Source organism: Staurois parvus, unplaced genomic scaffold (assembly GCF_062004578.1).
Source record: "Staurois parvus isolate SC_StPar_1 unplaced genomic scaffold, SC_StPar_1.0 ptg002567l, whole genome shotgun sequence".
In the NCBI taxonomy this organism is placed as follows: domain Eukaryota; kingdom Metazoa; phylum Chordata; class Amphibia; order Anura; family Ranidae; genus Staurois; species Staurois parvus.
The window spans coordinates 23061-95149 of NW_028320363.1; the positions used below are offsets into that span (position 1 = coordinate 23061).

Genomic DNA, 72089 nt, shown 5'->3' on the forward strand with positions numbered 1-72089 from the left:
GGACAGAAATGTCAATATCCACCAAGGAGCAGGGGACAGAAATGTCCATATTCACCAAAAACAAGAGAGTCCAGGTGAACATGACTGCACCAACCAAGGTGCAGGAAAACCTGGAGCCCCTGATCACCAGGAGCAGGCAAACACAGGTGCATCCATGCACCAAGGATCAGTCGATCCAAGTGGGCGCCTCCTTCAAGGATCAGCATATCCAGGTCACGCCTTCATTACCTGTGGCAGAAGTTGTGATGAATAAATCTTTGGCATCTCCAGTGTCCAGAAGCAGAGGCCATGAGGCGGCATCTCCATTAGTCCCAGTCAGACGTGCCTTGGTGCACCAGCCATGCGAACTATCATTGGAAAAATTTACTTTCCATAAAATACTTGGACGGGGGGCCTTTGGAAAAGTGATGTTGGCCTCACATCCCGCCATTCGACAGAAGCTGGCAGTGAAGATAATTAAAAAGCGAAAGCTCCTTGCTCGTAATCCCAAGCTGGCCGATAAAGAGCGTAAAATAATGATGAACTACAAGAACAATCCGTATATTATTCATCTGTTTGGTGCATTCCAGACAAAGGTAAGTCTTTCCATCTTCTAATTTCTTCGTCTCTTTCCTCTACTGCCCTCCACTACTGACCAGACCCCCTAAAACAGTTATTCAAATTACAACTTTTTTTGGGAATCAAAAGGTAGACAAGGTTAAGAATCCCCCCCTTCCCCCAATGACGATCTTCAAGTCCGTCAGTTATTCAGTCAATGGGTGCTGAATTGGAGGAGGTGGAAGGGAGCTTCACTTGTGTCCCACACCAGGTTCTCTGAGGGATCTGGCTGTAGTCGAGGAAGCTGTATAGGTAAGAGCAGAACTCTAGAGTGCCTCCTACAAAGATGGAGGTTGTTAGGTAAACTTTACAGAGTAGAGGTTTTCTTTAAAGAAGCCATTTGCCGAGAGGCTGCTATTGCTGACCTACTTTTGAAGTTGCTAGTTGCCTGGCTGCCTCTGCCTGGCTACTTTGAGTCACTGAGCCAGAACGAGCCTACAGCTAGTCAGGTCTTTGGATCTACATGGGACTTCCAGTCTGGTGACCAAAGTATTGAAGTGACTGGATCACCCTAACAGCCAGACAAAACTAGTATTGTCCAGTCATGGCGGCTCCGTCTTTTCTCTGTTTGGTTTTCCCATTCTCTTGAAGGAACATCCCACATTGTGTTGTCTGCCCATGTGTGTGCCTTCATATCGTGCGCCTTCATATATTCCTCCACAAAGTGAAATCCTACTTGTCTCTAATGGAACCTTTATCTCTTCTTTTCACACAGGCTCATCTCTTCTTTGTCATGGAAAGCCTGCGAGGCGGAGATCTTTGTAAACTGATACGGAAATCAGCTCCACTTGATAAGGACATAGTAAGGTAAGTCAGAGAGGACCGTGATGGAGTCGGGGGTGGCCGATCACTGACACCAGGCAGTGACATAGCCAGGCCCCTCCCACTGAGCCTTGTCCATCCCCCCATGTACTATGGGGGACGTCTCTTCATTTTTAGCTTTTATTGGTGTATAATGATTAAGATCGCTAACTCTTTCTTTTCTTTCTCCTTCAGACTTGTCACTGCTGAGATTCTTTGTGGCCTGCAGTACCTGCATGATTGTCTGGTGATCCATCGGTAAGTAATCGCTTCTTCTGATATTTTAGGATGAATCAGGAAGATCTTCCACCAGAGTTCCCAGTTGTTTTGTCTCCCGTAAAGTCTCATTCCCTCTGCTGCAGCAGTCTCTATGCTCATGCCGTATTCTACTTGATGTAGGATTCATACAAAATCCGGCAAGAGGAGGGAGAGCTCCTAATAAAGAATATAGCAGGTGGGCGGAGCTGGGAACCCAGGAATGGAGATCTTACTGTAGGCAGGTATAAAAGTAGCCGACATCCACCCTTAAATGTTTATTCTTCTTTATAGATGTCGGTGTGACAATTTAATGTGGTTCTAAAGACTTCTCCGTCTTTAAAATAATAAATACTTCATTCTTACCTGCTTTGTGTAATGGTTTTGCATAGAGCAGCCCCGATCCCCTCTTCTAGGGTGCTTCTGGCCCCTCCCCCTTGTAGAGTGCCCCCGGAGAAAGCTGCTTGCTCTGGGGGTACTCGTGCATGCTTGTGTTATTTCTTCTACTACTCCACAAATACTGAGTCCACCGGTCTGCGACCCAGGCGAGTGCAAGTCAGAACGCATCAGAACTCGCTGTAGTGCGAATGTCTGTGTGACTGCCCACCACGGTGCTACGCTGCGGGCATGCCGGGAATTAAATTGCCACACCTTATAGATTTTGTATCTTTTCTCTTGTTAATATAATGCAGAGCTAACTGTTCAATCCTTTTCTTTGCAGAGATCTCAAACCTGACAATATTCTACTGGACAGCACTGGGCGAGTCAGAATTGCTGATTTTGGCTTGTCGGAGATGGGAGTCTCCAAGGCCAACAAGTGCAGAGGACTTACGGGTACACCATTATACATGGCTCCAGAGGTAAGATTTGTGATTTTCTCATTTCCTGATTGGTAGCAAGAAAATGAAGGGGAATGTAAAATGTTAGAGCCGTCCCCAGAACAGGAATAGAGGGAAAGCCTTCCAATGGCGACACCTGTTGGGGGACAAGACTTTGAGGGTTCATGTACACGGGGCGTTTGGAGAACTCTTCTGAACGATGGAAACTGCAGGAAAACGGAGGTTACAAAATGTCAGTTTAGCCGCGTTTATGCACGTTTGTGTTTGGAAGCGTTTTTAAATGATAACCTCAGCAGACCCTCCCAAATGCCCAGAATGCACTGAAAAATAGTAAATTCACTAAAAAAGGCGACTAAAATACCGCAGGAGTTCTTTTATCAAGTCAAGTATTTTAGTAGTGAAAAGCATGCGTCACGTTTCAGCTGTCAGCGCGGTTCCCACTGACAGACGTTTCTTAAAATGATGTTTTAATTGCCGGCAATTCTTTCTTTTACATTCGGCTGTCAGTGGGAACCGCGCTGACAGCTGAAACATGACGCATGCTTTTCACTACTAACATTCTCCATGACTTGATAAATTCATACCGTATTTTAGTCGCCTTTTCTAGTGGATTCAAATGGGTTCTTTTTTAAAAATGCTAAGCGGTATCTACTACATCAGGGGTGGGCAAACCTTTTGACTTGAGGGCCGCAATGGGTTCATTTATTGGACCCGGGGGCCGGACCAAGAGTAGATGAATGATGTGTATGTGTCATCCATAGTAAGTATAGTAATATTCCCCCATAGTAAGCATAGTAATTCATCCCCCATATAGTAATTCATCCCCCATATAGTAATTCATCCCCCATATAGTAATTCATCCCCCATATAGTAATTCATCCCCCATATAGTAATTCATCCCCCATAGTAATTCATCCCCCATAGTAATTCATCCCCCATTATAGTAATTCATCCCCCATTATAGTAATTCATCCACCATAGTAATTCATCCCCCATAGTAATTCATCCCCCATATAGTAATTCATCCCCCATAGTAATTCATCCCCCATATAGTAATTCATCCCCCATATAGTAATTCATCCCCCCTATAGTAATTCATCCCCCATATAGTAATTCATTCCCCATATTGTGTCAATTCACTTACCTTTGCTCCGCGCATTCCTCTCGCCGTGTTCCTGCGCCGTTCCGGTCTTCAGGGCGGACTGTGAGAGGAGAGGAGTTCGTCACGCTGCCCCGCCTACATCCTGACAGCCAATGTTTGCCACGCTCCGCGGGCCGGATTAAAAGGTCCGCCGGGCCGTAGTTTGCCCATTGCTGTGCTACATACTCGGATGCGGCAGGATACCGCTTAGTGAATTGTGCCCTGGATATGGACCAGTCAAAAAACGCTTCTAAACGCTAACGTGCATAAACGCGGTTAGCTGCGTTTACAATCGTTTGGCGTTTGAATCGCTGATAAAATCTAATCCTGAACGCAAGTTTGGTGCGTTCAAAAAAAATGACTGTAAACTCAACTGCCTGTAAAGGACGATGTGTACGTGAGAACATTAGGGAGAGTTCAGGGGCTGCGGAAAAAAACGCAGAAAAGCTCCTGAATGTCAGTTTATCAGCTGCAGTGTACATGGAGCCTCAGAGTAGAACGCCCCTCACTGTGGGAGATTTCCTTTGACTTCCTCTTGCATCTCTGCTACAGTAAGTGAAGGGAAATTTCCCCAATGGTACAGAGACTGTCAGGGGTATTAACCCTCCTGTACTCTATCCTGCTGGAGGCGATTGTAGCCGTATTGGGACATGTGCCACAAGAACAATTCAGTACTGTCCATGATGCTTTCCAGATGGGCCCCCTTCTTCACGGTCCAAGCAGTACTTTATGGGCCTGAAGAAGGGGAACCCCAAAAGCTTATCCTGAAAATCTGGACGTTAGTGCAAATATAAAGAATAGTATCAGGGACAGTACTGAATAGTTCTTGTATCCAAATCTTAAACAAAAAGAAAGGCTTTGACTATACAGAAACTTTAAGCCCCTCCTTCAATCTTCTCAAGCTCCGCCTTAGTTTTATGCCACTTTTAGGACTCCTGGGAGACTTCATACATCATATATCAGCATGGAGTCATCTCTGTCCTCGGCTTGGCCTAAAGATGTACTCATCCTTTTTATCTCTTGTTTTTATAGGTCCATTTAGGTGTTGCGTACTACAACATAGCCGACTACTTCTCCCTGGGACTCATAGTATATGAGATGGCCACCGGCGAACATCCGTATGCAGAATTCATGAAGGACCAGACAAACTACGCAGAAATCTTCCGCACCAGAATCCCTCGTTATTTAATGAACAGAAAGAACAGCCTCCAGGACCTCATATATAGGGTACGTATACGCAGGACTTTACCTGGCCGGGCTTTATACACCTTGTGGAAGGTGGAAGGAAACATGATTGCACATTCATACGGGTCCTAGCAGTACTTTGTGGACTGCTTAGTGCAGGGGTGCTCAACCCCCGGCCCGCAGAGCCCGATGATGTGACCTGCCACATTAAGCCACGCCCCCCACCCTATAGCAGAAGTACTGCTACAGGGCGGCAGGGATGCGCAAAGTCACAATATATATATATATACACGCACACATACATACATACATACATACATGATTTTCATTTCTGGGTAGGGGGTGTGCACACGCACCTCCCTACCCGTGCCACTATTGGCTGCCGAGCATGTCAATCACCGGGTCCCGGCCAGCGATTCTCAGCAGAGCTGACAGGGGAGAGATCTGTGTGTAAACACTACAGGTCTCTCTCCTGTCAGCTAGGACATGTATATATACATGATTTGCATTTCCGGGTAGGGGGTGCACATGCGTGCTGCCCTACCCGTGCCACTATTGGCTGCCGAGCATGTCAATCACCGGGTCCCGGCCAGCGATTCTCAGCCGGGACTCAGTGATCGTCGGCAGAGCTGACAGGGGAGAGATCTGTGTGTAAACACTACAGGTCTCTCTCCTGTCAGCTAGGACATGTATATATACATGATTTGCATTTCCGGGTAGGGGGTGCACATGCGTGCTGCCCTACCCGTGCCACTGTTGGCTGCTGAGCATGTCAATCACCGGGTCCTGGCCGGCGATTCTCAACACAGGTCTCTCTCCTGTCAGCATGGACATGCTGCTTTGTATTTCTCTGCACAGCATGTCTCCTTAGTAAAACACACAGCACACAGTTAACCTTTTGATCGCCCCAGATGTTAAACCAGGGAAGCGCAGGCCTGGGGTCAGCAATCAGGGCCGGCAGATCGGAGGAAGTAAGAAAAGATTCATGGCAGTTTCATATTTAAAGGATAAGTTCACCTTTAAAACATGTTACATGTTCCAACGATTTTCAGGGTGGAACATGTAACATGTTCCAGCATCTGCAACCTCTCACCCCGATGACCCGTGACAGCAGTTCTTCCCTCCGCACCCGCCATCACAATCTGAAAACAGCGCGGCCATGCGGGGCTCCACCCACACAGCCGCGTCATTCATTCAGTTCCCTGTGAATGAATAGACTACAAGTACCGCCTGCCTTTGCAGCTGACGGCTTGCAGTTCTCTCCTAGTGGCTCTCAGAGTCCATTGATCTTCCGGCTCTCAGGTAGTTGCCTCTTTGTACGCGGTACGGGCAGACAGCTATGCTGGGAGCCTGCAGGAGCCTGAGATTGCGCCTGCCATCTGCTGATCATGGGTGCAATGCTCTGCAGGCTCCTTAGAAAAAAAAAATAAAAATAATAATAATAAATGCACATTTTATCGCCTGCAAATAGATGCACATTTATTATTTTTTTTCAGAAGGTGAACTTATCCTTTATTAGAAAGATCTTTTTTTATATATTCTTCATAACAATAAATCGCAGATCATTTTGTGGTGTATTTTTAGCGAAACAAAATGGAGTTTTCCTTTAAAAGCTCCTGAGCTGATATGACGCAATAAGGTAGCATGCTACGACCCGATCCAATCAGGACATAGTACGGGTCTCACAGGAAGCTGAAATATGTCACTGTCAGAATCAAATATTAAAATGGAGGGGGGAGGGGGGGTTGTATTGTTCACATTTGGCTCTTTTGTGGTTTCTCATCATATTTCTTTCTCTATTACAGTTCTTACAGAGACAACCGGAAGATCGGTCATACATGGTGTGTGACATCAGACAGCACAAGTACTTCAGGACCATCGACTGGGACGAGGTGGAGAAAGGAAATGTTCCTTCGCTGTTTGAACGAAAACCGGTAAGTATACCAATAATCCGCGCACATTGGGGGGGGAGGGGGGATTTTCAGCCCCGGGGTCTTCATTACCTCAAATACATAGAAGATGTATTTTATGTACAGAATTCTCAGCTTTGTGATTTGCTGATCCTGCCAGTAACACACTTCCTGTCCTAGGGTGGCAACACTCACTCGCTGTAGCTATGGGGAAGAAGTGTTGTCACCCTAGCCTGCTCTCCTGATTAGAACTACAAACACCTGCACCTCTCTTCATCTCCACTGCATAGAGGGGCGTTGCTTTGTAGTTCATAGAGAGTAGCTGAGAAAGCTGAGAACATGTTTGAGATCTCAGCTCAGTGCACAGGAGCCTTCTTGGGGTAATTGGCTGCACATGGGGGGGGGGGGGGGGATGGGTTCACCAAGCTTTTCTGTATCAGAAACATTAATGAATGTCTTTTTCTCTTCTCAGGCTCCTGACGAGCGGACTTTTGGAAGAATGGAAATAGAAGAATTTTTGAGCGGCATCAACCCCGCGAGGCCAATAGAGGCGAAGGAGCAGGAGAACTTCAGGGACTTTTACTACATCAGTGAAAGTCTGAGGCCGCAGCCAGAGCCAGAGAGGCCTCAGCCAGAGCCAGAGAGGCCTCAGCCAGGGCCAGAGAGGCCTCATGGCCGCCACCATCAGAGGGCCACTAAAAGATAAGTCCACCTTTCCGCAAGAAGTAAGAAATGCGCAGAACTTTGCAGGCAAAGAAATGTGCATTTATTATTTCTAACCCAGTAGCCTGCAGAGCGTTGCGGTGCAATGCCGGGCTTCTGCAGCATATCCTCCAGCTTTCTTCCCTGAACCTCCATACAGGCAAAGCTGGAGGACATGTCAGTGGACTACCAGGCCGCTCATCATCGCCCTCCCAGTACCTTGAAAACGACAAGCCGTCTGCTGCGGTAGAAGATTGGACTTTCTCGATCTGTGATGCGGGCGGGCTCTGCAGGCGGAGCCCGTTTTTGCGCACTCACTTTTTCACAGCCCATTCATTTCAATGGCCTGCCAAGCGCATGGGAGTGCGCACAAAGTACGGCAGGTCTCCACATCCGGACAATATGGTGAAAACATCGTTTTATTTATCATTTACAGATGAAAATCCATAAAGTATCAGAAGATTGTGCCGACGCCCATTCACCTCCCTGTTACCACGATCTCCATCCACGTCTCTCCGTGGTGAGATCGGCTTCTGCAGGAGGAGAATGGAGGTCTCTCTATACCAACCACACAGAAAATACAAAGACAATGACATACAAGACACAATCAGTATATAGATATGACTTCAATACATATACACCTGGTAGTGATGTCACAGGTCACACCGACCATCACGTGTGCTCCGGCTGCCGACAGATAGCAGCGTGTGACGTCACATGTGACATGGGTGCATGTACTGCGTGTGTACAGACCGGCCACAACCTGGAAGGCTGTCCAGAGTGAGAGATGATCTCAAGCTCCACCCCCAGGGAACAACCCACCCAGACCACTCCCAAAGAGTCACTTCCACCAAGGCTAGGACAAGGGGTGGGCAGGAGGGGCGGCTGCCCTGGGCACAGAGAGGAATTGGGGGGGTTATGCTACAAGGAGTGCTTTGGAGGCGGGGGGATTTGAACTAGAAGAGTGCATTTCTGTTGGGGGGTGGATTTAAGGGGTAGAGGATTTGTGCTAGGAGGGGGGAATTGAGGGGTAGAGGATTTCTGCTAGGAGGGGGGATTTGAGGGGTAGAGGATTTGTGCTAGGAGGGGGGATTTGAGGGGTAGAGGATTTGTGCTAGGAGGGGGGACTTGAGGGGTAGAGGATTTGTGCTAGGAGGGGGGATTTGAGGGGTAGAGGATTTGTGCTAGGAGGGGGGATTTGAGGGGTAGAGGATTTGTGCTAGGAGGGGGGACTTGAGGGGTAGAGGATTTGTTCTAGGAGGGGAGCTTTGAGGGGTAGAGGATTTGTGCTAGGAGGGGGGATTTGAGGGGCAGAGGATTTGTGCTAGGAGGGGGGATTTGAGGGGTAGAGGATTTGTGCTAAGAGGGGGGATTTGAGGGGTAGAGGATTTGTGCTAGGAAGGGGATTTGGGGAGGGAGAGGATTTGGGCTGGGAGGGGGGATTTGTACTGGAGGAGGGGATTTTATTTGGGGAGAATTTTAGCTTGCAAAGGGAATTTATGCTTAGGGGGTAAGTGTGAAGATTAGTGCTCACATATTTGGGGGGGAGGGAGGGGATTTTTGCCGACACAATGCTCATACATTTTTTTTGGGGGGGGGGGGCTCTTTGGCACCTTCGCCCTGCTCTAGATGAGCTTGTCCCAGTGAACATGTGGAGAAGGAGTGGGCTATGGGGGGAGGAGTCTACTCGCCATGTATGGGGGAAAACGTCCCACCCCTCTTAAACCACGTGCGGGGGGGTTTCCGCTGCACACAGGAGGTTTAGGAGGGGCGGACACCTTTTTCCTGTTTTCCCTCCGATGTGTCGTTTAGACTCCTCCCCAATAGCCCGCCTCCTTCTCCACATGTTCTGCCAATAGCACACAAATCCACCCTCCTAGTTCAAATCCCCCCCTCACCTCCAAAGCACCCCTTATAGTACAACCCCCCCAAATCCCCTCTGTGCCCAGAGCAGTCGCCCCTCCTGCCCACCCCTTGTCCCAGCCCTGGTGGCAGCGACTCTTTGGGAGCGATCTGGGCGGGTTGTTCCCGGGGGGGTGGAGCTTGAGATCATCGCGCTCTCTGGGCAGTCTTCCAGATTGTGGCCGGTCCATACATGCGCAGCACATGCGCCCACATCACACGTGACATCACACGCCGCTCTTATTCAGCAGCCGGAGCACACGTGATGGGCGGTGTGACCTGTGACATCACTACCAGGTGTATATGTACTGAAGTCACATCTATATACTGATTGTGTCTTGTATGTCATTGTCTTTGTATTTTCTATGTGGTTGGTATAGAGAGACCTCCATTCTCCTCCTGCAGAAGCCGATGTCACCTCGGGGAGACGTGGATGGGGGGCTTGGGAGGGAAGGAGGGGGGGAAGGGAAGTCAATGGGTGTCAGCACAACGTTCTTCTACTTTATGACTTTCCATCTGTAAATGAGGAATAAAATGGATGTTTTCCTGGATTGTCCGGATGTGGAAACGATAAACGTCCGACTTCTTCACATTTCTGGATGGGGCCCCTTTGAGGTCTCCACTCTACATTCCACGCATTGTACAGGGAGACAAACTGGGCCCCCTACAGCAGAGGTCCCCAACCCCCACTGGTCCGGGACCTGTTGGGGGCTGGGTGGTGCGGCGGGGGATGGGTGGCGAGCGAGGCTTGATCTGTATTTGCAGCCGCCTGGACTCTGGCTCTTGGATTGACAGCGGTATTGGATTCTCACTGGAGCCGGTCCCATGATTGGGAGCAGTCCTGACCGAGAATCTCTGGCCGGGACCCGCTGATTGACATGTGCCTTCTATCTCTTCTATTTACTTCCTGGAAGGGCCCTTCTTTAGGTGTCCATGTTCCTGCCAGTAAGGTGGGGACACTTCATATTAGATGAATGCCGGCCCGGGCCTTCTCCTGTTTACTTCCTGGAAGGGCCCTTCTTTAGGTGTCCATGCCACTGCCAGTAAGGTGTGGACACTTCATATTAGATGAATGCCGGCCCGGGCCTTCTCCTGTTTACTTCCTGGAAGGGCCCTTCTTTAGGTGTCCATGCCACTGCCAGTAAGGTGTGGACACTTCATATTAGATGAATGCCGGCCCGGGCCTTCTCCTCTGTTTACTTCCTGGAAGGGCCCTTCTTTAGGTGTCCATGCCACTGCCAGTAAGGTGTGGACACTTCATATTAGATGAATGCCAGCCTCGGCCTTCTCCTGTTTACTTCCTGGAAGGGCCCTTCTTTAGGTGTCCATGCCACTGCCAGTAAGGTGTGGACCCTTCATATTAGATGAATGCCGGCCCGGGCCTTCTCCTGTTTACTTCCTGGAAGGGCCCTTCTTTAGGTGTCCATGCCACTGCCAGTAAGGTGTGGACACTTCATATTAGATGAATGCCGGCCCGGGCCTTCTCCTGTTTACTTCCTGGAAGGGCCCTTCTTTAGGTGTCCATGCCACTGCCAGTAAGGTGTGGACACTTCATATTAGATGAATGCCGGCCCGGGCCTTCTCCTGTTTTCTTCCTGGAAGGGCCCTTCTTTAGGTGTCCATGCCACTGCCAGTAAGGTGTGGACACTTCATATTAGATGAATGCCAGCCTCGGCCTTCTCCTGTTTACTTCCTGGAAGGGCCCTTCTTTAGGTGTCCATGTTCCTGCCAGTAAGGTGCAGACACTTCATAAATACCTTTCTTGATAGGAATGAGGGACACCTATTAGTTACAATATGTAGGTATAGGACACGCCCCCTGCCACACCCCCTACAGTTCCTCTTTCCTGGTGTGTGAAATGTACCAATGCAGAAATGCAGAGACCGGATGGAAGGTTTAGCGCCGGGAAACACTTTCTGAAAGATAAATAATTCATTTTATATTGGTATACGGATCCGACCAAAATGAGGGACAAATGAGGAGGAAGGTGGGACAGAGGGACTTTGTTCCAGATCCGGGACAGTCCCTGGAAATCCGGGACAGGTGGGAGCTCTGCCATTCTCTACAGGCCAATCCCGCTGTTATCAGTTGTCCCGTACTGGCGGGGGAGGGCAGAGAGTGCAGCCACGGCTCCCACATCATTTTTTCCATTCCTGATGGTATCGCCACCTTGTCGTGGTGGAATGGCTTGCAGGCCCAAATGACCCTTGGAGCTGTGCCGGCGGCAGCGTTACCTCCTGGTGGGGGCGCCCTAGCCGGACAGGTCTTGTGGTGATGGGCCAGACTAAGAGCGATACCGGCGTCCCCCAACAGGGGGCGAGCTCCTTGATCTCTGGGGGGTGGTAATAGCAGAGTTTTGCAGGACGACACTCATCCGGGTCGCATGCACTAAGACGGCGCTGTGAGGCTTCTGTGTGACGCTTCCAAAGAGATTCCTTATTACCGGCATAGAAACAGCGCCCCTTACAGGACATAAAGTGGAACTTCACTCAACCAGCGTGGACTCGTGGACAGCGTGTAATCCTGATACTGCCGGCATTACAGACAGAGGAAGGATTAGATCTACTTGTTTTATACATTTCTTCAGTGACTTCCTGGTTTCTGGCCTAGGCAAATGGTATCATACAACTCAGGAGTCTTTAGGAAGGGAGGGATGGTTCTCAGCTCAGCCTGTGCCTGAGCTAAGGGCAGATGGATTCTAGGAAGTAAATGCTACATGAATCATCTATCCTTACTCAAGATGGCCACAGCTAGAAATGCTGGAGACATGGATGGATGGAGACATGGATGGATGGAGACATGGATGGATGGAGACATGGATGGAGACATGGATGGAGGCATATATGGAGGGATGGAGACATGGATGGATGGAGACATGGATGGAGGGATATATGGACGGATGGATGGAGACATGGATGGCTGGTTGGATGGATGGATGGAGACATGGATGGCTGGTTGGATGGATGGAGACATGGATGGCTGGTTGGTTGGATGGATGGATGAGATTGCATTGAATATTACAAATGAATGAAATGGCATGTTTGGTGTGCGGTGCTCAGATGCCGTGCAGTTCCTTATCACAGGACATCGGTCGGGGGGGGGGGGGGTCTCGCTGCTTCCTGTTCGGATTACACGGCCATGACAACTGCAAGAGGTGGAGGGAGGGGGTGGGGCTTCGGAGACGGTGCCGGTCATTGGCTGGTTGATGACATGTGATCAGATCATATATCCGATGGAAGATGTGGCTACATGGAGTTTGCACAGTGGCTGTAAGGAATGGGGGAGTCCTATGAAGGAGGGCGCCTACTGACCAATCCTAACGCCCCGCACACACCATGAGAATATCGGACGAACAATCCGCTTTGTTTTTGCAGGCTCGTCTCACATCCATAATGAAGAAGTTACTTTTCAGACGAACACTGTCCTGATTAATGTAAAAGCGACAACTTCCAGCGCTCAGAATGGGGCCCTCTCCCTATAGCTGCTGACACTTGCCCTCCTACCAGTGTGAGTTAAATCAATAAATAAATAAATAGTGCAGCGCTACATACTAAATAAACATATATATAAATAAATAAAATAATCAAATCAATAAATGTCTGTGCAACAGTGCAGATACAGTGTAATTCGTGTGTTCCACCAGGAAACAACAAGTGACCACGTGACAGATATATAAAATTAATAAATTATTATCCAAATCAATATATATCATATACATGTGCAAAACTGCAAATAAGGTGTAACACGTGTATTGCACCGAAACATAAAAGTGACAAATATTGCTTAATAAAGTGCAATCTATGTGTTCCCTATACGGGAATATTCAAAGTGACCAAGTGACCTAATAACCTATAAAGCACAAATAATCTAAAAACCAACACTGTGTAAACATGTCCATATATATATATATAGTGTATTTCATACACAGTCTTCATGCAGGTGCCATCCAGTGTCCACACTGTGTATATCCAATAATAGCTGCAATGGCCCCTCACCTCCTTACATTGACCCCACAGGGCCAACACGCTTTGGAACACAAAAACCACTCTGGTTTATCACAGGATCCTCCCCAGCGATGTATGCTCTACACCAGGGGTCTGCAACTTTTAAGACATAAAGAGCCACTTGGACCCGTTTCCGAGAGGGAAAAAAAGACTGGGAGCCGCAAAACCATTGCAACATTTAAAACAAATCCGACACTGCATATATTGTTTCTTACCTTAATGCTATATACAGGATCGTGCAGTTAGCTTCATCCCCCATATAATAATTCATCCCCCATATAGTAATTCATCCCCCATATAATAATTCATCCCCCATAGTAATTCATCCCCCCTATAGTAATTCATCCCCCCTATAGTAATTCATTCCCCACATAGTAATTCATCCCCCATATAGTAATTCATCCCCCCTATAGTAATTCATCCCCCATATAATAATTCATCCCCCATAGTAATTCATCCCCCATATAGTAATTCATCCCCCCTATAGTAATTCATCCCCCACATAATAATTCATCCCCCATAGTAATTCATCCCCCATATAGTAATTCATCCCCCATAGTAATTCATCCCCCCTATAGTAATTCATCCCCCCTATAGTAATTCATCCTCCATAGTAATTCATCCCCCATAGTAATTCATCCCCCCTATAGTAATTCATCCCCCATATAGTAATTCATCCCCCATAGTAATTCATCCCCCATATAGTAATTCATCCCCCCTATAATAATTCATCCCCCATAGTAATTCATCCCCCCTATAGTAATTCATCCCCCATATAGTAATTCATCCCCCATATAATAATTCATCCCCCATAGTAATTCATCCCCCATATAGTAATTCATCCCCCATATAGTAATTCATCCCCCCTATTGTAATTCATCCTCCATAGTAATTCATCCCCCATATAGTAATTCATCCCCCCTATAGTAATTCATCCTCCATAGTAATTCATCCCCCCCATAGTAATTCATCCTCCATAGTAATTCATCCCCCACATAGTAATTCATCCTCCATATAGTAATTCATCCTCCATATAGTAATTCATCCCCCCTATAGTAATTCATCCCCCATAGTAATTCATCCCCCCTATAGTAATTCATCCTCCATATAGTAATTCATCCTCCATATAGTAATTCATCCCCCATATAGTAATTCATCCCCCATATAGTAATTCATCCCCCATAGTAATTCATCCCCCATATAGTAATTCATCCCCCCTATAGTAATTCATCCCCCCTATAGTAATTCATCCCCCATATAGTAATTCATCCCCCATATAGTAATTCATCCCCCCTATAGTAATTAATTTCCCATATTGTCTCAATTCACTTACCTTTGCTCCGCGCGTTCCTCTCGCTGTGTTCCCGCTCTGTGTTCCGGTCTTCAGGGCGGACTGTGAGAGGAGTTCGTCACGCTGCCCCGCCTACATCCTGGCTGCCCCGCCTACATCCTGACAGCTAATGTTCCACGCTCCGCGGGCCGGATTAAAAGAGTCCTGACTTTTGAGGCGGCCGCCCGAGAGGAGGGAGGGGAGCGGGCGCCCGGCACACAGAAGAGCCGCATGTGGCTTGCGATCCGTGGCTTGCCGACCACTGAAACCCTATTGCCTGTCACCTGGTGGGCAGTGTGCTCCGGAGCCGCAGCAAAGATGAAAAAGAGCCGCGTGCGGCTCTGGAGCCGCGGGTTGCCGACACCCGCTCTATACCCAGCTGCTTCTCCGGTTCCTCCTTATATAGAACTCACAGGGACACCTTGCCTCAAGGATCAAATACCACTCTGTTGTATCTCAGGATCTTTCCAACCGCTGTATACTCTACATTCCTCTCCGGTTCGTAGCAGGAAATGCCAAGGTGCGGGGTCTGAGTACCAACTGGTATTCACCAGAGCTGCTGATGGTGGGGATGGGTTTTGCTGCGTGTTAGTACCAGGTCGCGGTCCTCAGGTTCACCCCACCAGGAGGTGAGCAAGCTGGGTTCCAGTAGCAGGTAAAGCATGTAGGGATTGCTTGTTCCTTGAGTATACTTCTGCTTGATCCCAACCTGCCACTACCACCCGTGACTTGTTTACTGACTACACTGCTTGATCTCTACATGCTTTACACGAATCCCCCTCCAACATTTCCCCTCCCAGCATGAATCCCCCCATTCCCCCCTCCCAGCATGAATCCCCCCCGTTACCTCTCCCAGCATGAATCCCCCCATTCCCACTCCCAAATCCCCCTATTCCCCTTCCCAGCACATATCCCCTCCCCCACAAAAAAAAAAGTTTTCCCTCCAAGCACAAACCCCCCCCCCCCCTCTACCATATCACCTCTTCTAGTACAAACCCGCCAAATGCCCCCTCCTAGCACAAATCCTCTTCTCCCTTCCCGATCTGTGTGCCATAGGAGCCAGGGACACCTAAAACCAAAGTATGTCTGCATAGGACACACCCCCTGCCACGCCCAACCCCTGCCACGCCCATCTAAGGGAGAAGTAAACAAAAAATGGTTTGTTAAACCCACAAATGCTTTTATTTTACCATTACTATTCCTTTATACCAATGCGATCCAAGTATAGGGATCCAACCAAAATGAGGGACAAATGAGGAGGAAAGAGAGACAGAGGGACTTTATTCCAGATCCAGGACAGTCCCTCGAAACCAGGGACAGCCCCTCGAAACCAGGGACAGCCCCTCAAAATCAGGGACAGTCCCTCGAAATCAAGGACATCCAGGAGTTATTGTCTATAGCCACACCTCCCAACTGTATTCAATACATACCGCGGCCACAACGCTTCACCACAAATTATACCCCCCACCCCCAACTGATCGCTATGGTAACATAACATTCCTAGATTGTCAGCTCCCAGGATCAGGGCCCTCCCCCCCCCCCTCGTGTATTGTATTGTTACTGTCTTGTCTCATGTTCTGTCCCCACTATAATGTACAGCGCTGAGCAAACCTTCTGCCGCCATATAAATCCTGGATAATAATAATAATAATAACAACATTCAAAATGCTCTTTTCACTTATCTGTAACCATGGCAACGTGACACCCCAGGCTTGAGCCTTCTCATCTTCTATTTACTTCCTGGAAGGGCCCTTCTTTAGATGTCCTTGTCACTGCCAGTCAGATGTGGACACTTCATACTAGATTAATGCAAGCCCAGGCCTTCTCTTCTGTTTACTTCCTGGAAGGACCCTTCTTTAGATGTCCTAGTCACTGCCAGTCAGATGTGGACACTTCATACTAGATTAATGCAAGCCCAGGCCTTCTCTTCTGTTTACTTCCTGGAAGGACCCTTCTTTAGATGTCCTAGTCACTGCCAGTCAGATGTGGACACTTCATACTAGATTAATGCAAGCCCAGGCCTTCTCTTCTGTTTACTTCCTGGAAGGACCCTTCTTTAGATGTCCTAGTCACTGCCAGTCAGATGTGGACACTTCATACTAGATTAATGCAAGCCCAGGCCTTCTCTTCTGTTTACTTCCTGGAAGGACCCTTCTTTAGATGTCCTAGTCACTGCCAGTCAGATGTGGACACTTCATACTAGATTAATGCAAGCCCAGGCCTTCTCTTCTGTTTACTTCCTGGAAGGACCCTTCTTTAGATGTCCTAGTCACTGCCAGTCAGATGTGGACACTTCATACTAGATTAATGCAAGCCCAGGCCTTCTCTTCTGTTTACTTCCTGGAAGGACCCTTCTTTAGATGTCCTAGTCACTGCCAGTCAGATGTGGACACTTCATACTAGATTAATGCAAGCCCAGGCCTTCTCTTCTGTTTACTTCCTGGAAGGACCCTTCTTTAGATGTCCTAGTCACTGCCAGTCAGATGTGGACACTTCATACTAGATTAATGCAAGCCCAGGCCTTCTCTTCTGTTTACTTCCTGGAAGGACCCTTCTTTAGATGTCCTAGTCACTGCCAGTCAGATGTGGACACTTCATACTAGATTAATGCAAGCCCAGGCCTTCTCTTCTGTTTACTTCCTGGAAGGACCCTTTTTTAGATGTCCTAGTCACTGCCAGTCAGATGTGGACACTTCATACTAGATTAATGCAAGCCCAGGCCTTCTCACAGAAATATAGAAATGTGACAGCAGAAAAAGACCGAGTGGTCCATCAAGTCTGCTTGTTTTCTCCTCTGTTAACTTCCTGGGAGAGCCTTTCTTTAGGTGTCCATGTCCCTGCCAGTCACTTTTGGACACTTCATACCAGATGAATGCCAGTCTGGGCCTTCTCTTCTGTTTACTTTCTGGAAGGGCCCTTCTTTAGGTGTCCATGTCCCTGCCAGTCAGATGTGGACACTTCATACCAGATGAATGCCAGTCTGGGCCTTCTCTTCTGTTTACTTTCTGGAAGGGCCCTTCTTTAGGTGTCCATGTCCCTGCCAGTCAGATGTGGACACTTCATACCAGATGAATGCCAGTCTGGGCCTTCTCTTCTGTTTACTTTCTGGAAGGGCCCTTCTTTAGGTGTCCATGTCCCTGCCAGTCAGATGTGGACACTTCATACTAGATGAATGCCAGTCTGGGCCTTTTCTTATGTTTACTTTCAGGAAGGGCCCTTCTTTAGGTGTCCATGTCACTGCCAGTCAGATGTGGACACTTCATACATACCTCCCAACTTTTTGCGATTGGAACAAAGGACACCTATTAGCAAAAGTATGTAGGTATAGGACACCCCCCCTGCCACGCCCCCTTTAAAGGACAATTATTATTAAAAATGATTAGTTAACCAGTTGCCGTCCGACCTATGGCCAAATGGCAGTCGGGCTGACACTTCGTCCCTCCGGGAGGACGCCATATGGTGTCCTTCCTGGAACGTACGTTGGGCATGCCTGCAGGGCCGCGCTGTGGCGAGATCTGTCACCGGCTGTGTACCTCAGACATGGCCGATGACAGATCTCTGTGCCGGCCCCGTTGCCAGCACCATGTGACCAATCACAGCAAGTCACATGACAGTTGTATACAATGGATGGCTTCCTTTCATGCCGTCCATTGTATACTAGTGTGTCTAGCTGTGAATGGTCACAGAGATCACATGCACAGGCGGGCCAATCACAGGCCATCTGTGTCATGTAATTAGCCATGGCCAATCACAGCTAGGCACAACAAAAAAAAAACCTGAATGAATCGATTTCTTTGCTATAATCAATCAAATTGTGTGAAAAAAAAATACTGATCATTTCCCCAAAGTTGTACAATATTACTGCAATACTACTTTGTCATAGTGCAATATGAAAAAAAAAATCTTAAAAAAAAGAGAAAAAATGTAATAAAAAATAATTAAAAAAAGGTTTTTTTTTCGTACTGTCACCAGTCAGTGTCCCTGATCAACGCCACACCAGTCATATGATGACAGCGTACTGCACTGGTGACAGGATGGAAACGAAAAATTGTGAAACATATGACAAAAAAATTACAACTTCAAAAAACTCGCCAATACTCTTATGAAATACGTCGGACTGTCTACTCTGCAAAAAGGGGTCATTTGGGGGATATCTGTACCGTCCTGACATTTGGGGGATATCTGTACCGTCCTGACATTTGGGGATATCTGTACCGTCCTGACATTTGGGGGATATCTGTACCGTCCTGACATTTGGGGGATATCTGTACCGTCCTGACATTTGGGGATATCTGTACCGTCCTGACATTTGGGGGATATCTGTCCTGTCCTGACATTTGGGGATATCTGTACCGTCCTGACATTTGGGGGATATCTGTACCGTCCTGACATTTGGGGGATATCTGTCCTGTCCTGACATTTGGGGATATCTGTACCGTCCTGACATTTGGGGATATCTGTACCGTCCTGACATTTGGGGGATATCTGTACCGTCCTGACATTTGGGGGATATCTGTACCGTCCTGACATTTGGGGATATCTGTACCGTCCTGACATTTGGGGGATATCTGTACCGTCCTGACATTTGGGGGATATCTGTACTGTCCTGACATTTGGGGAATATCTGTACTGTCCTGACATTTGGGGGATATTTGTCCTGTCCTGACATTTGGGGAATATCTGTACCGTCCTGACATTTGGGGGATATCTGTACCGTCCTGACATTTGGGGGATATCTGTACCGTTCTGACATTTGGGGGATATCTGTACCGTCCTGACATTTGGGGGATATCTGTACCGTCCTGACATTTGGGGGATATCTGTACCGTCCTGACATTTGGGGGATATCTGTACCGTCCTGACATTTGGGGATATCTGTACCGTCCTGACATTTGGGGAATATCTGTACCGTCCTGACATTTGGGGGATATCTGTACCGTCTTGACATTTGGGGGATATCTGTACCGTTCTGACATTTGGGGGGATATCTGTACCGTTCTGACATTTGGGGGATATCTGTACCGTCCTGACATTTGGGGGATATCTGTACCGTCCTGACATTTGGGGGATATCTGTACCGTCCTGACATTTGGGGGGATATCTGTACCGTCCTGACATTTGGGGGGATATCTGTACTGTCCTGACATTTGGGGGATATCTGTACCATCTTGACATTTGGGGGATATCTGTACCGTCCTGACATTTGGGGGGATATCTGTCCTGTCCTGACATTTGGGGGATATCTGTACCGTTCTGACATTTGGGGATATCTGTACTGTCCTGACATTTGGGGGATATCTGTCCTGTCCTGACATTTGGGGATATCTGTACCGTCCTGACATTTGTGGGGTATCTGTCCTGTCCTGACATTTGGGGGATATCTGTCCTGTCCTGACATTTGGGGGATATCTGTCCCGTCCTGACATTTGGGGGATATCTGTACCGTCCTGACATTTGGGGGGATATCTGTACCGTCCTGACATTTGGGGGATATCTGTACCGTGCTGACATTTGGGGGGTATCTGTCCTGTCCTGACATTTAAGGGATATCTGTCCTGTCCTGACATTTGGGGGGTATCTGTTCTGTGCTGACATTTGGGGGGGTATCTGTCCTGTCCTGACATTTGGGGGATATCTGTCCTGTGCTGACATTTGGGGGGATAGCTGTACTGTTCTGATATTTGGGTGATATCTGTCCTGTCCTGACATTTGGGGGATATCTGTACTGTCCTGACATTTGGGGGATATCTGTCCTGTCCTGACATTTGGGGGGATATCTGTACCGTTCTGACATTTGGGGGGATTTCTGTACCGCCCTGACATTTGGAGGATATCTGTTCTGTCCTGACATTTTTGGGCCTTCAGAAATTAGATCGTCCATCAGTACATCAGGATTGACCAATTTTCAGATATATCCCATAGTTTGTGAACTCTATAACTTTCCTACAGACTAAATAATAAATAATGATTTTGGTTATTTTCACCAAAGACATGTAGCAGAATACATCTCGGCCTAAATTTATGAAAAACAATTATTTATTTGCAAACTTTTATAACAGAAACAAAGAAAATCATGAGTTTTTTTCAAAATTTTTGGTCTTTTTCGCTTTTCTTGTTTTCGCTTTTTTTGTTAATTTAGCAAAAATTAAAAACCCCAGCAGTGATTAAATACCACCAAAAGAAACATAAAATGTATAGTGCAGCGCTATAGAAATCTAAAAACATATATAAGATGCAAATGCCTGAGGCTAAAATTCACAATAAGATTGCTGGTATAGCATAGAATAAAATAGCAGAATGGTGACAACTAATGTCCGTATCCGATGTGAAATAATATATCCCAACAACCATGCACTATATATAACCAAAATGCAACAATAAATGTCCAATAAGTGCTGGAAGTGATGTTGGTACAGGAAAATGATAAGCTGGACAGGTGACTTCTCTACTCCCAGTGACACATGTGATCCGGTGACGTGCGGGGAAAAACGGTAAAATTGCACACTCACCAGAGGCGCAATATAAATGCACATTTACATCAAATAAGCCAGAGGTCCCCTCTGTCCTGGGAAGGATGCAGCCTGGAATGGATACCTCTTCTGTGGATAAGGGTGATGGAAAGACACTTCTAGAGGTCCCCTTTAAAGCTGGCTGCGGTGGGGGTCTGCTTTTAAATTTCTCTCCTCTTGGCCCTGGGATGGTCACCTGGGGATCCTGGGGGATTAAGTGCTCGGTGTGGAGCAAAACATAGTACCCATAGTGTAGTAATTATTCATAAAAATAAATTTATTGTTATAGGTATTAAAAATGCAAATAAACACACTTAGGCGAAATAATTCCCATGGGTGAAGATAGGTGATAATACAATCCTTAGAAATAGGTCTAAGCAGCATAAAGCTGCTGTGTGCACTGACCAGCCGGATACAAAGATGGCCGCCAGACCTCCGTGATCCGGCGGCGTGACGTCACGGCGTGCAGGGCTCCTTCTTTACCCATGGGAATTATTTTGCCTAAGTGTGTTTATTTGCATTTTTAATACCTATAACAAGAAATTCATTTTTATGAATATAAAGGACGTAGGACCAGCAAGTCTGAATTCCGGAAACACGTCACCAGGTGAGACCAATCTTGAGTTCTCCTGGTTGTAGGGTGAGAATCTGGTGTACAACCCGGAATCAATGGCTGCATCCTATCTTGGGTCTACGATTCGGGTTGGTTGTGTATTAGTCCAGGGCAGGGGCGGACTGACCATTTGGAAACTTGGGCACTGCCCGAGGGCCCGGGGTCAGTAGGGGGCCCCATGAGATGCCCCTGGTAGCTTTTTCGTAGGCTTTTTTGAGTTTGGGCAAGGACACAGGGGCCCCATGATCCCCTATTGCCCGGGGGCCCCATGAGTTGTCAGTCCGCCCCTGGTCCAGGGTATCTCTCCGGTTATAGCAGACCATGTAACAATTATGGGGCCACAGAGGTGTCTGGCTACACACTCATTAATGCGCAGAAATGCATTTGGAAAAAAATTGGTGTAGATAACATTTGGAAATTTCTATGACAGGCATCACTAAATGGCGGACCGGGGTCTGGATGCGGACTGAGTCACCACCCCATCCGGACCAGTACGGTCCTGCCATTTAGGAGCCTTTTCTTCCCCCAGCCATCCTCACGTTGCTGACAATGGAAGGCAAGACAGTTCTGAATGGAGGGCGGGAGCTGCCTGAGGTTAACAAGCAACTGATTGGTTGATGAAGGGCAGTCCTAGCAATCAATCACTGTCTGTGTAAGGTAGGACAGGGACAGGGGCAGATGTGAAAAGAAACCAAGGACTGAATGTTGGGGAGCTGAGGACATTAAATGGGGGGGCTGAGAACAGTAATATGGGGGGACTGAGGACAGCGAGGGGGGGCATTGATGACATTATAATTAATGTGGTGGAGCTGAGGACTGAAATGTGGGGGGCTAGAGGCTGTGATGAGGAGGGGGGCTGAGGACAATAATGTGGGGGCTAAGGACCGTGATGTGTGGGGGCTGAGGACATTAAGTGGGGGGGGGCTGAAAACAGTAATATGGGGGGACTGAAGACGGGGGGGGGGGTGAGGACATTATAATTAAAGTGGAGGAGCTGAGGACTGAAATGTGGGGGGCTAGAGGCTGTGATGAGGGGGGGGGGCTGAGGACAATAATGTGGGGGCTAAGGACCGTGATGTGTGGGGGCTGAGGACATTAAGTGGGGGGGGGGCGGAAAACAGTAATATGGGGGGACTGAGGAAGGGGGGGGGGTTGAGGACATTATAATTAAAGTGGAGGAGATGAGGACTGAAATGTAAGGGGGCAAAGGACTGTGATGTGTGGGGGCTGAGGACAATAATGTGGGGGGGGGGCTGAGGACAATAATGTGGGGGGGGCTGAGGACAATAATCTGGGGGGGCTGAGGAGAATAATGTGGGCGGGGGGCTGAGGACAATAATGTGTGGGGGGGGGGCTGAGGACAATAATGTGGGGGGGGGGGCTGAGGACAATAATGTGGGGGGCTAGGAACATTAAAGTGGTGGGGCTGAGAATTGTCATGGGGGGGGGGTTGATGTCAAGGAAGTGGGAGAACACAACTGTGAAAGAGGTGGAGGGGGCGATGTACCGGGGGAGCTGAGGACCCCCAACAAGTGGGAATCTTGCTGTGAAGGAGGAGGGGGCTGTGATGTGCAGTGGGGATTGAGGACACGGATGTGAGAACACGTTCAGATCTGCACATGTGCATTTGGTGCTCCCCTCTCGGGAAGGTCAGCGAAAGGGGGTCAGAGAAAGAAGTCCACAACCCTTTTTTTCAAAATTGTGCGGCAGCAACATGCGGTTTGGTGAACACAGAAACGCACCCCAGGTGCCTACATGAGTTTCGGACCTCTGCTGGATGAGAGGTTTCCTGGTGAATTTGAATTCAATACCCCGCTCTATGACAACGATTAGTATTCTGCATCGCTAGAGGAACTTTCCTCAAGATGGAGATTTGAGAGGCATTTTGAGGGGCCCCTTCATGGGTTTGCTATAGGGACCCATCGCACATAGTTGTGGCCCTGCTGTTGTTATCCAACATGGCCTCTACAGAATCCGCACTCTTCTGAACATGGCTGCACCTAATAAAGTGTCCCGAAGGTTTGTCCTCCTACATAGTGTGCTTTAAAGCAGTGGTCTCCAAACTGTGGCCTGCGGGACGCATGCAGCCCTCTGCTTACTTTTATTTGGACCTTGAGGTAATGTATCTTCCACTATTATGAGACATATTCCTCCCACTGACACCAACAACAAAACACCATTCTTTTTCTCTGACACCAATGATGGGACACTATTCCTCCCACTGATACCAATGATGGGACACTATTCCTCCCACTGACGCCAATGACGGGACACTATTCCCCCCACTGACGCCAATGATGGGACACTATTCCTCCCACTGACACCAATGATGGGGCACTATTCCCCCCACTGACGCCAATGACGGGACACTATTCCTCCCACTGACGCCAATGACGGGGCACTATTCCCCCCACTGACACCAATGACGGGACACTATTCCTCCCACTGACACCAATGACGGGGCACTATTCCTCCCACTGACACCAATGACGGGGCACTATTCCTCCCACTGACACCAATGACGGGGCACTATTCCTCCCACTGACACCAATGACGGGGCACTATTCCTCCCACTGACACCAATGACGGGGCACTATTCCTCCCACTGACACCAATGACGGGGCACTATTCCCCCCACTGATACCAATGATGGGGCACTATTCCTCCCACTGACACCAATGATGGGGCACTATTCCTCCCACTGACACCAATGACGGGGCGCTATTCCTTCCACTGATACCAATGATGGGACACTATTCCTCCCACTGACATCAATGATGGGGCACTATTCCTCCCACTGACACCAATGACGGGGCGCTATTCCTTCCACTGATACCAATGATGGGACACTATTCCTCCCACTGACACCAATGATGGGACACTATTCCTCCCACTGACACCAATGATGGGGCGCTATTCCTCCCACTGATACCAATGATGGGACACTATTCCTCCCACTGACACCAATGATGGGGCACTATTCCTCCCACTGACACCAATGATGGGGCACTATTCCTCCCACTGACACCAATGATGGGGCACTATTCCTCCCACTGACACCAATGATGGGGCACTATTTAGAGGTTTGCTCAGACTGGCTGCTACCCTGAAGCTAAAACATCTACTACAGCATTTTGCAGCACCAATGCCATTCCCTCCGGACTACACCTAGATGGCCGGCAGTGCATCCTACAAGAAAATGGCCTAAAACCTAGGTCCTGGCCACGTCAGAGCGGCCTTAGAGGAGAATAGAGAGACTGCAAACCATGGAATCGCCAACGTAGTCTTCAAACTGAGAGGAACTTCAGTGTCCGTGATTTTGGTTATTTCCCCTACCCCCCCCCCCCCCCATCTGCCATTCTCAACTGGCTTGGCCCTGACAGAGAGCTGCGGCACATCTTTCCAGACATTGAGCTGTACTCACACGTACGCAGGAAAAGAGATCCATCCTTGTGCACTTGCCAGGTCCTGAAGCCCAGCAGAGCCCTTCAGCACAGGTGCCTAGGCAAGAAGGGAGGAAGTGTGGCCCCACACCACCAAAAAATAAAAAAGCAATTTACAAAATCTATCCCATTGTGGTAAATGGAGGGGGCTGGAGTCCCGTACACCATCATTGTCACTCATCAAGCTGCTTTTTGGACTAACAGAACAGAAGAGACGAAGCAACCCTCCAGTGCAAACATATGAATATATACAGTATGTGACGGCGCGGGTCTTGTTACATTTATTATTTTCAGTATTTTTTGAGGTGTCAGTGAAAAGAAGACCAATGTACGCTTGTGAATATTTATTCCGTGGCTGGACAGTCCTCGGTACATATGGCGGAAGAGGTTGTGTTTGGTCCTAGTTGGATGGAATGTGTGTCTGGGCAATGGACGGATCAATGATGGGCCTTGGCCTTGGGACGTTGGATCCTGCAGTTGTCTATCGATTCATGATTATTACTAAACATTTCCTAACAGTGCTGTAGGATGTAACCATCGGTCTGCCCTGAGGGTAGGCTCACTCCAGCCGCTGCATGAGGGTCCAATATACCACATTGTTATATCTACAACCTCCTATCATGCTGTGGATATCATTTACAACACGAGTCCTCTGAGGCCTCACATTCAAGGATTCCTTTGGGAAAAAGATCGAGGAAGGCTGAACCAACACATACAGTGATTGATTGATGGTGCCGCAGCTGCATTTATGATTTTCAGTCATTTTTGCTGAGGCGTGTGCAAAGAGAAGATTGATGCACGCTTGGTTTTCAGATCGATGCACGCTTGGTTTTCAGATCGATGCACGCTTGGTTTTCAGATCGATGCACGCTTGGTTTTCAGATCGATGCACGCTTGGTTTTCAGATCGATGCACGCTTGGTTTTCATTTCGATGCACGCTTGGTTTTCAGATCGATGCAAGCTTGGTTTTCAGATGGATGCACGCTTGGTCTTCAGATCGATGCACGCTTGGTTTTCAGATCGCTGCACGCTTGGTTTTCAGATCGATGCACGCTTGGTTTTCAGATCGATGCACGCTTGGTTTTCAGATCGCTGCACGCTTGGTTTTCAGATCGATGCACGCTTGGTTTTCAGATCGATGCACGCTTGGTTTTCAGATCGATGCACGCTTGGTTTTCAGATCGATGCACGCTTGGTTTTCAGATCGATGCACGCTTGGTTTTCAGATGGATGCACGCTTGCTTTTCAGATCGATGCACGCTTGCTTTTCAGATCGATGCACGCTTGCTTTTCAGATCGATGCACGCTTGCTTTTCAGATCGATGCACGCTTGCTTTTCAGATCGATGCACGCTTGGTCTTCAGATCGATGCACGCTTGGTCTTCAGATCGATGCACGCTTGGTCTTCAGATCGATGCACGCTTGGCTTTCAGATCGATGCACGCTTGGCTTTCAGATCGATGCACGCTTGGTTTTCATTTCGATGCACACTTGGTTTTCAGTATTTTCGCATTTCCCATGGCTGGACAGTCCTTGTGTAATGGTCCTGGTTGGATGGAACTTGTGTATGTCTGGGCAATGTAGACAAATGACGGGCCTTGGCATTGATTTCCTGCAGTTTGGATAACTAGAATGGACTAGGATTTGCCTGGTGGATATAGGACTTGATACAACGAAGACACGTGTATCTCTCTATACTTTGATGTGGTTGTAAAGCTTCTTTTTCTTTTGAAATAATAAAACGCGTCATACTTACCTGCTCTGTGTAATGGTTTTACAGCCCCGATCCTTCTTTGTTGAGGTCCCCCTCCATGGGTCGGCACTGGCTTTTCTGGGATTAGCCAGCAGGGTCTACAGATGACACCACTAGGCCTGAGACTCGGGGATGGATTTACTAAACTCTGCACTTTGCAAGTGCAGTTGCTCCATAGCTTAGTAAATGAGGGGAGGCTCCACCAACTTCCATCATCCAATCATGTGCAAGAAGTGTTTTTCTCCTTGCATGTAATTGGGTATTCTTTGCAAAGTGAAGCTTTACCTCATTACCTAAGTTCTGGGGAAACTGCGTTTGCTGAGTGCAGTCCATTTACCTTTAGTAAGTCAATCCCCATTGCCTCCTGGGTTTACGTGACATGCAATACCAGGAGGGGCACATAGTGCACATCATTCGCCTAGGCCAGTGGTCTCCAAACTGTGGCCCTTTGCTTGCCTTTATCTGGCCCTTGAGGCACTTTTCCTCCCACTGACACCAACAATGGGGCATAATTCCTGCTAATGACATCAGCAATGGGGCTCACTGACACCAACAATGAGGCCCTATTTCTCCCACTGACACCAATGATGAAGCACTCAAACTGACACCAACAATATGGCACTATTCCTCCCACTGATGAGGCACTCAAACTGGCACCAACAATGGGGCATGGTTCCTGCTAATGACATCAGCAATGGGGCCCACTGACACCAACAATGGGGCCCTATTTCTCCCACTGACACCAGAAACAGGGCACTATTCCTCCCACTGACCCCAATGATGAGGTGCTCAAACTGGCACCAACAACGGGGCATAGTTCATGCTAAGGACATCAGCAATGGGGCCCACTACTCCAACAATGGGGCACTATTCCTCCCACTGACACCAATGATGTGGCACTCAAACTGACACCAGCAATAGGGCACTGTTCCTCCCACTGACACCAGAAATGGGGCACTATTCCTCCCCCTGACACCAAAGATGCATTGTTTACTCCCACTGACACCAGGACAATTTCAACTACCAACAGCCACAGACCAGCTTCCCTAAACTCTGAAGGACAGTAAACTGGCCCTTTGGAGTTTGGAGACCCCTGGCCTAGGCGATTGATGTGCACAAAAGGGCAGCCTGAACACTTTTTTTTAGAAAAAAAAAGGTTAAAAAAATAAAACCACGCTACTTAAGGAGAGGAGGGAGGGAAGATTGCCTAGAGCACTGGTGGTTCTCCAGCTGTTGCCAAACTACAAGTCCCATGAGGCATTGCAAGTGACAGTTACAAGCATGACTCCCAAAGGCAGAGGCATGATGGGACTTGTAGTTTGACAACAGCTGGAGGGCCGCCAGTTTGACACCCCTGTCCTAGAGGGTGAAGATCCGCTTTATCTACATTATCCCGCCAGGTAAGGCCCAACTGGTAGGTATGAAGCTGTCCTCCAAAACTACAAATATATACTTTTTGCCTTTTTGAAGACTTTCCCTCTTCCTCCAAGGCACATCTGACTGACGTTTTATAAGAAGCGCTAATTTTAACCTTGCCTTAGGTTTTATAATTCAGTTGCCAATTTGAGCCATAAAATCGAGTGTTCCGGGTTACATGAAAAACAAAATGTTTCTTTTCTGTCCGGCGAAGGTGGATATACACATCCGTACACGCACGGGTCATGCACTTCCTACAAAGAGCTCTTTGTTTCTTCGCAGATCAGAGGGCCTTTCAATCATTTTTTGCAAATTGTAATTTCTTGTCGTCTATCAGCGGCCTCTGATCCCAGACTTGATAAACGATTCAGCGTGCCGATCATCTGATATGTTACTGTACACGTCATTACGGATGAACACTCAGCGGCTTGTTCGGTGTTTTTAAATAGAGTCCATCACACTCACATGTTGGACAGCAGGAAGTTTATTTGTTATTTAAAAATAAATAATCCAATAAACTTGACATAAAAAATAAAAGCACGTAACAAAAAAAAAAAAAATAAAACCAAACATTACGAGAGAAAGATGAAGACACAGAGTAAAACCTGGGACTCTGGCGCTAGAGTCTACGCAACACTTTGTCGAGAGCCGGAGTTCTCCCCCAGCGAACACAAATCCCTATTCCCCATCCATGCAGTTATGAACACGTACACGCCACTTCAGCTCTTCCTGCTTGGAACGCGTTGTCATACTATTTCTAGACTTCAAGCTTTCTGCTTTTCACTCAAAACACATTCAGTTTGCCTTCTGCTACTCTACACCCTTGACCCTCCTCCTAACTAACGTTGTAACCTCTCCCTTGCCTGAAAGGCCATGGACACCCTAAAAGTGACCTCAACTGGCCAGTCCATCAACTCAGCTCCACCATGCCTTGAGCTACCACTAGTGGTCACAAAATGGCAGACCTCAACCTGTAGTGGTAGAGGTCAGCTTCAGGGCCACTGTGACTGTAAGGGCAGGCAGACGTGTGATGGCCTGATTTCTGTGCCCATGGCCATCCCTTAACTACGGAGAATGAACCTAGGAACAGAAACCTTGACATGGTGTCACAACCGTGAGGTTTCACAATCTCAGGGCCGGGGGGCAGGTAAAGAAGAAATAAGTCTGTATACATAGTGTCCTGCAATGGTTTCTGGGCCTCTGTCCACAATAAGTTCTGCCTTTGCTATTACCACACTGTGCAAAGTAAATTCTGTCGGTTTTGGCATCGGGGAGCTAAATAAATAAGGGAGATGAAGGGTAGAGATTCTGATCCTGACTGGGACTATAATTCTAACTCAGAAGCAATGCATGATGCAATATGAGTAGGACTCCTAAACCTGGGGGGGGGGCACAAACAGAGGACTCTAGCCCTGGGATGGCTTTTACTTTCCTTGAGCCTCAGATTCTTCCTCGTCATCTTCGTACATCTCGCCCTCCTCTTCGGCTGTGGCATCTTGGTACTGCTGGTACTCTGATACAAGATCATTCATATTGCTTTCGGCTTCTGTGAACTCCATTTCGTCCATACCCTCTCCGGTGTACCAATGCAAGAAAGCTTTGCGTCGGAACATGGCAGTGAACTGCTCGGAGATGCGTTTGAAAAGCTCTTGTATGGCGGTGCTGTTGCCGATGAATGTGGAGGACATCTTGAGACCACGAGGTGGAATGTCACACACGGCAACTTTCACATTGTTGGGGATCCATTCTACAAAGTAGCTGCTGTTCTTGCTCTGGATGGCCAGCATCTGTTCGTCCACCTCCTTCATTGACATGCGCCCACGGAAGACGGTAGCCACTGTCAGGTACCGTCCGTGGCGCGGGTCACAGGCTGCCATCATATTCTTGGCGTCAAACATTTGCTGAGTGAGTTCAGGGACAGTGAGTGCCCGATACTGTTGGCTGCCACGGGCAGTCAGGGGGGCAAAACCAGGCATGAAGAAATGGAGACGTGGGAAGGGTACCATGTTGACTGCCAGTTTACGCAGATCGGCATTGAGTTGTCCAGGGAACCTTAGGGAAGTGGTGACCCCGCTCATGGTGGCACTGACAAGGTGGTTAAGGTCTCCGTAGGTTGGAGTGGCTAGTTTTAGGGTGCGGAAGCAGATGTCATATAAAGCCTCGTTGTCAATGCAGTAGGTCTCGTCGGTATTTTCTACCAGTTGATGGATAGACAATGTAGCATTGTACGGCTCCACTACTGTATCAGACACCTTCGGGGAAGGCACTACGCTAAAAGTGTTCATGATGCGATCTGGGTACTCCTCCCTGACTTTACTGATGAGTAGAGTGCCCATGCCAGAGCCAGTGCCTCCACCCAGAGAGTGCGTCAGCTGGAATCCTTGGAGGCAATCGCAGTTTTCACATTCCTTCCTCACAACATCTAATACAGAGTCCACCAGTTCAGCTCCTTCCGTGTAGTGACCCTTCGCCCAGTTGTTACCGGCACCACTCTGTCCTGGAGATGGAGAAAATGAAGAGAAGACCACGAGTAAGAAGATATGAATACTGGGCACATTTCAGCAGAATTTATTTTTAATGCTGGAATTTGTGTGAAGCCTCAAATCATTGTTCTGCTTTGGAATACTAAAAATGTAAAAAGAAAATCACATTAATATCGAAATCTGATTAAAAAAAAGAAAACTCATTCCTATTGTTTTTAGTTTTAGATGGAGCCGTTTTCCTGGCAATGGCCATGTGGACTGGAAATGAGGGGAAAATTCTTGGGAATAGGAAACCAAAAAATAAAACAAAACAAAAATGTCCAACCCTTTACCCCCCCTGCTAGGAAATGGTTTTACAGCTCCCTGGGTCCCTGGGTGGGAGATTTCCCCCCACTTTCAGCTTTTTGTGACCAGTAGGGACACAGACAGCAATAAAAAAACTTCACAGGGCTTCTAGATGTTCCAAAAGCGAAAAATGAATGTATTGGCACAGAAAGTGCTCGTCGCATGTCAAGATCTAACAGTGCTAGGATTCTGAATGTAAAATAAACTGATTTGATTGGATCTTTGCCTCCTTGGATTTCTAACTGTTTTCTGTTTCTTAGCTAGCTGCGGACTTTGGGCGTGTTACACATGCCCAAGAAAAACTTCAATGTACACAGGGCATGTGTAGCACATCCAGTGCTCTCCCTGCCCTGCTTCTGGGACCCCCCACCCAGTATACTGTAATTGGCGGCTTTGATTATACAGACTTGGGATTACTGTATACTCAGAGAAGGTGTCAGCAGCCGTCAAGAATGCGACATGAATCAGTGTTTATAATAACACAGCTCAGATGGGAATATAGAAAGATGCAATGTAACATATTGTTACTTTTATATTCTTTCTATTCATTCATCTGCAGATCAAAGGAATGAACTTGTATTCAAGAAAAAATTACCTCCTTGAGACTGTAACCGCTTTCCCCCCGCCCTATAGCAGATATACTGCTACAGGGCGGCAGGATGCGCAAAATCATGTGTATATATATGTGATTCTGCATTTCCAGGTAGGGGGCGCACGCCCTATCCGTGTCACCATTTGCGGCTGTCAATCACTGGGTCCCGGCCAGCGATTACCCTCCGGCGACCGGTGATTACTGAGCATCTCCGATGGGGAGGTGGACTGTTTTGTTTCCTAACAGTTCTCCTCCCTGTCAGCTCAGGCACACTGCACAGCACAGCCATCCAGATCAGTGTGATTACAGTAAGGCACACACCCCCTTCCCCCTAGTAAAACACTCCCAGCACACAGTTAACCCTTTGATCACCCCTCATATTAACCCCTTCCTGCTCAGTGCCATTAGTACAGTGTCAGGGCTTTTTTTTTTTAGCACTAATCACTTTATTGGTGTCACTGGGGATGTCAGTGACACCAGATAGTTCACCCCCCAGTGTCAGAATGCTCGCTGCAGTCCGCTGATCGCCACCATTATTAGTAAAAAAAAAATAAAAACCCAGTATCTATACCACCATTTGTAAACGCTATAACTTTCACATCAGCCAATTAATTTACACGTATTGGGATTTTTTTTTTTTTAGCGAAGACACGGAGCAGAATACATTTTGGCCGAAATTTATGACGAAATGTGATTTTACTGGACGTTTAATAGCAAAAAGTCCAAAATATTGTTTTTTTTCAAAATTGTTGGTCTAAAAAATGCAGAGGTGATCAAATACCACCGAAAGAAAGCTCAATTTGTGGGAAAAAAAGGACATAAATTCCATGTGGGTGCAGCGTTGCATGACTGCGCAATTGTCAGTTAAAGTAACGCAGCGCCGTAACGCAAAAAAGGCCTGGTCAGGAGGGGGGGGGGGGTATAATCCTCTGGAGGGTGAGGGGTTAATTCAGCTGACAAAACATCACTCATATATTTGTATAAAAAATGTGTAATGTTTTGTCTGCTACACTAAAGTCCCAAGGGGGTCATTTTCTCTTGAATTTAATATTGGGGACAAGCAGCCAGATACTCCATCCTTTCTCAAAATAATGAACTTGTACAGCGCTGAGCTAACTGTTGGCGCTATATAATTCCTGTATAATAATAATAATAATTACTATATAAATCCTGTATAATAATAATAATAATTACTATATAAATCCTGTATAATAATAATTACTATATAAATCCTGTATAATAATAATAATAATTACTATATAAATCCTGTATAATAATAATTACTATATAAATCCTGTATAATAATAATAATAATTACTATATAAATCCTGTATAATAATAATTACTATATAAATCCTGTATAGTAATAATAATAATTACTATATAAATCCTGTATAATAATAATTACTATATAAATCCTGTATAATAATAATAATAATTACTATATAAATCCTGTATAATAATAATTACTATATAAATCCTGTATAATAATAATAATAATTACTATATAAATCCTGTATAATAATAATTACTATATAAATCCTGTATAGTAATAATAATAATTACTATATAAATCCTGTATAATAATAATTACTATATAAATCCTGTATAATAATAATAATAATTACTATATAAATCCTGTATAATAATAATTACTATATAAATCCTGTATAATAATAATAATAATTACTATATAAATCCTGTATAATAATAATTACTATATAAATCCTGTATAATAATAATAATAATTACTATATAAATCCTGTATAATAAAAATTACTATATAAATCCTGTATAATAATAATAATAATTACTATATAAATCCTGTATAATAATAATTACTATATAAATCCTGTATAATAATAATAATAATTACTATATAAATCCTGTATAATAACAATAATATATAAATCCTGTATAATAATAATTACTATATAAATCCTGTATAATAATAATAATAATTACTATATAAATCCTGTATAATAACAATAATAATTACTATATAAATCCTGTATAATAATAATAATAATATATAAATCCTGTATAATAATAATAATAATTACTATATAAATCCTGTATAATAATAACTATATAAATCCTGTATAATAACAATAATAATTACTATATAAATCCTGTATAATAACAATAATAATTACTATATAAATCCTGTATAATAATAATAATATATAAATCCTGTATAATAATAATAATTACTATATAAATCCTGTATAATAATAATAATATATAAATTCTGTATAATAATAATAATAATTACTTCTGAATATGATGTCCGTTAAAGCAACCTGACAAGTAAAAAATGTTGTTTTTAAATAAAATGTTCCTCTGTTTAGCCCCTTATTAACCCTTCGTTTACTCTAAGCCCTAATTATTCTCCTTTTTTCCTTTCAAATATTTTTTTTCCTATCGCCTTCTTTTTTTCATTAACAATTAGTAATCCAACCTTTTTTTTATTTTTGTTGTGTTTGTAATATATTTACACCATTAATATAAATGTAGAGGTGTCCCTCGGTGTACGAACGCCACGATTAACGTAATTTTTGATTTATGAATGAAAATCCATTGAAAATAATGCCTCGGTTTACCAATTTTTTTTCACAATACAAAGCAAGTTTCCCAGGATGCATTGAGCCTGGGAGGTTTCTAGCACCGGCCCCACGCATGCTGGAGTCTGTGGGCGGCACGTGGCGTCCAGTGTGGAGGTGTTGGAGCGGTTTTTTTAATTGAGTTTTGGAGCCATTCTGGAAATTTTTTTAAAAGTCCCTGGACAGTATTTATGCCTTTAAAGTGCATTTTATAAAGAGTTTTGAACAGATAAAATGCTTTTTTTTTTTTCTTTTTTCTGACCTCTGGAACAATTAATTGGTTTTCAATGCATTTACAATTTTTTTTTTTTTAATCATGTCCCTTTGTGCCTTTAAAGTGCCCTTTATAAAATTTTTTGGAACAGATAAAACTTTTTTTAGCTTTTTTTTCTGACCTCCGGAATGGATTAATTGGTTTTCAATGCATTTACGAATTAATTTGTAATCATGTTCCTGGACAGTATTTATGCCATTAAAGTGCACTTTATAAAGAGTTGAACAGATCAGACTTTTTTTGTTACTTTTTTCTGACCTTCGGAACGGATTAATTCGTTTTCAATTCATTAACGAATGTTTTGCGTCCCGGAGAACGCATTAAATTCGTAAACTGAGGTACCGCTGAACACATTTTCCATTAAGCGCACAATTAAAACCCTTCATTTCACATGTAAATATCTATACAGCACTTGGCCCCACAATCCTATTTTTAGGGTCATTTTGTTATCTTTAATAATGACAAGGATATCGCTAAGGAAACGGGTCCATAACAGAAATGTAGACTTTTCTCTGCCCCATAGGGGGGTGAACAGGTGTGAGGGGGAAAAAAAAAATCAGATAATCTGCAAATGTTCCATTTAATTTTCTACATTTTGTTAAATACCAAAAGGAATGGGACAATTTCCTGTGCACTCATTTCTGAACGTGAGTCCCATGAAGACCATTCATGGTCCTTACATCTCAGAGGTCACCTTTGAGGTCATCACAGAGGACAAGGGGGCGCTCTTTACATCTGGAGGAAAAGAAATGTCATCTCCAAACATGGAAAGGTTTCTTCACAGTAAGAGCTGTGAGAATGTGGAATAGACTCCCTCCAGAGTTGGTTGTGGCCAATCAGTGGATTGCTGTAGGAAAGTCCTGGATTCTTTCTTGGATACACAGAATATAACTGGATATAACATTTATAGGGAACGTGGATCCCGGGAATATCAGATTATTGATCCCGGGAATATCAGATTATTGATCCAGGGAATATCCGATTGCCTCTCGGGGGGTTAGGAAGGAATGTTTCCCCGCAGGAGGAGATTGGATCGTGCTTTGCTGGGTTTTTTGCCTTCCTCTGGACCAACTGTGGGTGGAGGATTATAACGTCTTTTTTTTTTAATGGATGATCTAGAGCAGCGGTCTCCAAACTTTCTAAAAAAAAGGGTCAGCTTACTGTCCTTCAGACTTTAGGGGGGCCGGACTGTGGCCATCGGGAGTAGAAAATGTCCCTCATCATTCGGAGTAAACAATGCCCCATCTTTGATCTCAATGAGACGAATTGTGCCCCATCGTTGGAGTCATTGGTAGGGGGCGCTCTTTGTCTGCAGGAAAGGTAATGTCATCTCCAAACACGGAAAGGTTTCTTCACAGTAAGAGCTGTGAGAATGTGGAATAGACTCCCTCCAGAGGTGGGTGTGGCCAGCTCAGTGGATTGCTGTAGGAAAGTCCTGGATCCTTTCTTGGATACACAGAATATAACTGGATATATCATTTATAGGGAAAGCTGATCCCGGGAATATCCGATTGCCTCTCGGGGGGTCAGGAAGGAATGTTTCCCCTGCAGGAGCAGATTGGATCGTGCTTTGCTGGGTTTTTTTTGCCTTCCTCCGGATCAACTTTTTTTTTTTTAATGGTTGAACTGGATGGACTTTTGTCTTTTTTCAGCCAGACTAACTATGTAACCCCAAACTGAAGGCAGATAGAAGAAACACAACTGTTCTGTATTGGGGGTTGTTGTTACCACGCTCCATTGGAGGTTGAGGAACTGGATGTGCTTTCTGGCCGGGGTGCCTGATCTCCATTATCCATCATCTTGCTGACCAAGGCTGTATAATGTAGATCACATCATCTATATACCAGGAACTCCCCTCTGCCCAAATAATGTTCTCCATTGTTGATGGAACTGAGTGGTGTGTTTTGCTCTTTGAAGCCTTGGTATGAAGGTCCACCTCCCCTCCCCCCCCCCCATCTCTAGGAGGAATTTTTCGTCACTGACACTTTCGCCTTCTACTACTGGAGCTCTTGGTTTTCTGCTGCCATCTACAAGGAATTTTCTATGTTCTTCCCTTCCATGTTCCCTCCCCAGCACAGAAACTGAAGTGGCATGACACCAGATAGCTGTAGACTGCCTGTATGACCCTGGTGGTGTCATTGGATTTGAAGGTTCTTGAGGGACAACCAGCCTATGTGGAAGGTAAATCAATGGAATAACTTGTGACTGGCCAAGCTGCTTATTTCCAACCGAACAACTTACCACTAACCAAAATGGAGCTTCCATACATTTCCATTGGTGAGTCCACAAGAGGGTTCATCATACATTTGTGTCCTGAAAATGTGACTTTTCACCCCTTCCTGCTCCTGTACACTTACATGTGGTGGCATGAAGGTGGTGTGAACCCCATGCTGCCACATATGTTCCTCTGCTGTGCTGGGAGCGCGCTCAGTTGCTCACCTCCAGCACCGTGACTGCGTTGTTGTAGATCCTCCTAACGAGCTGGAAAGGGGCAGAAAGGGGTAACATTGGTGTGAACTTAAATAGAATGTAATGTATGTTTCTATAGAACCAGCATTAGTACCTGAACCTGCCTGAATATTGGTCCTGTGGGGGAGGGAAGGCCAGCATGTTGTGCACAACTGTCAATGAACCATTCCAGCATTACAGTACAAGAGAGCAGAGTGATGACCTCATCAGACTGCTGCTTCCCCTTCATTGTCCAATCACCAGACAGGGGCAGGATGGTGACCAAGCTGTATGGCTTCAGTGCCACAGAGAAAAATGAGGACACTGACCTGATGCTGCTGGATGCCTGGATCACAAAACTGGCTGAACGCTGTGGGGTGGCTTTACTAAGGCCAAATAGACTGCGCACTTTGTAAGTGAAATTGTTCCAGAGCTTAGCAAATGAGGTGAAGCTTCACTTTGCAAAGAATACCCAATCACAGGCAAGGAAAATAAAAACAGCATTTTGTGCTTGCACCTGATTGGATGATGGAAGTCAGCAGAGCTTCCCCTTATTCACTTAGCTCTGGGGCAATTTCCCTTGCAAAGTGCACAACCAGTTTGCCTTTAGTAAATCAACCCAAAGCCTATGGCAGGTGAAACAATTTATACATAATATATATATCCGGGGAATATCCGATTATTGATCCCGGCAATATCCGATTATTGATCCCGGGAATATCCGATTATTGATCCCGGAAATATCCGATTATTGATCCCGGGAATATCCGATTATTGATCCCGGGAATATCCGATTATTGATCCCGGGAATATCCGATTATTGATCCCGGGAATATCCGATTGCCTCTCGCGGGATCAGGGAGGAATTTTTCCCCTGCAGGAGCAGATTGGATCGTGCTTTGCTGGGATTTTGTCCTTCCTCTGGATCAACTGTGGGTGGAGGATTATACGTTTAATTTTAATGGTTGAACTGGATGGACTTTTGTCTTTTTTCAGCCAGACTAACTATGTAACTATATACTGTGTGTGTATAATTGTTGTTTTGTGTTTTTTGTTTTTTTTTAGCTTTATGTACTATTCCTGGTGTTCATTCCTGGTGTTCATTCCTGGTGTTCATTCCTGGTGTTCATTCCTGGTGTTCATTCCTGGTGTTCATTCCTGGTGTTCATTCCTGGTGTTCATTCTTAAAATCAGATGGAAACAATCTGCAAAAGACAAACAAGTGCAGAGTAGAGCTAGACTTCTGTTATACCGAATATGAAGTTATCGGGTCGGAAAAGATGTCCAAAGGCTCCAGAGCGGACGCTGTCCATCGTCCCGGGTTCCAGGTCTACTAGGATGGCTCGCGGTACATACTTGTGTGCTGTAAGTACAAAGAGAAAATGTGGTGAAAAAACAGAGAAGCCGAATCTACGGTCAGCCTCAGATCTCAGTCTTCAGTAGGAAAGGGGACAAGTCCTTCAAGTCAGGGAGAAGCAGGGGCACTGCCCGAGGGCCCAGGGTCAGTAGGGGGCCCCATGAGATGCCACCTTTTTCATAGGCTTTTTTGAGTTTGGGCAAGGATACAGGGGCCCCATGATCCCCTATTGCCCCGGGGCCCCAGGAGTTGTCAGTCCGCCCCTGGGGAGAACCTAACGGGTTCCTCGGCAGAGACGGCCTTCAGACACTTACATATACAGTAATATCTCGGTTTACGAATTTAATGCGTTCTGCAGGACTTTCCGTATTGCGAAAAATACGTAAACCGAAACGCGGTTTCCCATAGGAATGTGATGAGAACCAAGGAATCCGTTCCGGAGGTCAGAGAAAAGTAAACGCGACTAAACTACCGCAGGAGTTATATTATCAGGTCTTAGTAGTGACAACCATGTGTTCATGTTTCAGCCGTCAGCGGGGTTCCCCACCGACAGCTGAATGTAGAAGACTTGACGGCAATTACAAACATTTTTTAGGAAATGACATGGGGTCCCCCCCCCCCTCCCATCCATACCAAGCCCTTCGGATCTGGTATGCATTTTGAGGGGAACTCCCACGCTAAAAATTTTTTTAAAAATGGTGTGCAGCCCCCCCAAAATCCATTCCAGACCCTTATGCGAGTTTATTTCCCCAAGTTAAAAGAAACCGTTTCCTTTAGCTCCGGGGAAAGTGACAGCTAATCCTGTGAGCGATAGTGAAGAAAAAAAATCTGGTAATTGCATTCAAAAATATACTTCGTATTGCGAAAAAAAATAGTAAAAAATGAGTAAACCGCGGCGTTATTGTCATGGGATATTCATTCGTAAACCGAAAATTACGTTAACCGCGGCGTTTGTACACCGAGATGCGCCTGGATAAGGATCCTGTATGTGTGGAAATGACCTCCAGTAACCTCTGCTAATGGCAGTTATTAAACTGTCGCTAAGGACCGTTTTTAATGTTTCTTTTTTTTGTCTGTTTTGGGTGGAGTGCGGATGTGTTAGTAGCTCTGTCAGGTTTTATTGCTTTGTAGAGTGGAAATGAGGAGCGCTGGATCACCTTTTCTTGTGGTTAGGTATGGAATTCTGATATACAGAAGCCATCTCTGGATGGGGGGGGGGGGGGGGGGCGGGGGGTTTAACCATTTCATAACCTATCAAAGCCTAAAAAACACATTTATGTTGATCAAGTGGAACTTTAACTTGTCCATTTGTGCGCATAGATTGGCTGCAGCACCGCTTAGTTCTGTATTTGTAATTAAAGTGTTCCTGAACCCCCAACAGTACAATCAGTCTGTAGATGCAGGAAAGTGTGCTTGTTATACTCACTGAGGGACCTAAGGGGTTAATCCTCTGTATTGTGTAAAAATGCTGTTTGATCCTGTCTTCTATGATCCTCCCCATCTTCCAGTGTCCCCCTCTTATTTCCTGTGGAGTCACTCTGCACATGCTCAGTTTGGTGTGTATTGCTAGAGTGGGTTTTTGTTTTGTTTTTTCTTGGCAGAGTGCATGTGATCAGCACAGGGCCAATCAGTACTGTCCAGACAGAGGTCAGGGGTTCTGCATCCTCCTAGAGAAAACTCCCCCTACAAGTTTTAAGCAGTGCTCTGCTGGGTACTGATAGAAGCCACAAGACTGCAATATACTGATGAGAAAAGGTATTTAGCATTTTATATTTACTAAAATAATTGCATTTCCATGTTTTATGGGCTGTTGGAAATCAGATATAGTGAATGCGGGGTCCGGGGAGAGCGAATGCGGGGTCCGGGGAGGGGGGATATAGTGAATGCGGGGTCCGGGGATATAGTGAATGCGGGGTCCGGGGATATAGTGAATGCGGGGTCCGGGGATATAGTGAATGCGGGGTCCGGGGATATAGTGAATGCGGGGTCCGGGGATATAGTGAATGCGGGGTCCGGGGATATAGTGAATGCGGGGTCCAGGGATATAGTGAATGCGGGGTCCAGGGATATAGTGAATGCGGGGTCCGGGGAGGGGGGATATAGTGAATGCGGGGTCCGGGGATATAGTGAATGCGGGGTCCTGGGATATAGTGAATGCGGGGTCCGGGGATATAGTGAATGCGGGGTCCGGGGAGGGGGGATATAGTGAATGCGGGGTCCGGGGATATAGTGAATGCGGGGTCCTGGGATATAGTGAATGCGGGGTCCGGGGATATAGTGAATGCGGGGTCCTGGGATATAGTGAATGCGGGGTCCTGGGATATAGTGAATGCGGGGTCCTGGGATATAGTGAATGCGGGGTCCGGGGAGAGCGAATGCGGGGTCCGGGGAGGGGGGATATAGTGAATGCGGGGTCCGGGGATATAGTGAATGCGGGGTCCGGGGATATAGTGAATGCGGGGTCCGGGGATATAGTGAATGCGGGGTCCGGGGAGAGCGAATGCGGGGTCCGGGGAGGGGGGATATAGTGAATGCGGGGTCCTGGGATATAGTGAATGCGGGGTCCGGGGAGGGGGGATATAGTGAATGCGGGGTCCTGGGATATAGTGAATGCGGGGAATAGTGAAAACGCTGGATAAACACTCTGGTGATCACATTTTTCCAGACATGTAGAGGAGAGAAGAAAACAAATCTTTAGTAATCGGCCAATCAGAAAGGGGGGGCTGCCTATCCCACGTCTAGAAATGCTGGTTTAATGGCTCTAGTGCTGATTCACTGACTGCCGGCTGCATTGCACCAATGTGTCCACTAGAGGGGGCCAGAGCGGTGTGGACATGTCAGGGACTTACAGGAGGCCTCGTTGTAGTAGACGCTGATCCTCTCCAGCTGGAGGTCCGAGTCCCCGACGTAGTTCCCAGTGGGATCAATTCCATGTTCATCGCTGATCACTTCCCAGAACTGAGGAAGGAAAGAAGAGAGCTGAAAGGTTTGCTGAGGAAGTAACTGCAAGCCAGAACCTGACTATGCTGCATGTCAGGCGTGTAGGGTGCATGTCAGGCGTGTGCGGTGCATGTCAGGCGTGTGCGGTGCATGTCAGGCGTGTAGGGTGCATGTCAGGCGTGTGCGGTGCATGTCAGGCGTGTAGGGTGCATTTCAGGCGTGTGCGGTGCATGTCAGGCGTGTGCGGTGCATGTCAGGCGTGTAGGGTGCATGTCAGGCGTGTAGGGTGCATGTCAGGCGTGTGCGGTGCATGTCAGGCGTGTGCGGTGCATGTCAGGCGTGTGCGGTGCATGTCAGGCGTGTGCGGTGCATGTCAGGCGTGTGCGGTGCATGTCAGGCGTGTGCGGTGCATGTCAGGCGTGTAGGGTGCATGTCAGGCGTGTAGGGTGCATGTCAGGCGTGTAGGGTGCATGTCAGGAATGTGCGGTGCATGTCAGGCGTGTGCGGTGCATGTCAGGCGTGTAGGGTGCATGTCAGGCGTGTAGGGTGCATGTCAGGCGTGTACGGTGCATGTCAGGCGTGTAGGGTGCATGTCAGGCGTGTAGGGTGCATGTCAGGCGTGTGCGGTGCATGTCAGGCGTGTGCGGTGCATGTCAGGCGTGTGCGGTGCATGTCAGGCGTGTGCGGTGCATGTCAGGCGTGTAGGGTGCATGTCAGGCGTGTAGGGTGCATGTCAGGCGTGTAGGGTGCATGTCAGGCATGTGCGGTGCATGTCAGGCGTGTGCGGTGCATGTCAGGCGTGTAGGGTGCATGTCAGGCGTGTAGGGTGCATGTCAGGCGTGTACGGTGCATGTCAGGCGTGTAGGGTGCATGTCAGGCGTGTAGGGTGCATGTCAGGCGTGTACGGTGCATGTCAGGCGTGTACAGTAGGAGTTTAATATATTCTGAATCTCCCCCATATCATGAGTACAATACAAATACAGGGGGACCGCTAGTGACCCAACACACGGCTCCCATTGGTTAGGACACGGCCACCTCCACTAGGGTGACACCCAGAGAACTGCCTTCTGATCCCATTGATAGTGGACCTTCACCCTCTTGACTCTTCCTCCCCCACTTTACCACCCCCCCCCCCCCCATGCCACATGTAGACATTTAAAGTGTTAATACTCTTTTTGGGACCCGGCCCCGCACTTCTGCCTCTCCCACCAAGGCAAGACTGACCCCCCCACCTCTGAAGCCTCCTGGGATAGGTCATGCATCCTGGCAGACTTCAAGGGAATCTCCACCACACTGCACATGTGCTGTAGTCGGGGGGCCAGGGACCAGGAAGAGCCAGGCAGCCCCTGATGACGTCAGAAGAGAAGTGAGAGGTGTAGGACTCCATATACTGCAATGGGGCAGCAGGAAATGCCGTATTTGCTGGGTGTCTCCAGCACACGAGGTGAAAGAATCTACGGGGGAGAAAAGTCGTTCCTTAACTCTCAGTAATTCATATAAACCTGAAATGAAAAAACCGGATTTGACCACCTTCTGCCGAACAGAAGTGACTTCATCATGTTGTGTCACATGGGCGGGTGGTAGATGTCCTATCAGGAGAACCCGTCACTTCTCCCTGAATGGGAAAGCAACAGATCCTCTTTAAAGAGTACATTACCCAACCATCCCCCCTCCCCCAAACCCCCCCCCCCCCCCCCCCGCTCTGTGCCCGGCTGCCCCACCCGTGTCCCGGTATGAAGAAGTCTCCTCTTCTCTCTGTATTGCTTCCTTAGTGTGAAATTCTTGGTGTTCCCGCCAGTCCCTCTGCTTTCCTATTAAGAACTGACCACACTGGACACAGAAGTTCATCCATCCCAGTGTGGTCAGTTTTCTGGCTATGCTGGGAGAACAGCCTGCCTGCTCTCCAATTATCAGACTTGACCTGACACAGCCTACTGCACAGCCATTCACTGGGAAGATTCACTGAGAAGCTCCTGGCTCCTCCTTTCTGTCTGCTTGCTGTGGGGGGCACCCAAGCAGGTGTGCTCCCGAGCCGCTGCCCCATGTGCCCATTCACACATGGAGCTACGACTCAGCCCCACCCCTTCTCCTCATTGGCCAATGGCTCCCACTGATGTCTCAGCCAATCAGAAGAGAGAGTCCGGGGATAGCTGAAACTCCAGTGCACAATGCTGGATCAAGGGGGGGCTTAGGTGAGCATTGGGGGGGGGGGGGGAGCTGAACACAGAAGGTTTTTTACCTTCATGTGTAGAATGCATGTGTTGTAAAAAACCTTCTGTGTGCAGCAGCCCCCCTAAGACTTACCTGAGCCCTTTGTCTTTCCCAGGTCTCTGCCTCCTCATTGGCTCCTGCTGTTGTCAATCACAGCCAGCCAATGAGGAGAGAGGGGGTGGGGCCAAGCCGCAGCTGTGTGTGTGAATGGACACACAGAGCAGCAGCTTGGGAACATGCCTGCTCGGCAGCAAGCTGCTTGATATGGGGGCACCAGGGGCGGACTGACCATTTGGAAACTCGGGCACTGCCCGAGGGCCCGGGGTCAGTAGGGGGCCCCATGAGATGCCCCTGGTACCTTTTTTCATAGGCTTTTTTGAGTTTGGGCAAGGACATAGGGGCCCCATGATCCCCTATTGCCCGGGGGCCCCATGAGTTGTTAGTCCGCCCCTGGGGGGCACCTGACAGAAAGGAGGAGCCAGGAGCGGCGGCGGGGGACCCGACAGGAGGAGCTAGGAGCGGCGGCGGGGGACTTGACAGAAAGGAGGAGCCGGGAGCGGCGGCGGGGGACCCGACAGAAAGGAGGAGCCGGGAGCAGAGGCGGGGGACCCGACAGAAAGGAGGAGCCGGGAGTGGCGGCGGGGGGACCCGACAGAAAGGAGGAGCCGGGAGTGGCGGCCCTGACAGAAAGGAGGAGCCGAGAGTGGCGGCCCCCGACAGAAAGGAGGAGGAGCTAGGAGCGGCGGTAGGGGACCCGAGAAGAGGAGGAGCCAGGAGCGGTGGTGGGGGACCCGACAGAAAGGAGGAGCCGGGAGCAGAGGCGGGGGACCCGACAGAAAGGAGGAGCCGGGAGAAGAGGCGGGGGGAGGTCTGTTGTCGCGGGGGAGGTCTGTGGTCGCGGGGGGAGGTCTGTTGTTGTGGGGGGAGGTCTGTTGCCGTGGAGGAGGTCTGTTTTTGCTGGGACTGTTTCTGTTTTCTGGTTACTGGGGGATCTACTGTTGCTGGGGGGGTCTATTTTGTGACTCTTATTTATGAATTAATGACCTGCAAACCATTGTTTTTTTCTTCCCATTTCATAGCATCCTCCATACACTTCTATGAGGAAAGTTCCGGATTTTGAACACAGTCCCACAGTCAGTCAGTCTATGGGATCTGGAATCGCCGCCCGCGTTCGCGTTTATTCCGCGCTCTGTATAAAGCAGACAGGCCGGGGGTTTTAGACGCCAGAGAAAGCCGGGATATCGCAGCAAAAGCCACAGAGGCGCCGCCAAGCGCACAGACTGGCAACATCCAGCGAGGACATTCCAGCGGCTGGGCGAGGAGGTGGGGGTGGGGCACGCGGGATCATCACAGGGAGGAAATGTGAACGAGGGAGAACGCGGAGATCTGGATCCTGGAGGACAGATGAAATGTGAACGAGGGAGAACGCGGAGATCCGGATCCCGGAGGACAGATGAAATGTGAACGAGGGAGAACGCGGAGATCCCGGAGGACAGATGAAATGTGAACGAGGGAGAACGCGGAGATCCGGATCCCGAAGGACAGATGAAATGTGAACGAGGGAGAACGCGGAGATCCTGGAGGACAGATGAAATGTGAACGAGGGAGAACGCGGAGATCCTGGAGGACAGATGAAATGTGAACGAGGGAGAACGCGGAGATCCGGATCCCGGAGGACAGATGAAATGTGAACGAGGGAGAACGCGGAGATCCAGATCCCGGAGGACAGATGAAATGTGAACGAGGGAGAACGCGGAGATCCGGATCCCGGAGGACAGATGAAATGTGAACGAGGGAGAACGCGGAGATCCCGGAGGACAGATGAAATGTGAACGAGGGAGAACGCGGAGATCCCGGAGGACAGATGAAATGTGAACGAGGGAGAACGCGGAGATCCGGATCCCGAAGGACAGATGAAATGTGAACGAGGGAGAACGCAGAGATCCGGATCCCGGAGGACAGATGAAATGTGAACGAGGGAGAACGCGGAGATCCGGATCCCGGAGGACAGATGAAATGTGAACGAGGGAGAACGCGGAGATCCGGATCCCGGAGGACAGATGAAATGTGAACGAGGGAGAACGCGGAGATCCTGGAGGACAGATGAAATGTGAACGAGGGAGAACGCGGAGATCCTGGAGGACAGATGAAATGTGAACGAGGGAGAACGCGGAGATCCGGATCCCGGAGGACAGATGAAATGTGAACGAGGGAGAACGCGGAGATTCGGATCCCAGAGGACAGATGAAATGTGAACGAGGGAGAACGCGGAGATCCGGATCCCGGAGGACAGATGAAATGTGAACGAGGGAGAACGCGGAGATCCGGATCCCGAAGGACAGATGAAATGTGAACGAGGGAGAACGCGGAGATCCGGATCCTGGAGGACAGATGAAATGTGAACGAGGGAGAACGCGGAGATCCCGGAGGACAGATGAAATGTGAACGAGGGAGAACGCGGAGATCCTGGAGGACAGATGAAATGTGAACGAGGGAGAACGCGGAGATCCGGATCCTGGAGGACAGATGAAATGTGAACGAGGGAGAACGTGGAGATCCGGATCCTGGAGGACAGATGAAATGTGAACGAGGGAGAACGCGGAGATCCGGATCCCGGAGGACAGATGAAATGTGAACGAGGGAGAACGCGGAGATCCAGATCCCGGAGGACAGATGAAATGTGAACGAGGGAGAACGCAGAGATCCGGATCCCGGAGGACAGATGAAATGTGAACGAGGGAGAACGCGGAGATCCGGATCCCGGAGGACAGATGAAATGTGAACGAGGGAGAACGCAGAGATCCGGATCCCGGAGGACAGATGAAATGTGAACGAGGGAGAACGCAGAGATCCGGATCCCGGAGGACAGATGAAATGTGAACGAGGGAGAACGCGGAGATCCGGATCCTGGAGGACAGATGAAATGTGAACGAGGGAGAACGCGGAGATCCTGGAGGACAGATGAAATGTGAACGAGGGAGAACGCGGAGATCCTGGAGGACAGATGAAATGTGAACGAGGGAGAACGCGGAGATCCGGATCCCGGAGGACAGATGAAATGTGAACGAGGGAGAACGCGGAGATCCGGATCCTGGAGGACAGATGAATATCTCATCCAGCAGATTATTATGGTGTATTCCTGCTGCCTCCATGCCGCCTCTTATTGTGAAGACAGGAAAGATAATAACGGAGAAGAGGATCTCCGGCTGGATGACGGCACCACACAGAACAATACGATACACAGAGCTCCTAGATTGTAAGCTCCCAGGATCAGCCCCTCCCTCTTAGATTGTAAGCTCCCAGGATCAGGCCCCTCCCTCTTAGATTGTAAGCTCCCAGGATCAGCCCCTCCCTCTTAGATTGTAAGCTCCCAGGATCAGCCCCTCCCTCTTAGATTGTAAGCTCCCAGGATCAGCCCCTCCCTCTTAGATTGTAAGCTCCCAGGATCAGCCCCTCCCTCTTAGATTGTAAGCTCCCAGGATCAGTTCCTCGTACCGAATTGTATAGTTCCTGTCCTGACTGCCTCCATGTTGTACAGCGCTGCGCACACTGTTGGTGCCATATAAATCCTGTATAATAATCCTGTACCAGAGGCAATGACCAATCAAAGCTGGGAACACACGGATCACAGACCAGCTGGGCAATACACAGCTTTTTATTCCTCCCCGTCCAGATGTAGAATACAATGGGGGGGGGGGGGGGGGAAACAAAGCCAAAAATAAACCATCAATAAAAACAAAAACCCAACAACAGTAACTGGTTCACCGGAGACATCTCATCAGAGAAAACTGGATACACATGTCCCCCCCCAAAGGGAGAAGTGGGGTCACACGCCTGAATGTCGCACCTGTAGGAGCAGATCCGCCATTAATGGAGGCGGGGCGAGCCCAGGCGTATCCAGCCAACCCCGCCACCCCTGCTGGACCCGACGGTGAGCACTGTGATGTTGGGAGGGGAGCTTCTCCTGCGGGAGTAACGACTTAATCTATCCATTGCCTACTAGTCAGCGATAACCAAAACCGCCATATAAAAGTCTAATCACCATGATACCCCCTCCAGGTTGGAGCCGTTCTGGGTCCAGTGCCCCCAGCAGACATTGCAAGGGATCCTGGGGAACAGTACACTGGGATACTAGGGGTACATTGGGACGCTAGGCGTACAGTGGGACGCTAGGGGTACAGTGGGACGCTAGGGGTACAGTGGGACGCTAGGGGTACAGTGGGACGCTAGGCGTACAGTGGGACGCTAGGGGTACAGTGGGACGCTAGGGGTACAGTGGGACGCTAGGCGTACAGTGGGACGCTAGGGGTACAGTGGGACGCTAGGGGTACAGTGGGACGCTAGGCGTACAGTGGGACGCTAGGGGTACAGTGGGACGCTAGGCGTACAGTGGGACGCTAGGGGTACAGTGGGACGCTAGGGGTACATTGGGACGCTAGGGGTACATTGGGACTCTAGGGGTACATTGGGACACTAGGGGTACAGTGGGACGATAGGGGCACATTGCGACTGTAGGGGTACAGTGGGACGCTAGGGGTACATTGTGACGCTAGGGGTACATTGCGACTCTAGGGGTACATTGCGACTCTAGGGGTACATTGTGACTCTAGGGGTACATTGGGATACTAGGGGTACATTGCGACGCTAGGGGTACATTGGGACGCTAGGGGTACATTGCGATGCTAGGGGTAGATTGCGACTCTAGGGGTACATTGGGACTCTAGGGGTACATTGCGACTCTAGGGGTACATTGGGATGCTAGGGGTACATTGCGACGCTAGGGGTACATTGCGACGCTAGGGGTACATTGGGACGCTAGGGGTACATTGCGACGCTAGGGGTACATTGCGACGCTAGGGGTACATTGCGACTCTAGGGGTACATTGCGACTCTAGGGGTACATTGGGATGCTAGGGGTACATTGCGACGCTAGGGGTACATTGGGACGCTAGGGGTACATTGGGACGCTAGGGGTACATTGCGACTCTAGGGGTACATTGGGATACTAGGGAAATGAACCTATAAAACCTAAATCTATGCAGCTTGGGGCAACGCCATGTGAATGAACACCTTGCTGGGCCTCACACCTCGGGCAGTCAGGGGAATCCCGCCTGCCCCCCCCCCCCGGTACAAGTGCACAAGGGTCCTATACACCCCGATGGAGTCGATTCGCCGGGAGAACTCGCCGGGTGCTTGTTCTCTCTATTATCTCCTCTGATTGTACTTCTTCCTCATCCATTCCTTCCAGAATGATCCGTGACCAGAACTCTCCTACACCCGGTATGGGCGGCGGCCTGTCCGTGTTGTCTGTATGATATCTCCTATATATATATATATTCTTCACGGGAAGGAGTTGGGGGTTCGGCTCCCAGTTTTGTCTGAACCCGGAAGTCAGCTGTCCATGCCGGGCCAATGAGCCGGAGGGGATTCCCTGCAGCTGCACAAAAGAGGCGGGGATACTTGTGACATCACTGACCTAATATGACCCGCGTGGCCATGTGAGGACAATGATGTCACAAGTATCCCCGCCCCTTTGTGATGACGCAGCCGCGGGGCGGGAATGTCCCGGAATGAACCTTCTGGTTTTGTCCGATCTCAGAGTCATCCGTAAAATGTGTGAATCTCCAGTTATAGGGCGTATTACACCCCCCTTCAGCAGCGGATGGAATCTGTGACCTGTCACGGGACTTTGCACATCAGAGTTGCATGACAAGTTTTCCAATGAAAACCATCCATATATGTGCCACTTATAAGTTGCGCCAAAGTTGCACCAAAGTCGTGCAACTTTGGAGTCTACAAGTGTGAATGGAGCCGGACTGAGTATGCAGCTTCTGCATCTTTTATCTCTGCCTATGTTGCAGTGTAAGCCGGTCACATGATCACTGACCCAGGTTTCCTGTCTCAGGGTGGCTCCTTTCTCTTGCAGCATCCTATGGGGTCACCCTTCTATGCAGGGACTAGACTTGTGTCTCCCTACACTGTGTGCATCAATAGAAACACACAGCCCCATAGCCTAGGATGGCATAGCGCTCCCCTCCTCCTTCCTCCTTCTCTAAGCCAACAAACTGTCTGGAGACTGCACGGTCGGGCCCACGGTCGGGCCCCTGCCACATCTCTCTCCATGTGCAGGGGGACCGGTCTTGTCTCCGCCCCCTCCTGTAGTTTCTGCAAGCAACCTGTAGTGGGTGGGACTGCTGGGCCCCTCCAACAGCTCTACTCCCTCTCCTTGTACAGGGGGACTGGTCTTGTCTCCACCCCTTCCTGTATTTTTATGTAGTGGGTGGAGCCTGATGGGCCCCTCCCACAGATCTATTCTCTGTACAGGCTATGTACAGCACAGTGATGATGTCACTGCTACTTTTACAAGGTAATTTCTGGGTTTGCAAAGGAATTTGGTGCACATAAAGTGGATTTTTGCAGCTATTGAGGAATATATTCAAACAAATGTTTGTGTGCTCAGAGTCCAGCTTTAAAAGGTAAAAAAAATGTAAACCATTACTTGTGGATAATAATCAGGAAGAAAGTCTGAAAAACACTCGGAGAGTCCAACACTTATTGTGAAGATTAAACATCAAATGATGGCACTACAGCGTCCCCTACAGGGCAACAGACGTATTGCAAGGACCTTTCCTCCTTCCTTCATAGTGCCCCACCTGTGCCTCTCCTCCTCTCCTCTGTGCCTCTCCTCCTCTCCCCTCTCCCCTGTGCCTCTCCTCCTCTGTGCCTCTCCTCCTCTGTGCCTCTCCTCCTCTCCTCTGTGCCTCTCCTCCTCTGTGCCTCTCCTCCTCTGTGCCTCTCTCCTCTCCTCTGTGCCTCTCTCCTCTCCTCTGTGCCTCTCTCCTCTCCTCTGTGCCGCTCCTCCTCTCCTCTGTGCCTCTCCTTCTCTCTCCTCTCCTCCGTGCCGCTCCTCCTCTCCTCTGTGCCTCTCCTCCTCTCCCCTGTGCCTCTCTCCTCTCCCCTGTGCCTCTCTCCTCTCCTTTGTGCCTTCCTCCTCTCCTCTGTGCTTCTCCTGCTCTCTCCTCTGTGCCGCTCCTCCTCTCTCCTCTCCTCTGTGCCGCTCCTCCTCTCTCCTCTCCTCTGTGCCTCTCCTCCTATCTCCTCTGTGCCTCTCCTCCTCTCCTCTGTGCCTCTCCTCCTCTCCTCTGTGCCTCTCCTCTCCTCTGTGCCTCTCCTCTCCTCTGTGCCGCTCCTCCTCTCTCCTCTCCTCTGTGCCTCTTCTCCTCTCTCATCTGTGCCTCTCCTCCTATCTCCTCTGTGCCTCTCCTCCTCTCCTCTGTGCCTCTCCTCCTCTGTGCCTCTCCTCTCCTCTGTGCCTCTCCTCTCCTCTGTGCCTCTCCTTCTCTCTCTTCTCTGTGCCTTTCCTCCTCTCCCTGGTCCTCTCTCCTCCTGTGTGCCTCTCCTCCTCTGTGTCTCTCTTCCTCTGTCCCCTCTCCACTTTTCACCTCTCCTCCTCTGTCCCCTCTCCTCCTTTCTTCTCTCCTCCTTTCTCCTCTCTCCTCTCCTCCTCTGTGCCTTTCCTCCTCTCCTCGGTCCTCTCTCCTCCTCTCCTCGGTCCTCTCTCCTCCTCTCCTCGGTCCTCTCTCCTCCTGTGTGCCTCTCCTCCTCTCCTCGGTCCTCTCTCCTCCTCTCCTCGGTCCTCTCTCCTCCTCTCCTCGGTCCTCTCTCCTCCTCTCCTCGGTCCTCTCTCCTCCTCTCCTCGGTCCTCTCTCCTCCTGTGTGCCTCTCCTCCTCTCCTCGGTCCTCTCTCCTCCTCTCCTCGGTCCTCTCTCCTCCTCTCCTCGGTCCTCTCTCCTCCTGTGTGCCACTCCTCCTCTCCTCGGTCCTCTCTCCTCGGTCCTCTCTCCTCCTCTCCTCGGTCCTCTCTCCTCCTGTGTGCCTCTCCTCCTCTCCTCGGTCCTCTCTCCTCCTCTCCTCGGTCCTCTCTCCTCGGTCCTCTCTCCTCGGTCCTCTCTCCTCGGTCCTCTCTCCTCCTGTGTGCCTCTCCTCCTCTCCTCGGTCCTCTCTCCTCCTGTGTGCCTCTCCTCCTCTCCTTCTCTCTCCTCCTCTCCTCGGTCCTCTCTCCTCCTCTCCTGGTCCTCTCTCCTCCTCTCCTCGGTCCTCTCTCCTCCTGTGTGCCACTCCTCCTCTCCTCGGTCCTCTCTCCTCCTCTCCTCGGTCCTCTCTCCTCCTCTCCTCGGTCCTCTCTCCTCCTTCTCTCTCCTCCTTTCTTCTCTCCTCGCCATATAATTAATCTAATAAAGGTACTGTCTGGGCACAGCTGTTCCATCACCCCTCCCCCCCTCCCCGATGACAGGCCACAGACCTGCTGCACTTATTGATTTGCCACTCTCCAGGCTCTGGGGACCGGCTGATGACTACAAGACGTCTGCGGGATGATCAAAGCATCTGTCTGTCTCCCAGCAAGTGCTGTCTGACACCAAAGATGTGCTGCTCCTCGCCATGATGTCACTCCATAGATTAGAAGAAAACCAAAGCCTGACAGTCCACGGCTTCTCCTTCAAAGGCAACACTTTCTATATGATCCGCCGCATGGTGGCAAATGATCAAAAACAATCGTTCTTTCCGATCATTTTACTCCAGTTCAACAAAAATATAAACATTTGACCAAATTATTAACGGAATTAGAAAGCTCTGTGAAATGATCGATAAAATAGCGATGGGTGAAGACGCAGGGCAATCGTCTTACTGTACTAGTGGAAGAAGTAGACGATTTGTAATGAATACAACGAAAAAAACAGAATATGATCGCCTCAAGATTGCCGTCTGGGGCTCCCCGTTATGCTCTGAAATTCTCAATTGTTAGTCAAACCGATTCGTACTTCATTATCTTCATGTATGTCCACCAACTGGACGGGACGTCACCACTGCGGTATCAGTATTAAATAAATATGATTACAGTATGAAAAAAATGTATCGCTATCCTACGGACCTGTCCTATGGAGGTGTCCTATGGAGGTGTCCTATGGAGGTGTCCTATGGAGGTGTCCTATGGACCTGTCCTATGGAGGTGTCCTATGGACCTATCCTACGGACCTGTCCTATGGAGGTGTCCTATGGAGGTGTCCTATGGAGGTGTCCTATGGAGGTGTCCTATGGAGGTGTCCTATGGAGGTGTCTTATGGAGGTGTCCTATGGACCTATCCTATGGACCTGTCCTATGCAGCTGTCCTATAGACCTAACCTATAGACCTGTCCTATGCAGCTGTCCTATGGACCTAACCTATGGACCTGTCCTATGGAGGTGTCTTATGGACCTATCCTATGGACCTGTCCTATGGAGGTGTCTTATGGACCTATCCTATGGACCTATCCTATGGAGGTGTCTTATGGACGTGTCCTATGGAGGTGTCCTATGGACCTGTCCTATGGAGGTGTCCTATGGAGGTGTCTTATGGACCTATCCTACGGACCTGTCCTATGGAGGTGTCCTATGGAGGTGTCCTATGGAGGTGTCCTATGGAGGTGTCCTATGGACCTAACCTATGGACCTGTCCTATGGACCTAACCTATGGACCTGTCCTATGGAGCTGTCCTATGGACCTAACCTTTGGACCTGTCCTATGGAGGTGTCTTATGGACCTGTCCTATGGAGGTGTCTTATGGACCTGTCCTATGGAGGTGTCTTATGGACCTGTCCTATGGAGGTGTCTTATGGACCTGTCCTATGGAGGTGTCTTATGGACCTGTCCTATGGAGGTGTCTTATGGACCTGTCCTATGGAGGTGTCTTATGGACCTGTCCTATGGAGGTGTCTTATGGACCTGTCCTATGGAGGTGTCTTATGGACTTGTCCTATGGAGGTGTCTTATGGACCTGTCCTATGGAGGTGTCCTATGGACCTGTCTTATGGACCTGTCCTATGGAGGTGTCCTATGGAGGTGTCCTATGGAGGTGTCTTAGGTCCATATCTCATGGACATAGTTCATGGACAGATCCTATGCATGTATCTTATGGACCTAACCTATGGATGTGTCTTATGGATGTATCTTATGGACATAGTTCATGGACTGATCCTCTGAATGTATCTTATGGACATAGCCTATGGACCTATGCTCAGGCCAATAAGACAGGTTCATAACATACATCCCTAGCATAGGTCCTTGAGATACATCGCTAGCATAGGTCCATGAGATACATCCCTAGCATAGGTCCATGAGATACAGTAGGTCTATAGGATAGGTCCATGAGATACATCCATTAAATAGGTCCAAGAGATAGGCCCATAAGAGAGCTCCATGAGATTGGATATATCTTATGAACCTATCTCACGGAGTTCTCTTATGGGCCTATCTCTTGGACCTATTGTATTGACGTATCTCTTGAACCTATTGTATGGACGTATCTCCTGGACCTATCTTATGGATGTATCTCATGAACCTATCCTATAGACCTACTGTATCTTATGGACCTATCCAAGGGATGTATCTCTTGGGTCCAAAAGATACAGTAGGTCCATAGGATATGTCCATCTGATGGACTTATCCTAGGGTTGTATCTCTTGGACCTATCCTGTGGACCTACTGTATCTTTTGGACCCATCTCATGGACCTATCCTAGGGTTGTATCTCTTGGACCTATCCTGTAGACCTACTGTATCTTTTGGACCCATCTCATGGACCTATCCTAGGGATGTGTCTCATGGATGTCTCACAACATCAGATATTTTGTTGCATTGAGAATATGTGTGAACCCATTACAAATGTTCCCTTTGCCCAATGATACAATTTTGAGATGTCTTGTCTGTGGTGTGGTGCTCGTACCCCGGGGTGTTAGTAACTCTCGGTTCTTTGTCTGCAGTTGTACAAATAGAATTAAAGCCAGGATGACATCACCTTTCTACGCTTTGAGCTTGCTGCTGCAGGATGGGAGTGGCCCAGCTGAACAATACATTACTGGCCGGATCCAGCATGGCAGAGGTTAAATAATGGATGAGCTCAGCGACGCCCCCGTCTGAAGGCATGGAGATGATATCAGGGCTTTCTCTCCCCAATGTATTAGGCAGCTTTTAGGAGGGAGCAGCTGGGCGCCCTGCAGGATGGCTGGTGTCATTAGGCTCAAGCTAATCTGGGAAATGGGTACAGCCTAATGACATCCCCCCCCCACCACTCCCATCCGCCATGACAATCGCTGACACCTCCCTTGGCTGGCTCTGAGCAGATCCCTTTAATTAAACAGGATTTACTCACTCAGCCGCCCCTTCCCATCAAAAGCAATGAAATCACCGCTTGCTGCAGGTTTAACCCCTTCCCTACCGGCAATGTAGGCGGCCAACCCTAACCTATGGCCGGCCCAGGAAGAGCACCAGGCCTACAGTGAGGGGTCACAAGGAGGCTCCCTGATAGGACAATGGGGCTGTGTCCCACCTGGCAGACAAAGTGTTAACGTGCCGGGTGTGCGCTCACAGAAAGGAACAGCGAGGGCGGAACGCAAAGCATTCTATAAAGAATACGACGATGCCAATCAACCCGAAACAAAAAAAATTGGTGCTGGTTGTCGGGGTCCACATAGATTTACAGCGCCGGTTCTCGGGGTCGATGTAGATTTACAGCGCCGGTTCTTGGGGTCTACATAGATTTACAGCGCCGGTTCTTGGGGTCTACGTAGAATCATGGCACCGGTTCTTGGGGTCTACGTAGATTTACAGCGCCGGTTCTTGGGGTCTACGTAGATTTACAGTGCCGGTTCTCGGGGTCTACGTAGAATCATGGTGCCTGTTCTCGGGGTCTACATAAATTCACAGCGTCGGTTCTCAGGGTCTATGGAGAATCACAGCGCCGGTTCTCGGAGTCTACGTAGAATCATGGCGCCGGTTCTTGGGGTCTATCGAGAATCATGGCACCGGTTCTCAGGGTCTACATAGATTCACAGCGCCGGTTCTCGGGGTCTACATAGATTTACAGCGCTGGTTCTCGGGGTCTACGTAGAATCACGGCGCCGGTTCTCGGGGTCTACGTAGAATCGTGGCGCCGGTTCTCGGGGTCTACATAGAATCACGGCGCTGGTTCTCAGGGTTCCTGTTCAAATTCTATACCTGGCGGGAATTGTACTCTACCTCCAGTCCCATGCCCCCCTCCCCCTCCACGTGCCCCTCTGCTGCTGCAGTGTTCGCGTCGCCCTTTGTTCCTGCGCTGCAGTGATGGGTGTGGCTCTGCAGCACTGAGCGTCTATCATGGTGCCCCCCCCCCATCCGATCGCCGTCTGGAGACACAGACACCTGGGCTGAGCAGGTGCCACCATCCTTCACCGCGGATCTAATCTGGGGGTCACCTCCACCATAGCCAAACCTGCAAGGTGTGTTGGGGGAGGGGGGGGCGTGGGGGGGAGGGGCTCCTGTATACCGTCAATGTTATGGGACATTTAGAGGGCATTTAAATAGAAGAACGAACATTCAATTCCCATACAAATATAATTCACATCGATCCTCCTCTGTATACGGATGGCTGACCGATCGTCGCTCCCCCATATATATATATATATATACCCTGGCATAGTTACAATATATATCATTTATTAAACGCATTCCCACCATTGTACCGAGTATACAGTATATATATATATATACAGAGAGAGCGAGACATATATATACACACACAGTATATATCTCTCCAGTACATGTATATACCTCCCGGAGTACACTGTATACAGCACAGGACCAGGGGCGGACTGACCATCTGGAAACTCAGGCACTACTCGAGGGCCCGGGGTCAGTAGGGGGCCCCATGAGATGCCCCTGGTACCTTTTTCATAGGCTTTTTTGAGTTTGGGCAAGGACACAGGGGCCCCATGATCCCCTATTGCCCGGGGGCCCCATGATCCCCTATTGCCCGGGGGCCCCGTGATCCCCTATTGCCCGGGGGCCCCGTGATCCCCTATTGCCCGGGGGCCCCGTGATCCCCTATTGCCCGGGGGCCCCGTGATCCCCTATTGCCCAGGGGCCCCATGATCCCCTATTGCCCGGGGGCCCCGTGATCCCCTATTGCCCGGGGGCCTCGTGATCCCCTATTGCCCGGGGGCCCCATGATCCCCTATTGCCCGGGGGCCCCATGAGTTGTCAGTCCGCCCCTGCACAGTATATATATATATATGGGTGACATGCGCCCACTCTCGGCATCCATCGCATGACACACATGAATTGCCAGCTCTGCAGCCCAGTGGAAGCCCCTCCCCCCCGAGGGCCCCTCACCTTGGCCCCGATCTGGTTGCCGCACTGGCCGGCCTGGATGTGGACGATCTCCCTCATGGCTGCCTCGGCTCTGGGCTCGGGATGCGGACACTGGAGGCGGCGCTGCGCCGGCGGGGACCTTATAAAGCGGAGGCGCTGACGTCACGGGAGCCGGGAGCCAATGGCGAGCCGCCTGCGAAACGCCGCAACATCCCTGCAGCATCAGCACCGGCCGGGACGGGAGCGCGCGCGACACGCCCAGGGAGGCGGCGGGGACGGGGAGCTCAGCTGGGCGCGTGCCTGAAGGTGGGCGGGGGGCGCGCCTATAGTCAGCGATAGACATGGAAAGTGACTCGGCAACCTGTAGATGGGGGGAGGGGGATGGATGGGGGGGGTCACCGATCACTGGCTTTGTTATCACCCCAATAATCAGCATTGGAAGAATCTACATTGTAACCGATAATTCCATATATAGAGGATCTACAATGTAACCGATAATTCCATATATAGAGGATCTACAATGTAACCGATAATTCCGTATATAGAGGATCTACAATGTAACCGATAATTCCATATATAGAGGATCTACAATGTAACCGATAATTCCATATATAGAGGATCTACAATGTAACCGATAATTCCGTATATAGAGGATCTACAATGTAACCGATAATTCCATATATAGTCTACAATGTAACCGATAATTCCATATATAGAGGATCTACAATGTAACCGATAATTCCATATATAGAGGATCTACAATGTAACCGATAATTCCATATATAGTCTACAATGTAACCGATAATTCCATATATAGAGAGTCTACAATGTAACCGATAATTCCATATATAGAGAGTCTACAATGTAACCGATAATTCCATATATAGAGGATCTACAATGTAACCGATAATTCCATATATAGAGGATCTACAATGTAACCGATAATTCCATATATAGAGAGTCTACAATGTAACCGATAATTCCGTATATAGAGGATCTACAATGTAACCGATAATTCCGTATATAGAGAGTCTACAATGTAACCGATAATTCCGTATATAGAGAGTCTACAATGTAACCGATAATTCCATATATAGAGGATCTACAATGTAACCGATAATTCCGTATATAGAGGATCTACAATGTAACCGATAATTCCATATATAGAGGATCTACAATGTAACCGATAATTCCATATATAGAGGATCTACAATGTAACCGATAATTCCATATATAGTCTACAATGTAACCGATAATTCCGTATATAGTCTACAATGTAACCGATAATTCCATATATAGAGGATCTACAATGTAACCGATAATTCCATATATAGAGAGTCTACAATGTAACAATAATTCCATATATAGAGGATCTACAATGTAACCGATAATTCCATATATAGAGAGTCTACAATGTAACGATAATTCCATATATAGAGAGTCTACAATGTAACCGATAATTCCGTATATAGAGGATCTACAATGTAACCGATAATTCCATATATAGAGAGTCTACAATGTAACCGATAATTCCATATATAGAGAGTCTACAATGTAACCGATAATTCCATATATAGAGGATCTACAATGTAACCGATAATTCCGTATATAGAGAGTCTACAATGTAACCGATAATTCCGTATATAGAGAGTCTACAATGTAACCGATAATTCCATATATAGAGGATCTACAATGTAACCGATAATTCCGTATATAGAGGATCTACAATGTAACCGATAATTCCATATATAGAGAGTCTACAATGTAACCGATAATTCCGTATATAGAGGATCTACAATGTAACCGATAATTCCGTATATAGAGAGTCTACAATGTAACCGATAATTCCGTATATAGAGGATCTACAATGTAACCGATAATTCCGTATATAGAGAGTCTACAATGTAACCGATAATTCCGTATATAGAGAGTCTACAATGTAACCGATAATTCCATATATAGAGGATCTACAATGTAACCGATAATTCCGTATATAGAGGATCTACAATGTAACCGATAATTCCATATATAGAGAGTCTACAATGTAACCGATAATTCCGTATATAGAGGATCTACAATGTAACCGATAATTCCGTATATAGTCTACAATGTAACCGATAATTCCATATATAGAGGATCTACAATGTAACCGATAATTCCATATATAGAGAGTCTACAATGTAACAATAATTCCATATATAGAGGATCTACAATGTAACCGATAATTCCATATATAGAGAGTCTACAATGTAACGATAATTCCATATATAGAGAGTCTACAATGTAACCGATAATTCCATATATAGAGGATCTACAATGTAACCGATAATTCCGTATATAGAGGATCTACAATGTAACCGATAATTCCATATATAGTCTACAATGTAACCGATAATTCCATATATAGAGGATCTACAATGTAACCGATAATTCCATATATAGAGAGTCTACAATGTAACCGATAATTCCATATATAGAGGATCTACAATGTAACCGATAATTCCATATATAGAGAGTCTACAATGTAACCGATAATTCCATATATAGAGAGTCTACAATGTAACCGATAATTCCATATATAGAGAGTCTACAATGTAACCGATAATTCCATATATAGAGGATCTACAATGTAACCGATAATTCCATATATAGAGGATCTACAATGTAACCGATAATTCCGTATATAGAGGATCTACAATGTAACCGATAATTCCATATATAGAGGATCTACAATGTAACCGATAATTCCATATATAGAGGATCTACAATGTAACCGATAATTCCGTATATAGAGAGTCTACAATGTAACCGATAATTCCGTATATAGAGAGTCTACAATGTAACTGATAATTCTGTATATAGAGGATCTACAATGTAACCGATAATTCCATATATAGAGAGTCTACAATGTAACCGATAATTCCGTATATAGAGAGTCTACAATGTAACTGATAATTCTGTATATAGAGGATCTACAATGTAACCGATAATTCCATATATAGAGGATCTACACTGTAACTGATAATTCCGTATATAGAGAGTCTACAATGTAACCGATAATTCCGTATATAGAGAGTCTACAATGTAACCGATAATTCCGTATATAGAGAGTCTACAATGTAACCGATAATTCCGTATATAGAGAGTCTACAATGTAACCGATAATTCCATATATAGAGAGTCTACAATGTAACCGATAATTCCGTATATAGAGAGTCTACAATGTAACCGATAATTCCATATATAGAGGATCTACAATGTAACCGATAATTCCGTATATAGAGAGTCTACAATGTAACCGATAATTCCGTATATAGAGAGTCTACAATGTAACCGATAATTCCATATATAGAGGATCTACAATGTAACCAATAATTCCGTATATAGAGGATCTACAATGTAACCGATAATTCCGTATATAGAGGATCTACAATGTAACCGATAATTCCGTATATAGAGAGTCTACAATGTAACCGATAATTCCATATATAGAGGATCTACAATGTAACCGATAATTCCGTATATAGAGAGTCTACAATGTAACCGATAATTCCATATATAGAGGATCTACAATGTAACCAATAATTCCGTATATAGAGGATCTACAATGTAACCGATAATTCCATATATAGAGGATCTACAATGTAACCGATAATTCCATATATAGAGGATCTACAATGTAACCGATAATTCCGTATATAGAGAGTCTACAATGTAACCGATAATTCCATATATAGAGGATCTACAATGTAACCGATAATTCCATATATAGAGGATCTACAATGTAACCGATAATTCCGTATATAGAGGATCTACAATGTAACCGATAATTCCATATATAGAGGATCTACAATGTAACCGATAATTCCATATATAGAGGATCTACAATGTAACCGATAATTCCGTATATAGAGAGTCTACAATGTAACCGATAATTCCGTATATAGAGAGTCTACAATGTAACTGATAATTCTGTATATAGAGGATCTACAATGTAACCGATAATTCCATATATAGAGAGTCTACAATGTAACCGATAATTCCGTATATAGAGAGTCTACAATGTAACTGATAATTCTGTATATAGAGGATCTACAATGTAACCGATAATTCCATATATAGAGAGTCTACAATGTAACCGATAATTCCGTATATAGAGAGTCTACAATGTAACCGATAATTCCGTATATAGAGAGTCTACAATGTAACCGATAATTCCATATATAGAGAGTCTACAATGTAACCGATAATTCCGTATATAGAGAGTCTACAATGTAACCGATAATTCCATATATAGAGGATCTACAATGTAACCGATAATTCCGTATATAGAGAGTCTACAATGTAACCGATAATTCCATATATAGAGGATCTACAATGTAACCAATAATTCCGTATATAGAGGATCTACAATGTAACCGATAATTCCGTATATAGAGGATCTACAATGTAACCGATAATTCCGTATATAGAGAGTCTACAATGTAACCGATAATTCCATATATAGAGGATCTACAATGTAACCGATAATTCCGTATATAGAGAGTCTACAATGTAACCGATAATTCCATATATAGAGGATCTACAATGTAACCAATAATTCCGTATATAGAGGATCTACAATGTAACCGATAATTCCATATATAGAGGATCTACAATGTAACCGATAATTCCATATATAGAGGATCTACAATGTAACCGATAATTCCGTATATAGAGAGTCTACAATGTAACCGATAATTCCATATATAGAGGATCTACAATGTAACCGATAATTCCGTATATAGAGGATCTACAATGTAACCGATAATTCCGTATATAGAGGATCTACAATGTAACCGATAATTCCATATATAGAGGATCTACAATGTAACCGATAATTCCGTATATAGAGGATCTACAATGTAACCGATAATTCCGTATATAGAGAGTCTACAATGTAACCGATAATTCCATATATAGAGGATCTACAATGTAACCGATAATTCCGTATATAGAGAGTCTACAATGTAACCGATAATTCCGTATATAGAGAGTCTACAATGTAACTGATAATTCTGTATATAGAGAGTCTACAATGTAACCGATAATTCCATATATAGAGGATCTACAATGTAACCGATAATTCCGTATATAGAGGATCTACAATGTAACCGATAATTCCGTATATAGAGAGTCTACAATGTAACCGATAATTCCGTATATAGAGGATCTACAATGTAACCGATAATTCCATATATAGAGGATCTACAATGTAACCGATAATTCCGTATATAGAGGATCTACAATGTAACCGATAATTCCATATATAGAGGATCTACAATGTAACCGATAATTCCGTATATAGAGGATCTACAATGTAACCGATAATTCCGTATATAGAGAGTCTACAATGTAACCGATAATTCCGTATATAGAGAGTCTACAATGTAACCGATAATTCCGTATATAGAGAGTCTACAATGTAACCGATAATTCCATATATAGAGGATCTACAATGTAACCGATAATTCCATATATAGAGGATCTACAATGTAACCAATAATTCCGTATATAGAGGATCTACAATGTAACCGATAATTCCATATATAGAGGATCTACAATGTAACCGATAATTCCATATATAGAGGATCTACAATGTAACCGATAATTCCGTATATAGAGAGTCTACAATGTAACCGATAATTCCATATATAGAGGATCTACAATGTAACCGATAATTCCATATATAGAGGATCTACAATGTAACCGATAATTCCGTATATAGAGGATCTACAATGTAACCGATAATTCCATATATAGAGGATCTACAATGTAACCGATAATTCCATATATAGAGGATCTACAATGTAACCGATAATTCCGTATATAGAGAGTCTACAATGTAACCGATAATTCCGTATATAGAGAGTCTACAATGTAACTGATAATTCTGTATATAGAGGATCTACAATGTAACCGATAATTCCATATATAGAGAGTCTACAATGTAACCGATAATTCCGTATATAGAGAGTCTACAATGTAACTGATAATTCTGTATATAGAGGATCTACAATGTAACCGATAATTCCATATATAGAGGATCTACACTGTAACTGATAATTCCGTATATAGAGAGTCTACAATGTAACCGATAATTCCGTATATAGAGAGTCTACAATGTAACCGATAATTCCGTATATAGAGAGTCTACAATGTAACCGATAATTCCGTATATAGAGAGTCTACAATGTAACCGATAATTCCATATATAGAGAGTCTACAATGTAACCGATAATTCCGTATATAGAGAGTCTACAATGTAACCGATAATTCCATATATAGAGGATCTACAATGTAACCGATAATTCCGTATATAGAGAGTCTACAATGTAACCGATAATTCCATATATAGAGGATCTACAATGTAACCAATAATTCCGTATATAGAGGATCTACAATGTAACCGATAATTCCGTATATAGAGGATCTACAATGTAACCGATAATTCCGTATATAGAGAGTCTACAATGTAACCGATAATTCCATATATAGAGGATCTACAATGTAACCGATAATTCCGTATATAGAGAGTCTACAATGTAACCGATAATTCCATATATAGAGGATCTACAATGTAACCAATAATTCCGTATATAGAGGATCTACAATGTAACCGATAATTCCATATATAGAGGATCTACAATGTAACCGATAATTCCATATATAGAGGATCTACAATGTAACCGATAATTCCGTATATAGAGAGTCTACAATGTAACCGATAATTCCATATATAGAGGATCTACAATGTAACCGATAATTCCGTATATAGAGGATCTACAATGTAACCGATAATTCCGTATATAGAGGATCTACAATGTAACCGATAATTCCATATATAGAGGATCTACAATGTAACCGATAATTCCGTATATAGAGGATCTACAATGTAACCGATAATTCCGTATATAGAGAGTCTACAATGTAACCGATAATTCCATATATAGAGGATCTACAATGTAACCGATAATTCCGTATATAGAGAGTCTACAATGTAACCGATAATTCCGTATATAGAGAGTCTACAATGTAACTGATAATTCTGTATATAGAGAGTCTACAATGTAACCGATAATTCCATATATAGAGGATCTACAATGTAACCGATAATTCCATATATAGAGGATCTACAATGTAACCGATAATTCCGTATATAGAGGATCTACAATGTAACCGATAATTCCGTATATAGAGAGTCTACAATGTAACCGATAATTCCGTATATAGAGGATCTACAATGTAACCGATAATTCCATATATAGAGGATCTACAATGTAACCGATAATTCCGTATATAGAGGATCTACAATGTAACCGATAATTCCATATATAGAGGATCTACAATGTAACCGATAATTCCGTATATAGAGGATCTACAATGTAACCGATAATTCCGTATATAGAGAGTCTACAATGTAACCGATAATTCCGTATATAGAGAGTCTACAATGTAACCGATAATTCCGTATATAGAGAGTCTACAATGTAACCGATAATTCCATATATAGAGAGTCTACAATGTAACCGATAATTCCATATATAGAGGATCTACAATGTAACCGATAATTCCGTATATAGAGAGTCTACAATGTAACCGATAATTCCGTATATAGAGAGTCTACAATGTAACCGATAATTCCATATATAGAGGATCTACAATGTAACCGATAATTCCATATATAGAGAGTCTACAATGTAACCGATAATTCCGTATATAGAGGATCTACAATGTAACCGATAATTCCATATATAGAGAGTCTACAATGTAACCGATAATTCCATATATAGAGGATCTACAATGTAACCGATAATTCCGTATATAGAGGATCTACAATGTAACCGATAATTCCATATATAGATGATGTACAATGTAACAGATAATTCCATATATAGAGGATCTACAATGTAACCGATAATTCCATATATAGAGGATCTACAATGTAACCGATAATTCCATATATAGAGGATCTACAATGTAACCGATAATTCCATATATAGTGGATCTACAATGTAACCGATAATTCCATATATAGTCTACAATGTAACAATAATTCCATATATAGAGGATCTACAATGTAACCGATAATTCCATATATAGAGAGTCTACAATGTAACCGATAATTCCATATATAGAGGATCTACAATGTAACCGATAATTCCGTATATAGAGAGTCTACAATGTAACCGATAATTCCGTATATAGAGAGTCTACAATGTAACCGATAATTCCATATATAGAGAGTCTACAATGTAACCGATAATTCCGTATATAGAGGATCTACAATGTAACCGATAATTCCGTATATAGAGAGTCTACAATGTAACTGATAATTCTGTATATAGAGGATCTACAATGTAACCGATAATTCCGTATATAGAGAGTCTACAATGTAACCGATAATTCCGTATATAGAGGATCTACAATGTAACCGATAATTCCATATATAGAGGATCTACAATGTAACCGATAATTCCATATATAGAGAGTCTACAATGTAACCGATAATTCCGTATATAGAGGATCTACAATGTAACCGATAATTCCGTATATAGAGGATCTACAATGTAACCGATAATTCCGTATATAGAGGATCTACAATGTAACTGATAATTCCATATATAGAGGATCTACAATGTAACCGATAATTCCATATATAGAGGATCTACAATGTAACCGATAATTCCATATATAGTCTACAATGTAACGATAATTCCATATATAGAGAGTCTACAATGTAACCGATAATTCCATATATAGAGAGTCTACAATGTAACTGATAATTCCACATAGGGGCCCTCGGGCAATAAGAGATAATGGGGCCCCATGTGTCTCCGCCTACACTAAAGCCAAAGCCACACCCACACAACTCCCCACCTACATATTACAGCTCAGCTGCATATAAAAAGCACTAAAAATAATTAAGAAAATAATAAAACAATGTGGTGGGGTCCCCCACCCTCCATCACAGTGACATCACGCGTGTGGCCCCACCTCCTTGTGACATCACACGTGTGGCCCCGCCTCCTTGTGACATCATTGACAAGCATGCCCCGGTTGATGATGCCACAGGGGTGGTGACACACATGATGTCCTCGGGTGGCCCCGCTCCTTACATATTTAAGAACTGTCCATCCAGCGGCGCAGTCAGGCGGCCGGATGTCAGTGTCAGGAGCGGAGACTTTTTTTCCCTCTCTTTTCGGGCGCGGCAGCCATTGTGGTTGATGTTGGATCTACTGCGGGGGACATTCTTTTATTAAACTCTCTCTCTGTCACAGACTCTCTCTGTCTTTTTTCACACTACACTTCTTTTTTGTGTGAATGGGTAGCGGTACCATGTACCCCATACTCATTCACATGGGGGGGGGGCTTCCAGATTCTGATAAGCCCCCCACCCGCAGACCCCCACAACCACCGGCCAGGGTTGTGGGGAAGAGGCCCTTGTCCCCATCAACATGGGGACAAGGTGCTTTGGGGGAGGGGAGCCCCAAAGCACCCCCTCATGTTGAGGGCATGTGGCCTGGTATGGTTCAGGAGGGGGGGCACTCACTCGTCCCCCCCTTTCCTGACCTGCCAGGCTGCATACTCGGATAAGGGTCTGGTATGGATTTTGGATGGGACCCCAACACCATTTTTAAAAAAAGTTTTGCTGTGGGGGTTCCCCTCAAAATCCATACCAGACCTGAAGGGCTTGGTATGGATGGCGGGGGGGGGACCCCATAACGTTGTTTTATTATTTTTTAATTGCCGGCAATTCTTTCTTTTACCTTCAGCTGTCAGTGGGGAATCCTGCAGACAGCTGGAACATGACGCTGCACAGTTGTCACCACTAAAATACCGCCACTGGATAAAATAACTCCTGACGGATTTTCGTTTTTTGGTGAATTCAAACCTTTTTTTTTTAAATGCTCTGCAGTATCCTACCTCATACTCGGGGGGCGGTAATATACCGCCTAATGAATTGTGTCCAGTGAACCTCTCACCGGGCCCCCTACTGACCCCGGGCCCTCAGGCAATGCCCGAATGATCAGTCCGCCCCTGGCCACGCTGCGTGGTCTTCATTATTCCAGGACTATGGACGCCTTGCCTTTATTTTCCTTGTTGTTGAGAGACTAATAAAGATGATGGCTGGTGATCCCAGGCCCTCCATATTGCAAGATACACTCAACGGCCACTTTATGAGGTCCACCTCGCTAGTCCCAGGTTGGACCCCCTTTTGCTAGTCCCGGGTTGGACCCCATTTTGCTAGTCCTGGGTAGGACCCCCTTTTTTGCTATTCCCGGGTCGGGCCCCATTTTGCTAGTCCTGGGTTGGACCCCCTTTTGCTATTCCCGGGTCGGGCCCCATTTTGCTAGTCCTGGGTTGGACCCCCTTTTGCCTTCATTCTCTGTAGCTTAGATCCAACAAGGTGCTGGAAACATTCCTCAGAGATTTCCTCCATATCGACACGAGTTACTGTTGCCTTTCTATCATCTCCCACCAGTCTGCCCATTCTCCTCTGACCTCAACAAGGCATTTTCCTCCACACAACTGCCACTCACTGGATATTTTCTCTTTTTCGGATCATTCTCTGTAAACCCTAAAGATGGTTGTGCGGGAAAATCCCAGGAGATCAGCAGTTTGTGAAATCCTCAGACCAGCCTGTCTGGCACCAACAACCATGCCACGGTCAGTCACTTAAATCCCCTTTCTTCCCCATTCTGATGCTCAGTTTGAACCTCAGCAAGTTGTCTTCACCACGTCTAGATGCCTAAATGCATTGAGTTGATGCCATGTGATTGGCTGATTAGCAATCTGTGTTACCAAGCCATGGAACAGGTGGACCTATTAAAGAGGCCGATGAGTGTATATATATATATATACAACTAGTTGCCATACCTTTCGAGGTTCAGACCTTCCACAACTGAAGGATTCTATCTGGGTCAGTCAGTTGCTTTATTGGCAGGGCTGGTGCTTCCACTAGGCAAACTAGGTGGCCATCTAGGGCACACTGCCACCTAGGGGCACCTGGGAGCAGCACAGGCCGGCCCTCTGCGTGGGATGCCGCCACATCATAATTGATCCTTCAGCTGAGGAGAGGGGCGGCAGAGGGGGAGGAAGAAAGGACAGAGGAAGATGCTGAGCGTTTGGGCCCAGTGTAGCAGCTGAGCTGCTGCTCCTTCCAGTGTTCCTCTCAGACTCAGTCCCTTACTGCAAGCCCACTGCCGATCACTGTGGAGTTCCAGCTCTGCTCTTCCCATCCATCAGTGAAGGTGGAGCTGTGCCTGCGGAGGAAGGTAATGTCTGATTCTGATGTCTTGTGTCATTGTGAGTGTGACCTGGCCAGCCATCCATCACATGTGCAATGTGTCAGTGAGTGATGACATCATCATGACCCCCCAGCCTGCTCTTCTAGTGCCTGCTGATCTGTGTCAGTGAGTGATGACATCATCATGACCCCCCAGCCTGCTCTTCTAGTGCCTGCTGATCTGTGTCAGTGAGTGATGACATCATCATGACCCCCCAGCCTGCTGATCTATGTCAGTGAGTGATGACATCATCACCATCCCGCAGCCTGCTGATCTGTGTCAGTGTCGGTGTGTTGTGTCAGATCTGTCACTGTGTGGGATCGTTCCGTTCAGCTGTCACAGTGTTTTATCGCCCCCCATTGCCTGGGGGATTCCAGCCTGCGATCTGTCAGTGTGGATCCATCCTCCTCCACTCACTGCCACTGTCACCCGGCCACCGCCAGCCACAGATACAGTCCGTCCGGGTCACGGATTTTGTCTTTAATATTGGTGCTGGTGGCATCTTGTGGTCAGGGTCGGACTGACCATTTGCAAACTCGGGCACTGCCCGAGGGCCCGGGGCATTAAGGGGCCCCATGAGATGCTCCAGGTATCTTTTTCATAGGCTTTTTGAGCTTGGGCAAGGACATAGGGGCCCCATGATCCCCTATTGCCCAGGGGCCCCATGAGTTGTCAGTCCACCCCTGCTTGTGGTGCTTATTTCTGCAAATTAAAGGAAATTTAGCAGATTCCTGTTTTTTTTATTTAATATTTTCTATTGTTTTGAAACTTTTTTTTGGGGGGGGGGAGGGGGTGCAAGTAGCTGGTCTTGCCTAGGGTGCAAAACAGTCTGGCACCGGCCCTGTTTGTGGGGGGAACCTTTTCTTCACCTAAACATAAATGGCATATGGTGGGTGACAGGGAGGCAGATGGCGAACATTACATGCCCAGGGGGGCGATATAAACGGGACTGAGCGGCACGCCGCGGGTATGACAGCCGGCAGCAGACAACAGGCCACCTGGACACTTCTACTTGTAAAACGCAAAGAGAAGAATCTGCACAACATCCAAAACGTGTTCATGAAGAGGCCGATTTTCTTAGCGAGATTCCGACAGATGTGAGACTTCGACTAGCCAGAGCCGGGCGCAGAAATCACCAAATCGCTGTGCGGGAGATCGACTGGAAATGGAGAACGAAGACAGAAATCTGCCGCAGCTCTGCAGAGAAACCAATCAGCTTCCAGGTTTTATTGTCAAAGCTTCAACCACTGCTGGGGCGTACGTTAACAACACCCCGAAATCGGTCCGCAACACGCGGTGCCATGTACAGAACCCGGTCACATAGGAAAGAGCGGATACAGTGAATGCGGGGTCCGGGGAGAGCGGATATAGTGAATGCGGGGTCCGGGGAGAGCGGATATAGTGAATGCGGGGTCCGGGGAGAGCAGATACAGTGAATGCGGGGTCCGGGGAGAGCGGATATAGTGAATGCGGGGTCCGGGGAGAGCGGATATAGTGAATGCGGGGTCCGGGGAGAGAGGATATAGTGAGTGCGGGGCCTGGGGAGAGAGGATATAGTGAATGCGGGGTCCGGGGAGAGCGGATATAGTGAATGCGGGGTCCGGGGAGAGGGGATATAGTGAATGCGGGGTCTGGGGAGAGCGGATATAGTGAATGCGGGGTCTGGGGAGAGCGGATATAGTGAATGCGGGGTCCGGGGAGAGCGGATATAGTGAATGCGGGGTCTGGGGAGAGGGGATATAGTGAATGCGGGGTCCGGGGAGAGGGGATATAGTGAATGCGGGGTCCGGGGAGACCGGATACAGTGAATGCGGGATCCGGGGAGAGCGGATATAGTGAATGCGGGGTCCGGGGAGAGCGGATATAGTGAATGGGGGGGGTCCGGGGAGAGCGGATATAGTGAATCCGGGGTCCGGGGAGAGCGGATATAGGGAATGCCGGGTCCGGGGAGAGCGGATATAGTGAATGCGGGGTCCGGGGAGAGCGGATATAGTGAATGCGGGGTCCGGGGAGAGCGGATATAGTGAATGCGGGGTCCGGGGAGAGCGGATATAGTGAATGCGGGGTCCGGGGAGAGGGGATACAGTGAATGCGGGGTCCGGGGAGACCGGATACAGTGAATGCGGGATCCGGGGAGAGCGGATATAGTGAATGCGGGGTCCGGGGAGAGCGGATATAGTGAATGGGGGGGGTCCGGGGAGAGCGGATATAGTGAATGCGGGGTCCGGGGAGAGCGGATATAGTGAATGCGGGGTCCGGGGAGAGCGGATATAGTGAATGCGGGGTCCGGGGAGAGGGGATATAGTGCATGCAGGGTCCGGGGAGAGCGGATATAGTGAATGCGGGGTCCGGGGAGAGGGGATATAGTGCATGCGGGGTCCGGGGAGAGCGGATATAGTGAATGCGGGGTCTGGGGAGAGCGGATATAGTGAATGCGGGGTCCGGGGAGAGCGGATATAGTGAATGCGGGGTCCGGGGAGAGCGGATATAGTGAATGCGGGGTCCGGGGAGAGCGGATACAGTGAATGCGGGGTCCGGGGAGAGCGGATATAGTGAATGCGGGGGTGGGGAGAGCGGATATAGGGAATGCGGAGTCCGGGGAGAGCGGATACAGTGAATGCGGGGTCCGGGGAGAGCGGATACAGTGAATGCGGGGTCCGGGGAGAGCGGATACAGTGAATGCGGGGTCCGGGGAGAGCGGATACAGTGAATGCGGGGTCCGGGGAGAGCGGATATAGTGAATGCGGGGTCCGGGGAGAGCGGATATAGTAAATGCGGGGTCCGGGGAGAGCGGATATAGGGAATGCGGGGTCCGGGGAGAGCGGATATAGTGAATGTGGGGTCCGGGGAGAGCGGATACAGTGAATGCGGGGTCCGGGGAGAGCGGATATAGTGAATGCGGGGTCCGGGGAGAGCGGATATAGTGAATGCGGGGTCCGGGGAGAGCGGATGTAGTCCGGGCTTTAGTAGCACTTTAACCCTTTATGCACACATACAGTAGCCACAAAATACATGCTGTAGGGCAGTGGTCTCCAAACTACAGCCCACAGGCCAGATGTGGCCCTTCGCTTGCCTTAGTGTGGCCTTTGGGGCACTATTCCTCCCACTGACACCAATGATGGGACACTCTTCCTCCCACTGACACCAATGATGGGGCACTATTCCTCCCACTGACACCAATGATGGGACACTATTCCTCCCACTGACACCAATGATGGGACACTATCCCTCCCACTGATACCAATGATGGGGCACTATTCCTCCCACTGACACCAATGATGGGACACTATTCCTCCCACTGACACCAATGATGGGGCACTATTCCTCCCACTGACACCAATGATGGGGCACTATTCCTCCCACTGACACCAATGATGGGGCACTATTCCCCCCACTGACACCAATGGTGGGGCACTACTCCTCATCCTACTGACCACCAACCCTGAGGCCATGTTTATTCTCACTGATGATGGGCCCGGGACCCCCACTGGACACAATCCGCCCCCCCAGAGTCTGGAGACCCTTCTTTAGGGTTTGAAATGAATTTACCATTATAAATCTTATTGCAGATCTTAGAGATTGGATAAAAACCTACATTAAAGTGACCCTAGACTATACAATTGGGGATGTACGGGGTGTATGGGGACGTACGGTATATGGGGATGTACGGTATATGGGGACGTACGGTATATGGGGACGTATATTATATAGGGATGTACGGTATATGGGGACGTACGGTATATAGGGATGTACGGTATATGGGGACGTATGGTATATGGGGATGCACGGTATATGGGGACGTACAGTATATAGGGATGTACGGTATATGGGGACGTACGGTGTATGGGGATGTACGGTATATGGGGACGTACGGTATACGGGGATGTACGGTATACGGGGATGTACGGTATACGGGGATGTACGGTATATAGGGATGTACGGT

At 47.2% G+C, this 72089-nt stretch overlaps 1 protein-coding gene across 1 annotated transcript; it reads right to left on the bottom strand.

The window, feature by feature from the left end:
* Positions 1–28867: 28867 nt before the first annotated feature.
* LOC149430638 (tubulin beta-3 chain) lies at positions 28868–56985 on the bottom strand. The gene is made up of 4 exons (XM_089666161.1): positions 56838–56985; positions 41353–41461; positions 38399–38509; positions 28868–30898 (listed from the first exon to the last, which is right to left on the bottom strand). The coding sequence occupies exons 1-4, from the start codon at positions 56892–56894 to the stop codon at positions 29826–29828; spliced, it is 1350 nt and encodes a 449-aa protein (XP_089522287.1). The 5' UTR covers positions 56895–56985; the 3' UTR covers positions 28868–29825.
* Between the last annotated feature and the right edge of the window lie 15104 nt (positions 56986–72089).

Coding starts and splice junctions, on each gene's coding strand:
- LOC149430638 (XM_089666161.1), bottom strand. CDS start 56,894: ATGAGGGAGATCGTCCACATCCAGGCCGGCCAGTGCGGCAACCAGATC. Junction 41,462..56,837: donor GCAACCAGATCGGGGCCAAG/GTGAGGGGCCCT, acceptor TTCCTTCCTCAG/TTCTGGGAAGTGATCAGCGA. Junction 38,510..41,352: donor CTACTACAACGAGGCCTCCT/GTAAGTCCCTGA, acceptor TTGTACTTACAG/CACACAAGTATGTACCGCGA.